This window comes from Delphinus delphis, chromosome 1, assembly GCF_949987515.2.
Source record: "Delphinus delphis chromosome 1, mDelDel1.2, whole genome shotgun sequence".
Taxonomy (NCBI): Eukaryota; Metazoa; Chordata; class Mammalia; order Artiodactyla; family Delphinidae; genus Delphinus; species Delphinus delphis.
Window position 1 is genome coordinate 115,897,032 of NC_082683.1, and position 71,654 is coordinate 115,968,685.

Here is a 71,654-nt window from a genome sequence, read left to right on the forward strand (position 1 = left end):
TGAAGGGCTGGTTTGGGGCTCATGGTGAATCTATGCAACTAAATTTGGGACTATGGCTGCAGGATCCAAATTGCAGCCCAGGCTGGAGTCTGATACTACCTGAAGGCAATGCCCATTAAATAGGAGCCTATGACTGGCTGGATTTCCAGGACAGTAGCAGGGGTTCCAGACTTTCCAGTCATTTGCACCCTTTGCTGGCCTGGTACAAGGACACTGAGAAACTGGAGATGCTGGGACCAACCTGCCTCCACTCTGCTTCCCAACACTAGGTGTCTTTGCATCCATGGCCCAATGAGAATATTAGCGCTCGCTGTGTGAAGACAGGGGCTGGGTGAGTACAAGACCCCATTTGCCAACTGCATTATATCAAAACTCGCATTATTTTAGATTTTTATTGTACTTAATTACTATCCTTAAATGATACTTCATTTGGATTCTATCACAAGATTGCGTCTACCTATGTTCACAACTTCAAAGATGGTCCTTCCAATGACATTTCCCTCACTAAGCCTCAGTTTCCTCATCTCTAAAATGGGGATAATAGCAGTACCAACCAAATAGTGTTGATTTGAGGATTAAAAGAGAAAACGTATGTAAAACTCCAAGCACAAAGCCTTACCCACAGCAATTACTCAACAGATGTTAGTGATTATTTTTATTATTAACAATATCTTTGAACCCTCTCCCACCTTTGTTCTCTCTTCCCATCCAGGCTGTCCCTGCTCTCATGCTCTTACCTGGGCTCCCTAGTGACCTGTCTTCTCATATCTCAGTCTCATTCCTTCCATCCACCTTCCACTCTGCTGCTGGAGTAATCTTTCTTTGAGTCCTTGAGTCAGGCCATGCCTCTGCTTAAAAACACTTGCTGGACCATCACTGCCTGTAGTCTTATGTCTTAGTCCATTTGGGCCACTATAACAAAAATACCATAGGCTGTGTTCCTTATAAACAAGAAATTCAGTTCTGGAGGCTGGGAAGTCGAGGATCAAGGCACCAGCAGGTTTGGCGTCTGGTGAGAGCCTGCTTCCTGGTTCATAGACAGCCATCTTCTCAAGGTGTCTTCACATGGCACAAGGGGTGAGGGAGCTCTCTGGGGTCTCTTGTATAAGGACACTAATCCCATTCTTGAGGGCTCCACCCTCAAGACTTCATCATCTCCCAAATATTCCACTACCTAAAACCATCGCATTTGGGATTAGACTTCAACATGTGAATGTTGGGGAGACACAAACATTTAGTCCATAGCTCCTAGGTTGTAAGACTCTCTATCTGAGCTGCGGCAACCGTTCCTGGCCCCATGTCCTGCAGTTCTCTCTAGGAAGCCACATTCTAACCACAGGGCCAGTACTCGAGTGAGGTGAGAGAGGTGTCTAAAGCACAAATTTAAGGAGGGCTTCCCTCTCAGGATTGTACAGCATCAGCTCATGACCAGCCTCTGAAGAAGCTCTCCATGGGCAGAGGCCTGTTATCTTAATTGTCCCCCTCTCTCCCTCCTTCCTCCCAGACTTCTTGGGTTCAAATTCTCAGTAACTACAAAACTCAGAGCAAGCTACTTACTCTCCTTATACCTCAGTTTTCTCATCTATAGAGTGGAGATGATAAAAAAAATACCTATCTCATAAAGCTGTTGTGAGGACTAATGAGTTAATTTGTGTCAAGTTTTAGAAGAGGGCCTAGGACCCGAGAAGCACTCACTGAATGTTAGCTCAAACCACACACTCCACCATCCTGAAGTTTTCTAAGTCCTCTAATGTTATAGTCTAAGTAAACATATAAATCTCAAGATACAACAAGCTACAGCTTAACCAGCTATTACACTATCAATTAAAAGAAGTCAGCTTCCCAAGGCAAATAAAGGGAATTATGCTACCCCTCGCAACTTAATTCTCAACTCAGCCAGTTCTACAACCGTTACCTGCAACATCCATCCTCAGCACAATTTCCCTGGTGTTTTTTCAGGATTAATTCAAAGTCTTTCAGTTGCATTGACAGGAAGCCAACACAAACTGGCTTAAGCAAAATAGGGAATTTATTAGACCATTGTATTAGTTATCCATTGCTGTGTAACAAACTGCAAAACTTAGCAGCTTAAAACAATAAACATTTATTATCTCACAGGTTCTGTGGATCAAGAATCCAGGCACAGCCTAGCTGGGTGCCTCTGGCTCAGGGTCCCTCGTTAAGCTACAGTCAAGGTGTCAGCCAGGGCTGCAGTCACCTCAAGGCCCTCCTAGGGGAGGATCCACTTCCAGTTTCATTCCTGTGGCTCTTGGCAGGCCTCAGGTTCTCATCAACCATTGGCCAGAGCCGATAGTTCCATGCTGGACGCTGGCTGGAGGCCTTCCTTATCTTGGAGGCCTGCAGTTCACAGCATAATACCTGGCTCCTCGCATGAGCTCAAGGAGGGATGGGGGTGGAGAAAGAGAGCCCAAGATGGAAGCCACATCCCATCCCTTCTGCCACATTCTGCTCATTAGAAGCAAGTCACAAAATCTATCCCACACTCAAGAAGAGGTGATTACACTAGGGCATGAATACCAGGAGGTAGAGATCTTTAAGCGGCATCTTCAGAGCCAAGTTTAGAACCTAAGTCTGCTGAGGCTGAAGCAAGTGATACCCGCTATTGGTTTGCAAATCCCATGAAGGTTATTAATAGACTCGGGACCTGTACCCCAGCCTGAGCATGTGGGAGGAGTCCGTGGTGCTGGGTATAAACAACCCTCCCTGGGACACACACACACACACACACACACACACACACACACACACACACTCACATGCAATTGCGGAAGCTGTGGTGTTTCCTCCTTCAGCGTGTTATCTGAAAACAGATCATCATGGCGAGCCCAGGGAGACAAACAGATGGCTGGGCTCTACAAACTCTCTCCAATAAGCCACCAGAGAGTCAGCCACACATATTCTCTCCCTTTCTGTGGATCCCTCTCCTCTTCCTACTCATGGGTAAGTCCACACTATGGCCACCGCCGCTTGCTACTGGTGTTCCTCTGAGGCTGGTCACGTTTCTGCTGGGGATTCTAACTGATAAAAGCAGGAAACTCTTCTCCTTTTGGTAATTATTCTGCAAGTTCAACCTTACTCTGAGCTCTGTATGTGTGTGTGTGAGTATGCATAGTTACACACCATGAATAGGTGACATTCTAGCCCCGGTCACAAATAACTCTGGGCTCAGACTCTATTCCTCTCACCCTCACATCTTCCTGCTAAGAAATACTGGGTGATGAGTTTGTTCCCTATACACTGTGGGTAAAACACACAGAGAGATACAGGGAACTTGTCCTGAGGGTAAGCCACCTGTCAATTTCCTAGGGAGGGATAGAACTGCTCGAGCTTCTTTCTACATCCTGCCTTGTTTATCACATGTATGGAGGCTTCATTAGGGATCTGGAGATGGTCTGGTTGCCCTCGGCTAGGTGGCTTCTATGTGAATATCCTTTCTCCCCACCATCCTACCTCCCCCTCAAGGCCCAAGTCCTGCTAGTTTCAGAGAAATATTTCTCAAGAGCACTTTCTATTTCATCTTTGCTCACCCCTCTCCAGTGGGCAGAGCTAACCCAGTACCCCAGGGTGTATCTCAACCACCTGGGACTGTGACAGTTACTATCTGTCTGGAATCCTTCTTCCTCACCAGGGATTCAGGGAGGATAATGCAGGTAGCACTAAGGACCTGACAGCAGTGAGGATAGAGGTGGGGATGGGCAGTGAGGAAAACTCTAGAAAACTCTTAGATGCATGTATGGGGGTAGAGGGAGCCTAGACCTCAAGGCTGAATTTTAGTTTGACCTCCCTTCACTTTTTTTTGGCTGTGTTGGGTCTTCGTTGCTGTGTGCGGGCTTCTCATTGCTGTGGCTTCTCTTGCTGCAGAGCATGGGCTCTAGGGCACATGGGTTTCAGTAGTTGTGGTGCAAGGGCTTAGTGGCTCTGTGGCATGTGGGATCTTCCCAGACCAGGGATTGAACCCGTGTCCCCTGCATTGGCAGGTGGATTCTTAACCACTGCACCACCAGAGAAGCCCCCTCTCTTCACTTTCTTTTTTTTTTTTTTTTTTTGCGGTACGCCGGCCTCTCACTGCTGTGGCCTCTCCCGTCGCGGAGCACAGGCTCCAGACGCGCAGGCTCAGCGGCCATGGCTCACGGGCCCAGCTGCTCCACGGCATGTGGGATCTTCCCGGACCGGGGCACGAACCCGTGTCCCCTGCATCGGCAGGCGGACTCTCAACCACTGCGCCACCAGGGAAGCCCCTTCACTTTCTATTTCATCTTTTCTCACCATAAAAACACAGGTGGCAGCAGGCTGTTTATATCCACACCCAGCTCTTGAGGTGCTTCTTGGTTATGTTGGATAAACCTGGAATTAGCCACATCCAACGACCTCCAAGCCTCAGGTGGTCAATGCAGGAAATTTCAAACAGTTCAGGGCAAAGAGACATCTCCCTCTGTCTGGTTCCACCAATTAGGGTTACCTCAAACCTCACTGTTTGGGTCTAGAAGGGAGTTTCCTTGAGGCTTTTGTGTTTCCAAGGAGTTGTTTCAGGAACCTAGGAGGCAGTAGGGTGAAAAGTTTTGGCCCCTCGCCCCCAGCTTCAGTACCAGGAATATTTGAAATTAAGTCCTTTCTCCATCATTTCTTAGGTGTGTGAGCCTCTATTTCTTAAGTGTATAATACAAATAATAAGATGTATTATGCAAGACTGTTTTATCAATAGAGATGGTATGTGTACAGTGCTTGGCACATAGTTGGTGGAAGCTATGTTTGTTATTATGATAATCACTGTTAAGTACATTATTCTCAGACACTATTCAAGGATGGGCAAGTCAAATTCAGTTATCACAATCTTTGAAGCCCCCTTTAATTATTTGTCAAATGATGTAGTTAAAAAATAAGATGGCTGGGCTTCCCTGGTGGCGCAGTGGTTGAGAGTCCGCCTGCCGATGCAGGGGACACGGGTTCGAGCCCCGGTCCGGGAAGATCCCACGTGCAGTGGAGCGACTGGGCCCGTGAGCCATGGCCGCTGAGCCTGCGCGTCCGGAGCCTGTGCTCCGCAACGGGAGAGGCCACAACAGTGAGAGGCCCACGTACCGCAAAAATAAAAAATAAAAAAAATAAGATGGCTGATACCTGGGGCTCCTGTCACTCTGCAGGGAGCTGTGTAACACTCTGCTACAATATGATCAGGACCACATCCTGCTCCTCCCACTGACAGTATGAGAGGCTTTGTTTATCGTTGATGTGAGGAGCGATGATGTCAAAACATGTTCATATGAGCCCAGCCAAGACCCAGCACCTCTGGGCTTCCAGGATGGGGTGGTCAGTGCTCTTGGCCTCTATACCCTGGGGCATCACATACATAGAATCTGGGCTCTGCAACTGACCAAACCTGTGATCTCAGGCAAGTGGCTTAAACTCTCTAAATTTCAGTTCCTTATCAGAAAAACAGGACTACTTATCAGATAATTTTGAGGATTAAGTGAAGTGATTTCTACAAAGTGCCTAATACACACATAGCAATCATAAGCAGTGTCTTCTGGATGAGAAGAGCTCTCTTTTAGGCAACCTCAAACCAACATCACTTCAGCTAAGCTTCTGTCTTCTGAATCTGCCCCCAGAGTCCACCTGAACTGACCCTTTCGTGTCCAGGGTTCCTAGTCCTGTGTCCTCCCTAGCTACCACGCCACAAGGTCCAAGCGCTCTGCTGATGGGGGTCTGGGCAGAGACCCCCTTGGCCTGCACCAATCTCTTCTCTGTGTCTACGGAACCCGTAACCTTTAGGCTTTCAGAACACACTTCAACCTTTTCCCATCCATCCAGGCTGTACTTTGGACACTCCTCTCTCTCTAACATTTTCTACATATTTTTCCACCCAGAATTCCTGGTGGAGTCTGGGTCCTGAACCCATCTGAGTTGGTCTAGGGTTTACAGAGCACTCTCTAGAGCCTCAGAAGTCCTGGAATCTGGGAATCCAGGTTGGGGTCACCCAGAGGATACTCACAGGACCTCTACAAGGAAATAAGCTGCCGTGGCCAAATGTCAGGCCTCTGGAGCCCTTAGTAACAATGGTTATCAGAGATCCGGGTCTTTCCTGAGATGAGGAAATCAGGTGTTGAATCAATGCTACCTACCTGTTCCCAACCCCAAACCTTGTTCCCAAGCACAGACCAGATTTCCCTGGCCAAGCCAAAGTCAGGCTGAGATCCATGGGCAAAGAGGGAAAGGTAAGGTGATAATAGAGGCGAGAGATGCTCCTTTAATTCCCAATAGTTTATTATGAAAATTCTCAAACGTACAGAAAACTCGAAAGAATTTTGCAGTGAACACGCAGATACCTCCCAGCTCAGTTCTATCACTGGTGTTTTACTTTACTTCCTTTATCACACACCTATTCATCTATCCACCCTTTTAGCCATCCATCAATCCATCTTGTTTTTTTAAAGATGCTCCATATTTTTACTTCATTAGTTCTTTATGATTTACAGCAACCTGATTTTATTTCATCTCTACCACATTCCTGGAGGAAGATGGTACAGGTATGAACATTTCTGTCTTACAGATGTGTAGACTGATTCTCAGAGAAATTTAGAAATTCGTTGAAAGCCACAATGCTAATTTCCCTGTAGGAATAGAAACCTATAAAGTCTGTTTTACTGATTATTGTAGCTACATTCCTGGGAGAGAATGTTTGGGAAGTGAATGAATGGATGAATGAGGTCCATTTGCTAAGCAATGGACCTAGAGGGAGGACAGCCAAAATATCATTTCATTTCTCAACATCTGGCATTTATTACCAATATGTGTTTATTGAATGAATGAATGCACACATGCATGAATAAATGAACAAACAAATGAACGCTGGCTTGAGGACTCCAGCTCCTCCTCCAAGTCCCTCTTTTTTCTCTGCAGGGCTAGGAGCCTCTGAAAAGGACTCAACACCAACAGTGGTGAAAGGGATTCTAGGGGGTTCGGTGATTCTGTCCCTGAACATTTCAGTAGACGCAGAAATTGAGCACATCACCTGGAGTGGTCCCCAACAAGCTTTGGCTTTAGCAGATGCAAGCGGAAAGATTATCTTAATAGACAAAAGCTACCAGGGGCGAATAAACGTCACCCAGGACAACTCCTTGTCTATCAACAAGCTGACTCTGAAAGATGCAGGATCCTACAAAGCCCAGATAAACCAAAAGAATTCTAAAGTCACCACAAGTGAGAAATTCACCCTGTCTATCTATGGTGAGTTCCAGAGAGTGTCTGTGGGTTTTGACCTTTTATTTTTAAAAGCAGGGTTTTTCCCTCTCCAGGAATTAATCTCTCTAGGACAAAGAGAACTATCACATTGGTCCTTTTCCCCCAATTCCATAAATACAGATGTCAAGAGCGAAGAACAGCCAAAATGTGTTTAAGAGCTATTTGAATTCTGTTTTCTGCCATGTGGATTCTCTCTCTGTGTTAATATCCTTTATCCATCCATCTGTATTAGCTTGCTAGAGCTGCCATAACAAAAGATCAGATTGGGTGGTTTAAACAACAAAAATTTATTTTCTCACAATTCTAGAGGGTAGAAGTCCAAGGTCAGGGTGTCAGCAAGTTTGATTTCTTCTGAGACTCATGCCTTGGCTTGCAGATGGCCACCTTCTTGATGTGTCCTCACATGGTCGTCCCTCTATCTGTGTTGTCTGTGTCTTAGTTTCCTCTTTTTACAAGGACACCAGTCATATTGGATTAAGGCCCACATTATAAGCCCATTTTAACTTAATTATCTCTTTAAAATCTCTATCTCCAGATACAGTCACATTCTGAGGTAATAGGGATTATGAATTCAACATATGAATTTTGATTCAGCCCATAACACTCTGCCCTCTGGTCCCCCAGAACTCATGTCTTTCTCACAAAATACATTCACCTCATCTCGACAGCTCCCAAAGTCTTAACCCATTCCGACATCAAGTCCAAAGTCTTATCTAGATATCATCTAAATCATGTATAAGTGAGACTTGAGGTATAAGTCATCCTAGGCAAAATTCCTCTCCAGTTGTGAACCTTTGAAATCAGACAAGTTACCTGCTTTCATGATGGGACAGGCACAACATAGACATTTGCATTCCAAAAGGGAGAAATCTGAAAGAAGAAATGGGTCACAGGTCCCAAACAAGTCTAAAACCTATTAGGGCAAATTCTATTTGATATTTTTTTAATTTTTATTGGGGTAGTTATCTATTTTATATATAGTAGTGTGTATATGTCAATCCAATTTATCCCCCCCTTACCACCTGGTAACCATAAGTTTATTTTCTACATCTGTGACTCTATTTCTATTTTGTAGATAAGTTCATTTGTACCCTTTTTTTAGATTCCACATATGAGTGATGTCATATGATATTCGTCTTTCTCTGTCTGACTTACTTCACTCAGTATGACAATCTCTAGGTCCATCCATGTTGCTATAAATGGCATTATTTCATTCTTTTTTATGGCAGAGTAATATTCCATTGTATATATATGTACCACATCTTTTTTTTTTTGATGATGTATTTTCTTTTTTTTTTTAATAAATTTTATTTATTTATGTATTTATTTTTGGCTGCATTGGGTTTTTTGTTGCTGCATGTCAGCTTTCTCTAGTTGCAGCGAGCAGGGACCACTCTTCATTGTGGCGCGCGGGCTTCTCATTGCGGTGGCTTCTCTTGTTGTGGAGCATGGGCTCTAGGCGCGCGGGCTGAGTAGTTGTGGTGCACGGGCTTAGTTGCTCCACGGCATGTGGGATCTTCCCGGACCAGGGCTCAAACCCGTATCCCCTGCATTGGCAGGTGGATTCTTAACAATTGCGCCACTAGGGAAGTCTCCACATCTTCTTAGATCTGAGAATAATCCCCTTTGGCTCTATGATTTATCCTCCTGGTCCACTGGGGTGGCAACCACACCTCCTTGGCCCTGGGCCCTGACCAGCAGCCCTGCCCCCTGGAACCAAGGAGGAAACCACGCCACCAACGGCCCCTGGGCCTATGACCTTTAGGCCTGTGGTGCCAGTGGCAGACCTGTCGACCCCTGAACTGCCCTTGGGGTCATTCTTCCCTTTTCTTGAAGGATAAAGCATGGTCTCAGCTGGACATCTCTATTGGCTTATCCTGTAAAATCCCCGAAATCTGACAGCCTTCCTTCATTTTGTCCCATCTGTGTCCCTTCAGTCCAAGGTGGCAGAATTTCTACTGAAATGGTTGACTGGATCCTTGAATTACACCATTGTCTATCCATACTCTCAGTGTTTTCCCCAGACACAAATTCTCATTTTTTGCTCTATAGATAGGCTGAGAATTTTCCAAATCTTTAAATTCTGCTTTCTTCTTGCTTAACAATTCCTTCCTCGATTTATCTTTCTTCTCTCACATTTTACTACAAGCAAAAGGAGAAAACAGGCAGTGCCCTCAACGCTTTGCTTGGAGATCTCCTTAACTAAATACCCAGTTCATCACTTAAATGTTCTGCTTTCTACAATACACTAGAACATAATTTGTCTAAGTTCTTTGCCACTTTATAAGTATCACCTTTCCTCCAATAACAGGCTCTTCATTTTCAACTATTACCTTACCAGCCACACGTTTAATGTTTATATTTCTATCAATGTTATATTGACAATAATATGTCTATCTCTGAGATAGTAGAAATTTTCTTTACAGATCTCTTCTTTTCTTTCTGAGCTCTTACCAGAATCACATTTAACATCCATATTTCTATGAACTGTCTCTTGAAGACAATCTAGGCTTTTTCTAACATGCACCTTAAAACTCTTCCAGCCTCTATCAGTTAACCAGTTCCAAAGCCACTTCAATATTTTTGGGTATTCATTATAGCAGCACCCCAGTTCTGGTGCCAAAATCTGTGTTGGTTTGCTAGGGTTGCGATAACAAAATAGCACAGACTGAGTAACTTAAACCACAGAGATTTATTTTCTCACAAATCTGGGGCTGGTCATGAGGCCTTCTTCTGAGGCCTCTTTCCCTGGCTTGCATACGGCCACCTTCTTTCCCTATGTCCTCATATGGTTGTCTCTCTGTCTGTGTTGTCTCTGTCCTAATCTCCTCGTCTTATAAGGACACCAGACATGTTGGATTAGGGACCATCCTAATGACCCTATTTTAAAATAATTACCTCCGTTTCCAAATACAGTCTTATATCCAAATACAATCACACTCTGAGGTACTTGGGGTTAGAATTTCAGCATACGAACTTTGTGGGGACAGAATTTAGCCTATAACACCGTGTTTCTATTGGATTGTTTGACCTTTCTGATTGATTTTTTAGGGTGCTCTGGATATATTAAAGAAATGGAATTCTATGCAGTTAACAGAAATAGAATGAATCAACTTAATATGTACTAACATACAACAATTTCCCAGATATATCATTAAAATTTTTAAAAGCTTAAGGACAATATGTACAGCGTGCTATTATATATATGTGTCTACAACTAGAATATCTCTGGAAAGATCAACAAGAATCTCATAACAGTAATTGCCTCCAGGAACAATAATTCCTGGGGAGAGGAACTAGGTGGCTGGGGCAAGAAAGCTTGTTTCTTTGTGTGTGCATATGTACCTTTTTGTATCTTTGCAATTTCAATTTTATGTATGTATTGCCTATTCAAAAAAGAAAATGAACTTACACACACACACACACACACAGGCTGTGAACAGAGGAGATGGAACAAAAGGAAAGGAGAGGACCAGGAAGAAAGTCTGGAAGCACAGTGGATCCCAAATCTAGACCAAAAGACAAGGGCAACTCAAATTATAGAGGCAGAGCTTCCAAATCTCCCGTGTTTGAGGCTGGCTCATTCATCCATTTATTTACCAAACATTCATGAGTGTCTTTCATGGACCAGGCAGATGTTAGATGTTCAGACACAGACACTGGCTCTGTCCTCAAGGAATTCACTAACTGGTGGGGGAGAGAGAGAATAATCAGACTATTGTCGTGTTGAGTCTCGGTGATAACAGCTGTAGAGGATACTACAGAAGCACTGAGGAAAGGCAATCAACCTAGCTTGCATGGGATACAAAGAGGAAAAAAAAAGACTTGCCACTGGAACAGATAATGCTGGCCTCTTCCTTTGGCCCCCAGCTCTTCTACCAACACCATATTTTTCCCTTAGCCCTTTCCTGCTGGGGAAGCAGTCTGAATAGTCTTCCTATTGCCCTTGTTCCTGCAGAACAGCTGCAGGAACCCCGAGTCACCATGAAGTCTGTGAACATGTCTGAGAACGCCTCCTGTAACATCACCCTTGTATGCTCCGTGAAGGGGGCAGGGGAAGATGTTCAGTACTACTGGACTTCGAGGGATCCCCATGCTTCTGAATCCTGGGGGGGGCCTAGTCTCACCATCTCTTGGTTGCCCTGTGACCCAAACCTGCCATACATCTGCAGAGCCAAGAACCCCGTCAGCCAGAGCAGCTCCCGCCCTGTCCATGCCTGGCAGTTCTGTACAGGTAACTGGCTCCACTGAGGCCCTCCAGGGGATTCCAGAAACAGTCTAAGCAGCTACAGAGTCTAAATCCCAGGATTCTGGCAGGACACAGATGAGGTAGGGAGGTAAGAGAACAGGCCCGAAAATCCCTTTTTCTCTACCCTCAGGAGCCTGAGAGAGACTGGTAGGGGACTTGGGAACTCCCAGGGCACTCTGAAACTCCAAGGGTCTATAACACAAGAGAGGGAAAGAGAGTATGGATGCAGAAATCCAGATTGCTCTTTGCTTGGGTAGGGGTGTCTCCTAGGGTGTCCTTAGAAGGGCAGAGAGGGCAGGATAGGACTGGGTATGCAATAGGCAGAGCCAGGTGCATACCTGTGCATGACAAGTGGTCATGGGAAAGCAGCAGGGATGCCTCATCAGAGAAAGGGGGAAGGAGGCCTGGGCAGGAGGGTGTATCAGGCTATAGTCCCCTTCAGGCAGGCTGAGGGTCAAGGGATCGAGACCAGTGGCTGAAACTGCAATGTCTCACCTCTGGCTACAGATCTAGGAGCTTCCAGAGGAAGACCAATGGGGGAGACAGTGGCGGGGATCCTGGGGGAATCCATCACCCTGTCCCTGGAGCTCCCGGACAGTCAGCACATAGACAACGTTGTCTGGATGTTTAACACCTCTATTATCAGCAAAGAGCGGGGAGAAGAAGCAACAGCCAATCAACTCATTAAGTTCAAGGACCCAAATCAGAGCACGGTGTGGGTCTCCAGCCAGGACTACTCCCTAAAGATTGGCCAGTTGAAGATGGAGGACGCCGGCCCCTACCACGCCTATGTGTGCTCAAACGCCAGAGTTGCCAGCACAAAACATATCAACCTGAGCATCTACCGTAAGTTTCTGAGTAGAGCGCCCATCATTCGATTCATTCCCTGAAAGCTTTCTCCTCTTTGCTGCCTAGCCCACCTCCCTCCTCCTACAAAATGCCTCAGACCCACAGGACAGCTACTGAGTTCACACCAGTACGTTCACAGGAGGACAATACAATCAGCAGCTGAGCAAATTCCCCTAGCCCAGGCCCCCTTCTTCTAGGCTTCCAGTTAAGCCTCAATCAACCAACTTCTGGTACTTGCCCTGTCCTCCTGCATTGATTATTGGGTGGGACAAGGAACTCTCCAACCTGTATTTTTATAGAACATTATCATTTTGCATAAAGGCAGAGCTGGCTGGGTAAAATCATAGAAGACTGAGGAGAAAGCCTTTATTGTCCTGTGACCTCCAAGAGCTTGGAAGGCTACTTGGCTTCCTTGAGTGTGAGGGAAAGAACTCAGAGTCTTCCTCCTCAGCCCTGTGCTTCACAGAAGCTTAGCTGGACGGTTTGTATAATTTAAATTTGCCAGCTCCTTCACCTCTACCATTCAGACATGGTCAACCTATCCCCTGCCTGGGCATGTTGGTGTCTCAGTACATGAGAAAAGAGTCACTGTCCATGGTCCTGTTAAAATATGTAAGTCAGCTAGTTCACTTCTATTGCCTACTGTGACTCAGGTATCAAAGAACCAGGAAGACGATCCAGCAAAAAGAATAAGAAATTGGGAACAAAGAGTGCCAGTCTTACGCTGCTTTTAAAATTGTTAACATTTATTAAGTGCTTACTCTGTGACAGTGCTGTGCTCACCTCTCCATATTCCTTATCTCACGTAAGGAAACAAATTAGATGATGGGACCTCAAAATGTAAGCCTTGAAGGGCCTCAGTGCACTTGGAAGTGTTGTGCTTATTTGTGTTGATTGGTTTGCTTGTTCTTCACAGTATACTGTATAGAATGATGGGGTATCTTTTTTCACTTTTCATTAACCCCTCTATTTCCAAGGACCAAAGATGAGTAAAGTGATGAGTCTGAGATTTTAGATCTATCCAAGAAAAGTCCAGGAGGCACTCCAGGTGCACTCCTGGAGGCACCTTCCCAGCCCTAAGGCAGTGTCAACCCACAACTTCATGAATATATTTTGAATGGTAACTGCCCAGGGTGCAGGCCTGACTCCACATCTGGTTTGCCTTTCTCCTCACATAGGGAGGCTGAGGAAGCCAAAAGTCACCAGGAGCCTCGGGCTCACAGAGGACGGCGTCTGCAGGATCAGCCTGACATGCTCAGTGGAGGACAGTGGACACAATGTGACATACAGATGGAGCCCCCTACAGAAAGGAGCTGTTGTGTCCCAAGGGGGAGCTCACCTCAGTGTCTCCTGGAGAAGTGGAGAAAAACACCCCAGCTTCACATGCAGAGCCAGCAATCCTGTCAGCAACAGCTCCCAGCAGTTTCTTTCTAGGGACCTCTGTCCAGGTTGCTCTCCTGTTCAGCCAGACCTCAGAGCCTTAAGTCCGTGGACCCAAGAGTTTTCATTCTGAGTGGTTCTTTATAAAGTGCAGTGAGGGAGTGTGAGTGAGTCTTTAGAGCAGCACATTCCAATAGAAATATAATGAAATTATAATAGGTAATTTAAATTTTTAATAGTCATATTAGAAAAAGCAAAAAGAAACAGGTAAAATTAATTTTAATCGTATATTTTATTTAACTCAATAAATCCAAACTATCATCAATTCAACATGTAGTCAATACAAAGAATTATTCACGACATAATTTGCATTTCAGTTTGTACTAAGTCATTGAAATCCAGTATGTACTTTACACTTACAGCGCATCTTAATTCAGATGCTAAATTCTCATGGGCAGTAGTTGATCTGTATTCAGATTTCATAAAATTTGCAGTTGAAAAAATATATTTATATCTGAGTTGTCCCAAATATACTTATCAGTTTTTCAATAAGGAATAGAGTAGCTGATTTTTAATTTAAATTTTAATTAATTAAAATTAAATAGACAATTTAATTCCTCAGTCATACTAACCAAGGTCACACAGCAGAAGCGGGATTGAGGCTCTGAGTTCTGTGCTCTGCTCTTCCCTAAAGAGAAGTAGAAAAAAAGGAAGGTCTACCCAAGATGTGAAAATGCTGGGTCAGGCTGTGTCTGGCAAGTGGTTTTAGAGCTCCGATCAATAGTAATCTGGATTCACTTTCTAGAACTGTCCTTATGCCATTTATAGAGAGGGGCAGTGTAGTGTGATGGATAAGGGTGTTTTAGGATCTGACAGCCGGCCTTCAAATCCCAGCTCAGGTACTTAAAACTCTGTGACACTGGGCAAGCAATAAACCTCTCTACCCAGGGACAGTGTCTGCCTTACTGCTATAATTTCTTGCCTGGAATATGACTGCTCAATAAATAGCTGTAGAATGAATGAATGAAAAGGAATATTTCCTGCAATAGTATGGGATTTTAAGAGGCAGGTAGGATGGCCTTTATGTTTTGTCCTTTGCTTGCCCCAACTCCCTTGTTATTTATATTGATATCACTCAGTTCCTCTTCACAGGACCTGAGAGAAGGACAGCACTTTGGTCTGGGATCTCCCTGATGGTTCTTTTCACCCTTCTGTGCTTTGGGATCTCTGGCTGGTGCTTTTGGAAGAAAAAAGGACGATGTGAGTTTCTGAGATCAATGATATCTGCCAGTACGAGGCCATTTCCCTAGGACCTCTGGAGACTTCTTTGTCCTCTCATAATTCCCTCCTACCCCTTCTCTCCCAAGACCTCATTTCTTCTCAGAATGATAGGGGAGGAGTGTCAGCTGGGACTCTTTAGTTGCAAATAATTGAAACCCAACTCAAACTAGCTTAGACAAGAAAGGGTGGGGAGAGGTGCAAGGGGACTGGTTTATTATTTGGAGACTCACATAATCAGTCTATGGGCAAGGAAGAGAAGAGCTGGCCTAGAGACAAATGTCACCAGAGACTCAAAAGCCACCAGAGCTCTCCATCTCTCATCCCTATTTTTCCCTATAAGCCAGCTTAACTCTCTTAATACAGCCAGCTGAAGGGAAGGGGTGGGGGTGGAATGTACCAAAACACAGCAACTGGTAGCTCCAGACTCACACATACTAGTAGTTCTGACACCAGGAAGGGGAAAAAGATGTTTCCCCTCCAACTCGAATTTGAAGAACCTCAGAAATCTCTCTGATTGGCTCAGCTTTAGGTCATGTGACTATTGCTTGGACTAATCACTGTGGGCAATGGAATGAGTGTTTGTGATTGGTAGCTCCTTCTAGAATGTCAGTATTGAAGTGGGAATGGAGTAGTTCCCAGAAAGAACAGATTGGTTAGAATATATAGGGTCCCTGGAAGAATTACTGTGAGCCAGCAAACCAACCTGATGAGTGGCTACCACAGAGGGGTTAGAGCTCTCCCTTCCAGAGAGATGGCAGGAAACTCCAGAGAATTCTCCTCAGCTGAAGATGACCCTAGACTCTGGCCAACATTTCCCATGGGCTTGTGCTCACATCAGGGTTCACTCTCCTCCCTAAAGCCTTTTCCCTAGGTCCTCAGAAATCTCTCTCTCTCTCCTTTGACTCTCACAGAATCAGACTCTCTCCCCTCACAGCCCTAATGATAATCCTTCTCTAACTTGATTTCTCAGGTTCAGCCCCAGCCTTCAGATCCAGTCAAGTTGAGGCTCCAGCTGACACACCAGGTAATATATCACCAGTGACACAGGCTATGGGGTTCCCAGGCCAGATGGAAGCTCCAGAGTGTGGCTACTCAATGTGTGACCAGCAACGTGGGTACACCCAAGGGCTTGTTAGAAACGCAACTCTCGGGCACCACCCCAGAATACTGAACACGAATCTGCATTTTAACAAGATCTGTAGGTGAATCGTATGCCTGTTAAAGTCTGAGAAGCGGCATGCTAAAGGAAGGTGGTTTGGAGAACAAAAGCCACAACCAGACTGAACTCCTGAAAGATGGTAACCAGAGCTAGGAGAACTAGTCCTTCCTCCGGGGTCTCTAGGATTCCTCAGGTATTGACTGCCATCACTGGAATGTGTCCCGTGATGAGGATGAATTTACTGTCTCCACTCCAAGAATGGAGAAACAAAGACCAGATGAAACAGTATATCTGTGACTGAAGCAAAATTAAAAGTTAGTTGAAATTAAAACTCATAAGACTGTTTAGATACCTATTACCCATAAGTATTACTGAGGCAGTGGTTTTCCAATTTTCGAAAAAGCTAAGGAATGCTTTCTTCAAACAAAATATTATGCAACACCCCCAAATCACAATGCACGTAAAAGTGGAGCTGTTCTGATGAGTGTTGGGGTGGAGAGCTGAGATGCCTGTTCCTTATTCTCCCAGTCCCAAATCTCAGTGTCCTAAATTACCACCTTGAACTCTGAAGCTCTGGAGTTCTAAGGAATCTCCAAACTCTGGCCACTCAGTCAAACCCTGCTTTAAAAACCCCTATGTCACCTCTCATGGAGGGGATGCCCCAAGGAGATGGAATAGGAGGAGGGAATGTGTGGGGGAGCCAGGGGCTCAGAAATCCAACATTGCAGCCTTTTCTGATGGGAAAGTGTAACCAAGAAAAAGGGGGCATGAAATGGAAATGAGGTTAGACTTTGGAGTTTCCCACCAGCTTCCTCCTTAGAGCTGGCAGAACAGACCCTGGTCTCCCCTAGCCTGAACCCTCCTTCCTTGGCATCCTGGGCACAGGAGGAGGAATAAAAAAGTTTTGGGGATACCACTGTCATCCCTGTCCCTCCTCCCTCCCCCAGCACCTCTCCTCAGTGCCCAAGGTCTGCTTCTTTTATTTCTCCACTATCTCTCCAGAGTTTCCTCTTTGGAGACTGTGCCACTGCCTGAGTTCATGCTGTCATCAATTTTTTGTTTTATGAAACAGGTTCTTTTTTTAATTGAAAAGTCACATATTCACATGGTATAAATTAAAAATAATCTCCTTCTAAATCCCAGTCTCCAGACCTCTATACAGAAACCCCTGAAGAGACCTCCATTGTTAAGATATGTGTATGTCTAAATCCTTTCAGAGCACTTTAACGCGTTTACAAGCCATATATTCTTCCTTTGATTACACATATGGGAGCCATCTATAACATTTTTCTGAACCTGCTTTTTTAACTTAACAGTAGATCCTAGCAATATTAGCGTACGTAGATTAAGACTGACTCCCATTGATTCCATTCTACAGATGTACCTTAATTTATTTAACAAGTCCTTATTAACAGACATTCCCATTCCTTGTAACTTCTTCCCTGAAATATTGTTAATAGTTTCCTAACTGGCCATTCCCGCTCCAGAACTCTTCCTTTCTATCCCTTCTGCTCCCCCTTTGAAAAGCTTAATTCTGACTGCTCTAAAACCATCAATGGCTCCTCATGGCTTTGTCTGTTACTCAAAAGGCAAGATAATCTAGTGGTCATGTGTATGAGTCCTGAGGTCAGATAATCCTGTGTTTTTATCCTAGCTCTCCTCCTTTTTAGTGATCTTGGGCAATTCAGTCTCTAAGCCTTAATTCCTTACTTTGCAAAATGAAGGCACCAACCTCTCAGTTGCTGTGAGGACTGCGTGGGGCAGCACCCACAGTATGCACTCAATAGGTGATGACTATGATTATTGCTCAGGATTGGGCCAGGACACCTTTTGTCTACTTTTTTCCTACACAAAGGGCATAGGGGGCAGTATTGAGTAGCAGTTAAGAACACCAGGGACCAGATTACCTGCATTCAGATCCTGGCCCTCCCACTTACTTGGGCAAATATTTAACATTTATGTGCTCCAGTTTCCTCATCTGTGAAACATAAATAAGAATAGTTATCGTCTAGGCTTCATGGGGTTTTATGCAGGTTAAATGAATTTATTCATGAAAAACATTTAGAACAGTGACTGACACATAGTGGGCACTTAATAAATGTGAGCCATTATTATTCTATACTTAGATCGAATGGGTTGCTTGATACGTCCCGAAGGCAGTAGACATCCACCCAGGTGTTCGTAGCAGGTACCCATTCTGATTGTCCTATGCCCAAACCATTGTGGTTGTTAAATATTTTAAGTATCATCCTTTCCCAAAAGAGAGGGTGCCTCAGGTTTCATGCCTGCCTTTAATCATGCTGTTCTTTCCACCAAGAATACACTGTCATTCAACAAAGTCCTGCCCCAATGTCAAGGCCTACCTTAATTCTGCCACTTCACAAGTTCTTCTCTGCTTCCTAACCAGAGACCATCTCCTCTCACTTCTGCACTTTCCTCATACTTTTCCTATGACACAGTTGGCCTTACATTAGTTGATTTATGCATAGATCTGACCCCCAGGTAGACAGTGTACTCCTTCAAGACCGGGTCTAACTCACCTTTGTGTTTCCCCAGAGTACCTGTCATGGCAGTTAGGATGGTTTATTCAACGGGGCCAGTCCTGCTCACTGAGAGCTCCTAAGTCCATCACATATCACACTCGATGAATGCTTATCAAATGAATGAATAAGTGAATGCTTGAAAGGAAGAAGGAAGGGGTAATGGAATGGAGTCCTGTGAGGGAAAACAGGAAAACACCTTCTCCTCCAGTTCTCTAGGCCTCATCTGGGGTTAGGAGTCAGAGCAGCTTGGATCCTTGCACAAAGCAAGAGAGAGAAGGGGGCTGGTACATACTTTACCAACCCTGCAGAATGTGTTCCAGAGCCCACTGCTGACCACACAGTATGCTCCATGCTCTCCCAAGGGTATGAGAAGGTGGACACTTTCCCTAAGACCGCCAGGCACGTCTCCGACAGCAGCTCTGACAGCAATGGGACAACTGAGGAGGATGAGGAGAGGACAGAGATGCACCAGCCCGTCAATGGAAGAGACCAGGTGTGTGATTTGGTCACTCAGGAGGACGCTGGACATGACTCGGACTCTGAGGGGCAAACAGAGTATTATCTCGTCACTCCAGATGACACGACACCAGCGCTTGCGATTGAAGGGGAAACTGTGTATACACAGGTGTTCCTTGACTTTCAGGTGAGCTCTTTTGATCAGTACATCTTCCCTCCCCCTCCCCATTCTAGGACCATCAAGTAACCTGAAAGACTAATCTCTCCAAACTGGGGGACAGGACCAGCGGTGCAAGGGCAGAGAATTGTGATTCTATCCATGTTTACCAACCTTGGGGTCCCTTGATATAAAGGAACTTCGCTCCCATTCTTGAGCCATAAATAAGGGAGGTGCTGGGAAACCAGAGGCACTGTTTCCACTGCACTAAGGCAGTTCCCACCCTCTATGTGTAATCAGAACCTGGTGGGGTGCGAGTTGAGGGCGAATCTCTGGAAAGCTCTCTCTCGTCTGTGATTATGGATATCCTGGTGCTGGTCTGTTACAGGGACAGACCCCAGTTCCTCAGAAGAAAGAGAAGTCAGCCACAATCTACTGCTCTATACAGAAACCTCAGAAGGTGAGAACAATTTTCTCTGTATCCTAAGGCCCATAAAGTGAGGAAATATTGCCCAGACCATTTTAACTGAAAGCAGAGGAGCTCAAGTTCCATCACTGTGTCCCCCCCTGACACACTCCATGGTGCACAGAGATGCTGAAACAAATATTCCTGATTTACATCTGTGTGGCCAAAAGCTGAACATTTCTAATTAATTTAATGATATCTTATATTGATTAATCTTAACACTACCAGAATAACAGTCTGTAAACCCAAACACTGTATGGTCCACGTATGTTTCTAAATCTATCTCTAATTCATCAAAATGGCAACTTCCCAAAACAATTGGAAATTAGCCAACAGTCTAATGCCAAGATTTTTTGGAATATGTGCTATTAACTACAGCACATTGGTTTCATTAGAGTGTTAAAACATCCCTTAAGCTTAGAATTTCCCATTAATAATAAGTTTATATAAAGTTTTACAGTTTACAAAACATTAGCAAACATATTCTCATCTGATCCTTAAAACAACTCTACAAGTGTGCTGTAGCCAGAGAAGCTGAGATTCAGGAAATTAAATTTGCCTCAGTTCACACAGATAGTGGTTGGAATTTCAATATTAAAAACCACAAGGAGTTTTTAAATAACCCTGAAACGTCTTCAACAATTAACCTTGATCTGAATCTGGCTGTCCACTCCACTTTCACTTTCCTGGAAATACTGGGTCCATTCATACTTGCTTTCAAGTCTCCCCCAGAAGACTTGTGCGAACAAGATTTTTTTTTTAACTCTCAAAGTTTTTCAATTATGCTACTTCTCTGTGATTGATGAATCAATCAGTAGATATGTATTGAATACCTTTTGTTTGCCCAGAACTGGGCTGAGGGCTACGGGGATTCAAATATGTTTAAGGCGCCACTTTTGACTTTGAAGACTTGTTATCTATCTTTGATGTAGGAGAGTTGGATTGGTTTAGTCACCTGAAAGATGAGAGAAAATATGATGAGAGAAAACTGCACTGTGTGCAGTTCCCAAGGGGTTTTCGGACATTGGAAATGGTAGACAGCTATGCATGGAGGTAGCCAGGAAAGGCTTCATGAAAAAAATAATTTGGATGAGGTCTTAAAAGATGGATAGAATTTGCTCAGTAAACGCTTGTGCAAATACACAGTTTGGTTCAACCATCTCTGCCTCATGTCCTGATTTCTAGAGCATGGCCTAATGCCTAGCCAGCTAGGAACTTTATCTTTGTCCTCAAGGCCAAATCTGTACTGTTCACTACGTTCACTGAAGTTGCTTGGGCCTGGCCCTTTGCGTTTGGGTCAATACTGGTCAATCTTAAAGTCATGGACAGCAGTCCCTGCTCTGAGTTTCAGAATGGTCATGTGACACCCCCCCCCACCTTGTCTGGTCAGTCCTGCATGACTCCCACACCACTCCAGGAACTCAAGACCCCTAAAACCACCTTCACCCACAATATAAGTGGAAATCAGTGCATTTCCTCAGCCAAACTCTAGAAAGAATTTATTCCTTGCCCTCAGAATTTTCAGGACCAGGAATTCTGGTTCTGGGTCTCCTAAGGTCATTATTTCCCACTTGATCAGGAAATTCTCAAACCTACTTTAGTTATTTTCTGACACTTGTCTCTGCATGATATCTCAAAGAAGGTTTGTGCTATTTCCAAGCTATTGATGATACTTAACCTCCTTTCTGCATCAGCTCAAGTCTCATCTTCTCTTTAGAGCTTTTCCTGAACACTGTCAGACAAGGGAGCCTCAGAACCCTTGGAATATGAAGGTCTAATGGTTTGGACTATTACTTTGGAACTTAGCCTCTATCACCTGAATTATCTTTATATAAATGTCTGCATTGTTTCTCTCGCTAGGGTAGAGACTGGGATCATTAGACTGTAGCTTCCTGGGAACAAGGCCTTTTATTGTCATTTTGGAACACCCTCAATTTGCTGCACTAAACTGTCTCATATCTCCCTTCCAAAGAGCCTAGCGCATGGCCCTCACCATTAGGAGATTCTCCGTAAATGCTTGTCATCAGCTTGGATAATTGCTTTATTAACCATATTATTGTGTGTCTTTTGGCTCACAGGTGGTACCAGCACCGCAACAGAATGCTCTTGAGTCTCCTGAAATATCTACCTATGAAAATGTTCCCTGAAATGCAGCTGCCTCCCTGCATGAGGTTGGAGTGCTGGACCTAACAGGGCCTGGGGCTCCCGCAGGCAGAAGCACTTCAGAATTTCCTTCAGGGTTCCAGCGATGTCTGGATTTGTGGCTCCCCCTTCCTCTCACCCCCATGACTTCCCAAACCCATTAGCAGATCAGACAACTTCTGGGCTCCATTTGTCTCCTTGCATGCTCATACTGTTTCTGCCTCTCAGCTCAGATGCACACCTCAGAACTCTGCCAAGGCTTGTCATGTTGTTGAAGGGGACCTGGACCTTCACATGTTCCTCTAAAGAGCTGCTAAGATAAATCCAACAGATATTCTCACTTACAGACACAAAGATCTAGGTGAAATCATGACCACAGTAGTATTTTTTTAAATAAAAGGCTACAGATAACCTAAGTGTCCATCTAGTAGGAATCTGGTTCAGCACGTGAAAGTATACCCACGCGATGGCAAAACCTGCCACTTCTGTAAAGAAAGGAAAGGAAAGACTAACATGTGCTAATATAGAATGAGCTCTAAGCTACATTGTTAATGGAAAGAACAAAGTCTTGGACAGTGTGTATCATATGCTACCGGTTGGATAAAAAAAATAACTGTGTGTTTATATAGGTAAAGAAAAGTTCTGAAAGGAAATACAAAGATCTTATCAGTGGCTGCCTCTGTGGAGGGAACTAGACTGGCTTGGGGATTTTTTTAATGCATACATTTTGTACTGCCAGATATTTTTTAAACCATTTGTGTGTACTGCTCTTTTGATATATTTTTTAAGTGCTTAGAATGCCTCTTCTGAATAAGCCTCCCGTATTTACCCAAGAGAATTTCCCTCCTTATTGTCAGGTCTGGATGCATAACAGGCATAATATCTCTCTTCTCCCCCAAACTGTGGCCTCAGCCCTGTCCCCCTGCCTGTAAGTTACACGGCCCTTGATTTACGTTCATGATACCCTCGTGTCCACTTGCGTTACATGTGCTTTGCAGCCCGTTTATGTTTTTGAATACTGTGCTTCTGCTGTCATGCGCCCCTGCACATGGTCCATGGGGTCAGTATGACTTCTGCGGCCTGAAGTGAGTACTCCCAGGGAGCCAGGCAGTGCTTCCTACACAGCAGGAGCTTAATTACTGCTTTGCTCATTGGCTGGTCATTGCATGGATAATCATCTTTGTAAGGCTTTATCACAGAAGCTCAACAAAGACATGTAAGATGATAATGATATACGTGATTACACTCCAGAATAGAGCATCCCAAAAGGTCTTGGGCCCATAGGATCTATTCTGCTCCTTAAACAAATCTGGCCGGTTCAAGAGCTATGCAACTCAGGACATGTGAAAGGCCAGCAGCAGGCAACAGTCCACATCTCTGGTATTCATCTGACCTGCTGTGACCCCTATCATTTCCCACTCCCTCTTCTCACCAAACTCCTTGACAGAGCAGCTCAGCTCCGAATAGGTGCCTCGGCTCCTCCCCCCACCCTTCCTTTTGCATATATTTTCCAAGTTTTACCCTTGACACTTTCTCTAGGATGTGGTCTGTCCACACTTGCCTCCAGGAAGAAGCTAGCCTGGCCGACCACACACCTGCAGAGGAGAGGGATCAGGTGGGGCATGAACAAGTAGCTTATCCCCCAAGACTAAGTGGCCCTGGGATCTGGGGACCCTAGAATCTGTGATTCCAGTGTGAACACAGGCGGGGAGACACTGACAGCTTACCAGGAAGCCAGACTCCCCTCCAGCGGGAGTTGAACAGACGTGTTTATTGATGGCCCACGTGTGCCCTTTGGCTGCTATAGAGAAGAAAAGTACAGAATAGGGAGGAGACCCAGACATTTCATTCAGGAAAGAAATTTAGACTGCCTCTAAATAACAACACAGTTCTATATTAAATTCATACCTTATATACAGAGTGGGGCAATTGAAGAACAGGCTCCATGCAGTGTCACCTGTTGGGGGTCCCTGAGTAGGCCCTCTTCCAGTTTACTCTTTCCTGGGCTTGGCCAGAGTCTCAGCCTGCTCTCCACAGCCTTGTGGAAGGGTCTGGCCTGAAGACTCAGGGGGGCCCAGCAAGGTGCCTGGTTCCCAGTTGCTCAGCTGTCTGAGCCCTCCCTCCAGCATGTGCCGTGGGGAACATCAGGACTCAGAACTTAAATGCAATATAGTTTGTAACTGTGAAGAGACCGGAATAGATGTCTAATAATGTGTTTTTGTAAGTCAAACCTCGTTCTGTAGACAGAGCTGGTCCCACTGCCAGGTTATCAGGATGGCATGGGCTCTGCGTGATTTTTCCACTCAGAGATGGGCTTGCTTTGCACCATCTACCCTCGCTCCTGCCTACACCCTTTTGTGACCAAAGCCCAGGCATGGCCCCCTTGGAGAACCTGCCAGCTGGCTCACAGCTAGTTATTCCACCCTCACAGAGGGGGCTGTTTCTTTTCCTCTGTATCCCCGTTATCTTTCCTTCCTCTTTGGAAGATGGGCCTGGGCAAGGGAAGGGTCTAAAAACGTGGTCATCCCTGATTAGGGAGGAAGGAAGACAAGTCATAGATTAGAAAACCAGCGGAAGGGAATCTTAATGCTAATAATAACACCACCATACATTTACATCGCCCTTGAAAGATTACCAGTACTTGGATTGCTGAGTCTGTTTTTGGAAACTACCCAATATCTCTACTCATTCTTGTCCAGTCTGTGGGTTGAGATAGTATTTAACAGCGTTGCTCCTATAATGGCTGTTAGCAATCATTTTTTCAAAACAAAATATAGACCATGCACGAACTCTCATATCCTCTCCAGACTAGGAACTGCTCTGCAGAGAGTCATGTGGTGTCATCCATTGCAACAGAAGCTGGACTGTAAGGAAGATGAGAACAGCTGCGGCAACTAGGAATATACACAGAAGTTCTCCAGCTCCCTGCGGCTCAGTCGAGCCGGGTTCTCAGCTTTGGGTGCTCTCTTTCCCACCTGCAGAAGAAAAGGAGAACTTCAGACCCTCCCACCAAGAGATCCTTATAACAACCCTGTGGGCCATGAATTATTATCCCGATTCATAATTCATAAGAAAAGGAAGCTCACATGGGTACGGCAAAAAATTCAGGGTCAACTACTAGTAAGAAGTAAAGGAGGGGCTTGTATCCAGTTCTTCTGGCTCCATTTCTAGTGCTTTTTAACCACACCACCCCTCTTCGTGACCCACCTAGATTGCCTTGGCCCACATGGTGTCCTTTACAGCCCTGGCCTGTCCAGCTGGCTTTACTGTAGGGCCGCAGCTCAAGTGCCAGAAATTCCAGCAGGCCCCCCTCTACCTTCTCCCTTGTGACCAGGGGCAACATCTTTATCAGGCCACAGGTGGAAGCTCAGGTGTTAAATGAGGCTGATGGGTGGGGTGCTCTCCATGCTTTAAATTCTCTGGGTATAAATGGGAAGTATAATTATACTACCTCATAGTATTCTGTGAGGATTAAATAAGATAGTTCACATGAAGACACTGGCAGGCATATATATATATATATATATATATATATATATATACGCAATAAACCTCCAATAAACATTGAGTCCCTACTTTCCATTCCCTAAATGGCCTGATGGGAATCATTTCGGCCACCGGGCTCGTTGGTCTCTTTCGTGCAGTGTCCATCCCAGCAGCAGCTGAAGATCACCTATATCCTGGAATGATTCTCAATTACTTACTAATGGGAAAATCATTTAAATTCATTTATCCTCCCTTCTCTGCTCCCCATTCCCCAACACACACATACCCGTAGAAAGGAGAGATGTCCGGTGTGTGGCACACAGCTGGGAAACTAGCCTGGGGATAGCCCTAATTTAAAACTCTATCTCCCCAACAGGGGTCAAACTCCAAAATATGATATGATCTTGGGTTAGACCATCACTCTCTTTGAGCTTCAGTTTCTTCATCTCTAAAATGAAGATTTGGATTAGAAGATCCCTAAAGTCCCTACAACCCTGAGACTCTGTGGATGACTTTTCACACGAGTATGAGTTCAAGGCTATGCTATGAGCACTAAACCCATTCAGAGGAGCTCCTTACCTCTTCATAGATAGTTTTATTGACGGAAGTGTTGCGGTTCGTCTTCTTGGATCCAGACTGGAAATTCAGAGGGTAAAGAGTGCTTAACTTCAAGTTAAGAAATGTACCACTCCTAACTGATGTGAGAGGTCCCAAAGGAGACTCAGGGCCCAGAAAGTCCCTGAAGTGTCCCCAGCCAGAAGTGAATAGAATTTCCTACCCCGGGAGTAAACAATGGTGTTTATGGTTTCCAAAGAAGGCACAGTACATACTTGCCTATGATATGACATTTCTGAACCGAAAGAGTTTAGTATCCCACACCCACAGACCCCTAAAATCCACACATACACACATTCCCAGCACACACACACACCCCCTTCAGACAAACCTAATACAAATACTGCCTCAAACTGTGTATCGTTTCAACACACAGCATACATACACACCTTCGTGTAAACAATTCTGGCACATACATAAGTACCAATCCTAGCACATACCCTGAACATGGTGAAACACTGGAGACAGTGCAGGAACTCAGAAGCACTTTCAGTAGTCTACAGAGCCTTCACAACCTAATACAAAAGCATGAGATCATGGTGCCCGTGACCATCTATATGTCCATAAACTCTAGTGTATACTTTAAATATAAATACCTCTCATGGTAGAATCCAAGTTGATTTGATGACTTATTAGAAGGAGGGTGAGTGAAAAGTCTAAAAATCTTCCCAAACCTCTCCCCCATTTGACACAAACACAGGATCCTGACACACATGAACTCAACACTTCCACAGTTTGGCAGATCCCAAACTTCCCATACTACCATGGTAAGGTTTTGGCTTCATACTGTGACTCCAGCCTTGGAATTAACATTCTTCCCACCCACCCCCCACCCCCCAAGGTGGAAATATGACCATGGGCACTAGGATGTCCCACTTTGTGGTCCCAGGCACATGTAACAGCTGTGAGCTCAGCTTGGAGAAGGATTCAAGGAGACCGTGATGGGTTGCCTCGTTCTGGAGACCACCACCAGCAGGTGACTGGCCAGAACCTTTGTCTGATTCTCTGAAAGTCAACACTGTTTCTCTCTAGGTCCAGTCTACTCCTCCAGTTCCAGGTTATATGCCCCTGCCTTGGAAATGACTCCATTATCTCCCACCATAGCCTCAGTTTGTCTAATGAGGACTCTGTGGTCCTTCTGCACAAAGCACCTCCTTTCTGTCTTTGACGGTCCTCTGCCTCCCACAGAAACTCCTATAGAATCCACTCTTCTCCTAATCTCAGAGCTGTTCTTTTTCTCCAGACAGAACCAGAAAGGCATTTCTAGTTGACCCATTAACATTTAAACACAGTCATTTAACACAAGCTACTCAGATACACACAGTGGAAGACAACTCACTCAAAAGTACACACACACACACCCTCTGCAAACACATGCCTGCATATGCACAGGCAAAATACGTATCTGCATAAAGAGCACCCTGCGGAGGAGACTTACCTTCCAGGAAGACTGTACTAATGAATACGATGTATGTGCGTATTGTGATGTGGAAGCAGAAGACTACAGAAAAAAAGAAATAAAACCATTTCAGAAGCAGAGATCCAACACAACCCTGGGGAGGCAAGCATCTATCTCTTCCATTCCTCCCCTTCAACCTTGCCCAGACAGCAGGTTTAAGTGTTAGTGAAAAGAATCCTGGACTAGTTGGGAGGTCAGACAACCTGAAAGGTAGTCCTGCTCTGTTATTACAGCTAGCTGTGGGCTTCCCTGGTGGCGCAGTGGTTGAGAGTCTGCCTGCCAATGCAGGGGACACGGGTTCGTTCCCCGGTCCGGGAAGATCCCACATGCCGCGGAGCGGCTGTGCCCGTGAGCCATGGCCGCTGAGCCTGTGTGTCCGGAACCTGTGCTCCGCAACGGGAGAGGCCACAAGAGTGAGAGGCCCGCGTATGGCAAGACAAACAAACAAAAAAAAAAGACAGCTGCTACTTTTTGAGTGCTTATTCTGTATATGCATTCTCCCCTAACCCTTATAACACTCCTACAAAATAGGAATAATCATAATTTGCCCCATTCTACAGATGAGACTCCAAAAGGGTAAATAGCCCGACTCTCCAAGGTTCTTTCCTCAACACGTCAGTGCCTCCCTTTGACATCATGCCTTCCCCCTCTGGACCTGAGCCAGGTGTCCTCCAAGGCAGGTAACCATCCTCTTTTTAAGATGCTCCAGAGGAGAAATCTCATTCTCACCATCATCTCAGTCTAAGAGGATTTCTTCCTTGCATTTATTTAAATTCCTCTTGTTGGAATTCAATGTGACTAAAGCCAGAAAACTGCCAGATATCAATGGCCCTTACATCTCTCTTTGACTTTGGCCCATTATCAGTGAATCACGTTATCTTAAGGGGAGTGGAAGTAGGCAACACCCAGCTTGGGAATTCCAGAGTGGCTCTGAGGGGTCGGGCACCTTCCTTCCTCCTTTCCTCCCTCTCTTCCATTTCTCTCCTCTCTTCCTCTCCCCTCCATTGCCTTCCCTTCTCCTCTTCCCTCTTTTCTTGATCTCCCTCTGAAGCTTATCACCATTCCCCAAGAGTTTTCTTTGCCCTGCAGCCTAGCCACCAAGCTGAAGAGGTTGCTGCTTCAAGTCTTAATTCTTTAAAAAATAAATAGGTAAAATAATGTCATTTGTATCAGAAATTATCATTACTGACCACCAGGGGGCAGTGTTTCCTTTGCGAGAGATGCCTCCGCATCTGGGTTATCAGTACAGTCATTTTAGCAGTCAATATTACAGTACAGGCCCCTTCTCCAGTTTACGGGTGAATTTCCACAATCCCAGAATGTTAGAGATGAAGTAGGTAGAGGTGGAGTGAAGACTCGGAAACACTTTGGCTCAACTTTGCCGCAACACAGCTATGTGGCCTTGAGCACGTTAGTTAACCTCTGAGTTTGTTTCCTCACCCACGAAATGGGGTTTTTTTTAATTTATTTATTTTTGGCTTTGTTGGGTCTTTGTTGCTGCGCACGGCCTTTCTCTAGTTGTGGCGAGCGGGGGCTACTCTTTGTTGCGGTGCGCAGGCTTCTCATTGCAGTGGCTTCTCTTGTTGTGGAGCATGGGTTCTAGGCACACTGGCTTCAGTAGTTGTGGCATGCAGGCTCAGTAGTAGTGGCTCATGGGCTCTAGAGCGCAGGCTCAGTAGTTGTGGCGCACGGGCTTAGTTGCTCCGCGGCATGTGGGATCTTCCTGGACCAGGGCTCGAATCCGTGTCCCCTGCATTGGCAGGCGGACTCGTAACCACTACGCCACCAGGGAAGTCCCCGAAATGGGGTTTTTATTAGACCTACTTCATGAGGTTGTTTTGTGACATTCAATAAGAAAATAGACATGTTAAGTGCTTAATAAATGCTATTGTTAAGTCATAATTAGATAAAAGAGAACAACACAGATGCATTCTCTCCTGAAAACAGGTATAATCAAGGGCAGGAATAACAAGTGCAAGGCCCCCAAGTATTGGAAGCAACAGGGAGGGAAAACAGAAGTTGAGTCCCCTGACAAGTTTCCTCCTCCCACTGACTTTATCTGGACCACACTTGCTACCAGGCATGGAAGAGAAAAGAATGTCTGCATCAGACTTTCCAGCTCTATTCCGCTGTCGAGACATTCCAGAATCACACTCATCTTTACAAACAACTTAATGCAGCTGAGGCCAAGCTGTCTTCCGGACTCCAGGAGCACCAAGGTCTTACTCTGCCATTCAAGGTTGTGAGTGCCTAGGGGGCATTAGGAAACCCCATGGACAGGTACAGAATGGATTCGAGAAACCAGAGTGGTACCTGGGACTGGATCATGGAGTAGATGCTTATCCCTTCTCCAGGGGAATTCTGCTCCTGCACAAGAGATAGTAAAAGGACATATGGTAACGTGAGCAGACAGCTGTGTCCGTCTGAATTTGGATCGAGTGGGGGAGAAACAGCATAAGAAGAGGCGCTCCCGGGAACCTGGGAGGGAGGTGTTCTTTGAGCATCTCAGGATAGGGAGAGACAGTAGGAGCGACTCACCGTGCAGCAGTTAGTGTCAGAAGTGAGGAACCTCCCAAGTGTGAAAGAATTGCATCGAGTGACCCTGCCCAAAGGGTCTCCTGTCACTTGCTTTACTTGAGTAACTTAGAAACTTGCCTTTGCTGACTTTCTGACTAAATTTGCAACATAACTACTGATAATGGGCAGAGCTTTGGGTAGGGCTCTAATCTGAGTCGTACCTATAAGGACACAAATTCAGGCACTCTAAATGTTCTAAAGCCCCCTCTCTAGATCCAGCTTTGGTGGCCAGCTTGCCTTTGGCCTCAAGCCAGCCTCTGAGCAGTGCTGGTGGTGCTGGGTGGAGCCCTGGAGCGAGGCCAAAGGCAGGGAGCACATGACCTTTCGGGTTCCCTCTTCAGTCCTGTCCCACGGGAGACTGGAGTTGGAGGCATTTCATGCTGCTCGACCCCGAACACAGACTGCCAGGCGGGGCTCTAGGGGAGAGCCCATGGAGACCATTAGAGTCCATTAGACAAGGAAGAAGCTGAACTCCCCAGAAGCAGGAAGACGCTAAGAGGAGCAGAGAAACATGAACCGTCCGTGGAGGCTGGAGTCGCTGGCATCTGGCAAGAAACAGGAGTTTGTGCTTTTCTCTTCTGCCCAGACCTGAGTGAAGTGTCTCCAGAAAGGTCAGAGCTGGGGCCCAAAGCGAGAGCACGTGAAGCTTGAGATTTAGGCCTTCAAGCAGAACCTTGGGGACAGTAGGGACAGGCCATAGAGAGATGCGGCCACGGAGGGAGGAAGCCCTGAGCCAGATGCAGAGTAACAGACCTGAATCCCCAAGAGGTCTCTTTAACTCTGAGTAGTTATTTTCCTTTGTCTTCTCCTCCATTTTACTTAATCTGAAGTCACCTTCATTTTGTTGGGGAAGAAAGGTTATTTTTACTGAGCAATTGGGCATCCGTGGCTGTAGAAAGATGCACTTGCTCTCAGGAATTTGTACCAGCATCCAGTAATGATGGGAGAAACAAAGTCTCCTTTTGTTTTTCATGTCCCAAAATATTCCATGGGTGGGGCAAGGAAACAGGCCAGGGAAGCCACACTGATTCCTAATTCCCACTGAGCCCAGACCTTTGGGAAGCTGCTTCTCTGTTCTATGAGGTCTCACAGGGCCTCACACCTGTGACAAGCAAGAGTCCCACTGCTGTGAATTCCTGCCTCGCCCCCGCAGGTGAAGCACCAGGAATAGGGGTGGGAAGAGGGCCCTTCCTCCCCACGCCCATCACCCTTCCCACCTGGCATCTCAGCTGGGCACTGCCTTTCCCCGAGGCCTGTCACACATCCTGCCCTGCTCAGGGGCAGAACAGCAGGAGGGTCCCTGCAGCCCCCCTGCAGTTTCCTCCTCTTCGACACCCCTGGATGACAGGCAGAGCTGGCCACTACCTGCAGAGACTGACTGGCCAGAGAGGTTCGCAGAGGAACTAACCTTTGTGCTAACCTGGTTACTCTCTCTAGCACCTCAGCCAGACCCGGGCCTCTTCCTCCCAAAGCATTGTGAGCACAGACCACTGAGGCATCTGTGAAACCGCTGTGCTTTGGCTGCTCAGGCTGGCCTCCTTCTCAGCCTGGGCAACGATCAAGGGACCCGCAAAAGTAAACTCGGACTTGCAGGGACACGAGAATTTGTGGTCAGACGCAAAATACAAGAAGGTTGGACTCTTCATGGGGCTGAGCCTGGCTGGTAAGACAGGACAGAAATGAGGACACCAGGGGGCCATCCCTTCCCAACAGGTGCGATGCTGCACCTAGATGCCCCTTCTGCCTCCTTCATTTTTTCTGCACCCAGGCCCCCTCGTTTTCCTCTTTTCCTCCACGGCCAGAGCTAGGAGGCTGTCGGAGAAAAGACAGATGGGGAGGACTGAGGACAATTGTCTGGTCCTCTTGGACCCCCTGCTCTGGATGGTCATTCTCCCAAGAGCATCTCCCAGACTAGTTGAGAGAAACCGCAGCCCCTATGGTGCCGTACTTGATTTCTCCTGGTTTGCACGTTGTTGACATCATCGTAGATCGTCAGAAATTCCTCTGGTCTGGTCTCTGTGAGAGGAAAGCAAAGAAGCAAAGAAAAGAGCTGCAGAGACCTCCAGAGGGCGTCCTGTCCAGGCTTCTGCTTCTGGAAATCCTCCCTCCATCCCAGATGACCAAGACCTTGAGAAAAGTTCTAGAAAGGAGGCAGATTAGTGCTCTTCCTTGGATACCGGAAATGCACAGTGGCAGCAACCTGCCCTGACATACCTATTCCGTCAGGCCAGGCAGAGTGCAGGTAAATCTGCACATTGGGGATCAGACTGTAAACATCCAGCAGCCACCCCAGAAGGCGTGGCCTGGGAGAGAGGGCCCAGCAGCCACTGCTTCCCCTCCCCCAAGCACACACACACATACCTCAATGCCCCCAAGGAAAAGCAGGTACTGTGCTCCCAGGCACATGCCACTGGGGATGACAAATCAGGCAACACACCTCCTAGGAACCCCCCACTTACGTGACTGCTTCCTCTTCCACCTCCGCACATAGTAGCAGGTGAGGGCACCCAGGAACAATGCCGTTAGGAGAATCATGATGCTCACCAAAGTGGACAGAAAGATGAAATCTGAGGGATATGGAAGGCACCAGGCCTGAGTGCTAAGCCCTCTCTGTTCTCCCTTCCCACCTGTCTGCTGCAGGGACTGCCTCAAAACCCACACTCCTCTCTCAAATGGCTGGTCTCCTCGCACCCTGTGAATTCACCATCAAAGTCATCTCTCTTCTCAATTGGGTGACCTCCCCTGAGTGATGCTAAGAGTCTGGGTATTAGTATCTCAGAGGCCAGGCTCGATTCTAAATCTATAACCTCTGTGCCCTGGGGCAACTTCCTTAATTAAACTCTCTGAGCCTCTGTTTTGTCACTTACAGAAAGGAGATAATGTTATCTACACATGGGGGTTAATTACGCAGTCTAATATATGTAAAACATCTGGCACAGCAAATGTTAATCCATTCACTCTTTTGTTTTGAACTCAACAAACATTTGTTGCACACCTACTATGTGCCAGGCAAGTCTTCCATTTCACCTTCTGCTATTCTTGCTTTCACTGCTCTTCATTCAAACGTTAACATTTGTGTCACACGTGTAGCCTCTTATATAACCCAGCCAACATGGGGAGAAGGGAAATGAATGAAAGTTCCAGATGCCAGCTGACTAGGCTCTTTACAAACATTATCTCATTTAACCTTAACAACAATCCTGTGAGGTACTTATTATTATCATCCCCATTTTACCCAAAAGAAAAATTGAGGCTCAGAGAGGTAATGCATCAGCCTCTGTTCACAGAGCTAGTGAATGATGAAGCCATGGCTGGCATGAACCAAACTCCAGTGTCCTTGTCACTCCACATTACTTCAGCTTGCTTGTTTCTTTTTTGCCCATGAATGCTTAGTGTGTTGCCCCATTTGATTATAAGTTCGTTAAGTATGGGAACTGTGGGTTGTTTTTTCCCATCATGCCCATGCTGATGGCACAGTCATTCTTTGTTTACCTAATCAATAGTGGTGTACACTTAACTCGGGGTAACTCTTAGGATGTGCATAAGCAAAAACAACCCAAGAACTCTTCTAGCTACCCCCAAGATCATCCTGATGACCCTATGACTCAGAGTACTGTATACAGCATAGTTACCTCTTGGGGAGCTATATGGTTTGGGGGAGTTATCACTCAGGAGGAGAAAGTAGATCTCCATCAGTCTCTCAGAGAAAGGAAGTGATGATCAGAATCATGGCAGGGCTGCGACTCACCAAACAAGTAAGCATTCCCTACATGAAGGAGAAATGCACATCTCCCAGAAGGAGATTCTTTATTGGGATAAAATTCTTCCCAGACAAAGACAGCCCTGACTTTATGGAAACTGTGTGCCTAGAGGCCAGGACCTCCCTGGGGAAGGACTGCAAAGCCCTGGGGGAGGCAGCCAAGGGATCTCAGAGCCAAGCCTCCTTTGCACATGAGCCTGGCTGTGGGGTCCCACACCTTCAGCCCCTGTTACAGCGCAAAGAGCTCCACTTACTCGAGTAGGCATTCAGACAGCCCTGTGTGAGTTGGAGGGTGTGGTTTGCCCAGCTGACAGGGTTGCTGACATTGCAGGTGTATGTGTGCAAACCACTGACATCAATCTGCTCCTCCAGTTTGGTGAGGTTCCTGGGTGTCTGAATCAGCTCAGTCCCTTTATACCAAGCATAGCTCACATCACTGCCTCTGGAGACTGAGCAGGACAGAGTCACTTGGCACATCCCCCTGTCCAGGACCTTCCACCTCTCCACCAGCTGGGGCTTCTCAACACGATCTGGAAGCAGAGATGTTGATCAGAAAGGTGCTGGAAATACAAGCCCTGCAGGAGTCAGAGGTGCAGTATGAGCTGTCCTGAGGACTCACCAAATACAGAAACCTGGAACTGATGTCTCCAAACCTTCCCAGTGTCTTCAGTGACCTCCAGGAGGTAGAGGCCACTGTCCTGCTGCTGAGCTGCCATGATGAGAAGAGTTAAGTTTTCTCTTATAAAGCTCAGTCTATTGTTGAAATGACTTGAAGTCCAATTCAAACTCTTCCCTACATCGCTCTGGCTGGAAACATTCTTCCAAGAGTATATGAAATAACAGCTTGAATTTGAGTATGGCTTCATCTTCCATATAACAGAGTATGTCCTTATCTGTATGCTGGGGGACCGTAACCAGACAGACTCTCCCGAGATTCCAACCACATGATCAGCAGAACCTAGGGATTATAGGAAAGAGAACCCAGGCTGGAGGTGGAAAGAAAATTTCAAGCCTGAGCATTGTGGGTTGTTGGATGTGACCTCCCTTAAACCAAGAGGATGGAAATGCATATGAGGAGCCCAAAGTCTAAGAGAACCTGAAAGTGTATCTCCCTTATCTGCCTCCCCTCCCTCCATGCTCTGTGCCTGAAGGGCCCACACACCAGTAATAATAGCTAAAATCTCCTGAGTTCTTATTATGGGACAGATAGATTTTAAACACTTTACATATTTTTACTATTTCACTTTACAATGACCCTAAAAGAGTCTTATCCCCATTTTACAGGTTAGGAAACTGAGTTAGAAAGAACTTAAAAGTAATTGGCCCAAGTTACACGTGAGAAAGATGAGCTTAAAATCCAGTCAATTTGGCTTTAGAGGACGAATTCTTAACCACGATGTTATAAATATCATATATGATGTCACTCCTTCCCCGCAGTGCTGAGGCAACCAACAGTGGCCATCAGTGACTGCTGGAAAGTCTTAATGGCCAGACCTAATAAGACTAACCCTCCAAGCTGAACTAATGGCTCCCTCCTCCATCCTCCGTCCTCATAGAACTAGATTCATAATCCTTTCTTGTAGCACTTTGCACATAAGATTGTGGTCTTTATTCATGAGTGTTTGCCAATTTTTTAGTTACTAGGAAGTATCCACAGGATTGCTCCATAGAAAACAAATAGAGAAAAATAAAACTACATTACCAAGGCATATCCTAGCACATCCCTCTCTAAGGACCATTATGGGGGCTAATGACCGTGAGAATGTGACATAGAGCTGCTTGTCATTGCCTACCCTAGAGTACTCCAGTGCAATCAATGAAAACAAGTGGAAATCCCTGTAGCCATTTTTGGCAAGGAAGCTATGTGGCATGGCCCCGTGGATGCTGGAAATGTAAAGGTCTGTCTGGGCAGGTTGAAAAGGGTCAGGGAGAATTTGGAGGAGAGAATAGAAGAAGGAGATAGTTATACAAACAGATCTGTTAAAATGGAGGACATTGAGAAGAGAGCGATGGAGAGAGATCTTTAGATGTCCATGTGCATTATAAATACACTCACTCCTAACCATACCTTCATGTCAGCATTTTCTCAGGAGACTAAGTAAATAACTAAAGGACTCGTAATTACTATCTGGTTAATATAATATGTTCCTCTGATTTGACACTCCTAAGAGTAAAACACATGAGGTTCTTACTCATAGTCCCATGATTTGGACTGGCTCTGCTTATTACCAAGCCAAAAGCAGAGACTGTGATATACATCTCTGTGACTTTGTCTCTTGAGGTCCTAGCACTGCCTAAAGATGTTGAGAACAAAGGTGAACAGAAAAATAATTACTAAACCTACAAAAAGGACATGAACTGTCATCACCAATTATTGAGTCCTTACTGAGTCCCCACTGTAATGAGGGCCCTGAAAAGGCAGGGCCTCTTCATGTGTAAGATATGGTTCCTGACTCCAGAGAATTTGTGATCTGGAAATAGAACATGCTTTCATGCCACAGCATACATTTAAGGTTGAGATACATAATCATCTAAAGAATTCTAATTCGGATCATGGAAGACCAGATTAAGACATGCTAACCAATGCTCCCACTGAGAATAACTAGAAAAAATGGGCAAAGTAGAAAAGTATGTTGTTAATGGCATCAGAGAGCTAATAAAGCAGCATAAAGTTATAGGGCCAAGATCTGGAAGAAGGAAACTCAGAGAGGTGAAACCAGAATTTTTGACTGCTGCTCCTTGGAGGCATCTTCTGAGTCCATAAAAAGCATCTGAAATGCTGAGAAGCTAAGCAGAGCTTACAATAAGCTCAAGGAACTAAGAGAACATGGAGTTCAGGAACCTCTTGAGAGGAAGTGGGTATACCTAAAATCCAGCAGATTTGGGGTTTGTACCATAAAGGTCTACACACTAAGAGTAAGGGTGAACAAGAAATAGGCCAAGGACTTCCCTGGTGGCACAGTGGTTAAGAATCTGCCTGCCAATGCAGGGGACACAGGTTCAAGCCTCGTCCTGGAAGATCCCACATGCTGCAGAGCAACTAAGCCTGTGCACCACAGCTACTGAGCCTGCGCTCTAGAGCCCACGTGCCACAACTACTGAGTCTATGTGCCACAACTACTAAAGCCTGCTCACCCTAGAGCCCATGCTCCACAACAAGAGAAGCCATCGCAATGAGAAGCCCGCACACCGCAACAAAGAGTAGCCCCTGCTCACCGCAACTAGAGAAAGCCCACGCACAGCAACAAAGACCCAACACAGCCAAAAATTAATTAATTAATTAATTTAAAAATAAAAAAAGAATCTGCCTGCCGATGCAGGGGACACCGGTTCGATCCCTGGTCCATGAAGATCCCACATGTCATGGAGCAACTAAGCCTATGTGCCATAACTACTGAGCCTGCACTCTAGAGCCCGCAAGCCACAACTAGTGAGCCTGTGTGCCACAACTACTGAAGCCTGCACACCTAGAGCCCATGCTCTACAACGAGAGAAGCCACCGCAATGAGAAGCCCATGCACCCCAATGAAGAGTAGCCCCCAGCTCTCCTTAATTAGAGAAAGCCCATGTACTACAACAAAGACCCAACGCAGCCAAAAAGTTAATAAAAAAGAAAAGAAAAGAAATAGGCCAGCTCTCACAGAGATTGAAGCCCAGTTTTGAATAATTTCAACCCTGAATTGGATTAACATTATCTAATATCTCTAGTATTTCTAATCTGACTAGAGGCAAATACAAATTATTCCTGGAGGAAAATAACAAAAACCAGCGCATTAAACTATTTCTAAAATTTTTCATACAACAGTGTCCAAAATGAAATAAAAAAATAAACAGGCATAAGAAGAGGAAACATGTCCAAAAACCAAAAGAAAAAATAGAAATAAATCCAAGGGACATCTAGATAATAGTGTTATCAGCCATAAACTTTAAAGTAATTTTGTTTAACATGTTCAAGGAAATAAAATATGTTTGAGAATTACAGCAGAGAACTAGTGTGATAGAAAGCAAAATGGCTATGCTCCCTGAAATGTGACTTTGCAGCTCCTTCCATCATCAAGAGATAGAGTTCACTTTCCCATCTCTTGTAACTGGGCTGGCTTTCTGAACAGAATGCAGTAAAAATGATGTTGTGCCAGTTCTAAGCCTAGATCTGAAGAGGCCTTGCACATGCCTCTTGGAATGTGCCTCTACATGTTCTCTTGGCATGTTGTCTAGCTGACATATAAACAAGACTCAGATAGCCTCCTGGAGGATGAGAGATCACATGCAGCAAGCTGAGGCCTTCTTAGATCAGCCGTCCCCAGTCAATCTGGCAGCTGACCCTATATGCAAAAATGGTGCAAGCTGAAATGAAAATAATGACCCAGCTAAGCCCCGCCCAAATTGCCAACTAGCAGAATCATTGACTAAATAAGTGGTTGTTGTTTTAAACTACTAAGTTTGGAGGTGCTTCATTATGCAGCAATAGTTACCTGAAAAAATGAATTTTTTGAGAACCAAATGAAAATTGTAGGAATAAAATATAAAATAACTGAAAAATGAACTCAACTGAGACCTTTTCTGACCACAACAATATGAAACTAGAAATCAACCACAGAAAGAAAAACGGGAAAAGAACAAACATATGGAGACTAAACAACATGCTCTTAAAAAACCACTGGATCAAAAGTGAAATCAAAGAAGAAATCAGAAAATACCTGTAGACAAACAAAAATGAAAGCACAACCTTACAAAATCTATGAGATGCAACAGAAGCAGTTCTAAGAGAGAAGTTCATAGCAATACAGGCCTGTATCAAAAAACAAGAAAAATCTTAAACAAACAACCTAAACTACCACCTAAAAGAATTATAGAAGAACAAACAAAACCCGAAGTCAATATAAGGAAGAAAATAATGAAAATCAGAGAGGAAATAAATAAAATCGAGATTAAAAAAAAAACAATAGAAAAGATCAATAAGTCCAAGAGCTAATTTTTTGGAAAGGTAAACAAAATCAACAAACCTCTAGCCAAGGTCACCAAGAAGAAAAGAGAGAGGACCCAAATAAACAAAATAAGAAAAGAAAGAGGGAAATTTTAACCATAGATACCACAAAAATACAAAAAGATTATGAGAATACTAATAGTTATATGCAAACAAACTGGACAACCTGGAAGAAATGAACAAGTTTGTAGAAACATACAGCCTGCCAAAACTGAGTCAAGAAGAAACAGATCATTTAAATAGACTGATCACTAGAAGTGAAATAGAATCTGTAATTTAAAAATGAAACAAAACAAAACTCTCTGCAAACAAAAATCCAGGACTGAACAGCTTCACTGAGGAATTCTACCAAACATACCAAGAAGAACTTATACCTATCCTTCTCAAACTATTCAAAACAAATTTAAGAGGAGGGAATACTCCCAAATTCATGGCTTCTATGAAGCCATCATCATCCTGACACTGAAACCAGACAAAGACACCACAAAAAAAGAAAATTACAGGCGAATATCTTTAATGAACATAGATGCAAAAATCCTTAACAAAATATTAACAAACTGAGTCCAACATTACATAAAAGGGATCATACACCATGGTCAAGCTGATTTCATTCCAGGGTCACAAGGATGGTTCAACATACATAGATCAATCAATGTGATACAACACCACATTCATAAAAGAAAGACAAACCACATGATTATCTCAACAGACACAGGAAAAGCATTTGACAAAATTCAACATCCATTCATGATTTTTAAAAAAGCTCTTACGAAAGTGGGTATAGAGGGAACATATCTCAACATAATTAAAGCCATTTATGACAAACCCACAACAAATATAATACTCAATGGTGAAAAGCTGAAATCCTTCCTGTTAAAATCTGGAACAGGGCAAGGATGCCCACTCTCACCACTTCTATTCAACATAGCATTGGAAATCCTAGACACAGCAATCAGGCAAGAAAAAGAAATAAAAGTTATCCAAATTGGAAGGGACAAGGTAAAATTGTCATTATATGCAGATGACATAATACTATATAGAGAAAGCCCTAAAGATTCCATACAAAAACAACTAGAACTGATAGATGAATTCAGCAAGGTAGCAGGATACAGGATTAATATGCAGAAATCAGTTACATTTCTTTACATTAATAATGAAATATCAGAAAGGGAATGTAACAAAACCATACCTTTTAAAATCACACCAAAAGAAAAATAAAATACTTAGGATTAAACCTGACCAAAGAGGTGAAAGACTTATATGCTGAGAACTATAATACATTAATAAAGGAAATTAAAGATGATTCAAAGAAATGGAAAGATATCCCATACTCTTGGATTGGAGGAATTAATATTGTTAAAATGGCAATACTACTCAAAACAACCTACAGATTTAATGCAATCTGTATCAAAATACCTATGATATTTTTCACAGGACTAGAACAAATAATCCTAAATTTTGTATGGAATCATAAAAGACTCAGAATTGCCAAAGCAATACAAAGGAAAAAGAACAAAGCAGGAAGCATAACCCTCCCACACTTCAGATAATACTACAAAGCTACAATAGTCAAAATAGTGTGATATTGGCACAAAAACAGACATACGGATCAATTGAACAGAACAGAGCCGAGAAATAAACCCACACAACTACAGTCAATTAATCATCAACAAAGGAAGCAAGAATATAAAATGGGAAAAAGACAGTCTCTTCAGCAAGTGGTGCTGGGAAAGTTGGACAACTACATGTAAATCAATGAAGTTAGAGCACACCCTCACACCATGCACATTGAAGTAGTCTCTGCCCAGATGGGGAGTAGTGGGTTGGAGAAGGAAAGTCAGGCTCCGCCCTTTACTTGAGCCTCCTCTGCCACATGGATTGACTCTTCCTTTAACAAATGATTTCTCTGTAACAGGCAATGATGTTTGACAGCATTTTGACCACAGTAGAACTTCTTTCAAAATTGGAGTCAATCCTTTCAAGCCCTGCTGCTGCTTCATCAACTAAGTTTATGTAATATTCTGAATCCTTTGTTGTCATTTTAACAATTGATTAAGTTCACCATCTTATATGGGTGCAGTTTGTGGCACCCCAAAACAATTGCAATAGTGACATCAAAGATCACTGATCACAGATCATCATAACAAATATAATAATAATGAAAAAGTTTGAAATATTGAGAGAATTACCAAAATGTGACAAAGAGACACAAAGTGAGCAAATGCTGTTGGAAAAATGGAGCTAATAGACTTGTGTGACACAGGGTTGCCACAACCCTTCAATTTGTCAAAACTCAGTATCTGCAAAGTGCAATAAAGTGAGGCTCAATAAAACAAGGTATGCCTGTCTATAAAGAATTCCTAAAAATCAGTAAGAAATAAACTGACAACCCAAAAAAAAAAAAAAAAAAGACAGAAGACTAGGACAGGCACTTGGCAAATAAATGATACCCAGTTAACCAACAAGCAGCAAAAAGGTCCCCAACATTGTTGGATATCAGAAAACAATGAGACTCAACTATATCCCCACCAAAATGGCTAACATTTAAAAGACTGAAAATTCCAAGTATTGGCAGGGATGAGGCACAACTGAGACTCTGATTCATTGCTAATGGGAGTGTAAGTTGGTACAGCCACTTTGGAAAACTGACAATATCTTTTAAAACTAAAGTTACATATGCCCTATAACCCAGGAGAATTTGTACATACTCAAGAAAATATATACAAGAACGTTCATATTGGCTTTATTCATAATAATTCAAAATGGGAAACAACCCAAATATCAGTCATCATTAGATGAATAAATAAATCATGTTATATTCATATAATGGACTGTTACCTAGCAATGAAAAAGAATAAACTGGGACTTCCCTGATGGCGCAGTGGTTAAGAATCCGCCTGCCAATGCAGGGGACATGGGTTTGATCCGTGGTCTGGGAAGATCCCACATGACGCAGAGTAACTAAGCCCCTGTGCCACAACTATCGAGTCTGCGCTCTAGAGCCCACATGCCACAACTACTGAAGCCCACACACCTAGAGTCGGTGCTCCGCAACAAGAGAAGCCACCACAATGAGAAGCCCATGCACCGCAATGAAGAGCAGCCCCCGCTCGCCCAACTAGAGAAAGCCCGCACGCAGCAACGAAGATCCAACGCAGCCAAAAATAAATTAATTTTTTTAAAAAAAAGAAGAATAGACTACTTCTACAAGCAAAAATGTGGATGGATCTTATCGACTTGGTTATTAACAAAGGAGCCAGACACCAAAATGTATACAGTGAATGATTCTACTTATACAAAATTCAAAATCCAAAAAAAACAAATCTATGGTAAAAGGTTAGAATATTGGTTAACTCTGAGGAAATTATCAAGTAGGAGGGGACACAAAGAACACTATTGGGGTGCTAGAAATGTTTTACATCTCGAGATGGGTGGTGGTTACATGTACATACATATATAAAAGTTCATCAAGCTATTCACTTAAACTTTTTGTACATTACTGTAAGTTATATCTTGATAAAAATAAAAAATGTAAAAAAGGAGTAATTACCACCTCTCAGAGAGCTGTTCTGATCATTAAACTAAGTAAAATGTACTTTGATAAGAGCAAAGTAAGATGTTGCCACTGTGGAAACATTACCACAGCAAGAGTGGAAAAACAGGAGATTTCTGCACTCATCTTTTGGCGAAATATTAGAAAATTCTTCCTGATACTTACTCAAATGACAACCAGAAATCAGTGGGTCAGAAATTCTCACAGGTAAAATAGACTAGAAAATAGGTTGGGCAAATTTACAGATTGACAAAGATGTTCTAAACCCAGGTTCCAGGTACATCTATAAGAATCAGTGAGCCCCTTTGAGGCAATGGGAAGACTATTCACTCCTATATTCAACAATTATTTATTGAATACTCTCTGTGTGTCAGGTATTGCTCTAGGGAGGATATCTTAATCTCAACACTTGACATTTGGAGCCTGTTAATTCCCTGTTGCAGAGGAAGCGGGAGCCGTCCTGTGCATTGTAAAGATGTGTAACATCATCCCTGGCCTCTACCCGCTAGATGCCTGCACCCCTGCCCCATTCATGACAAACAAAAAAGTTTTTAGACATTTCCAAATGTCCCCTGGGGGGCAAAATTGTCCCCACTTGAGAACCACTGCTCAAGGGCATTGGACTAGAGGGGTGAGCAAGAGATACAAGGTCCCTGCTCCCATGAAGCTTACACTCCAGCTGGGGTACGCACCATAAATAAGTGAAAAATGAGACAAGATCCTTTCAGAGAAGCATAAGTGCCATGAAGGTAGTTTTAAAAGGTGATTTAACAGAGTGACTGGTAGATTCATGGCCAGAGAAGACCTCTCTGAGGAGGTGACATCTGAGCTAAGAAATGATCGATATGAAGGATCCAGCCAGGCGAAGAGCTACAGAAAAAACATTCTGGGTAGGGGGAACTGCAGCTTCACAGCTCCTCTGGGGACAGGGAATCAAGCAGAAGGTGCAGCCCTTAGGCAGAATATTAGAGATAGAAGAACTAAGCAAGATGGTCTTAGTGGTTGGCAGCATTTGCAAAGAAATACATGCATATGGTAAGTCTTAATTTCCTAGAAACAGGACATCACCTTCACAGACTATAGAAATGGGAGATGATAAAACAACCAAATTACATTCAAGAGATTAACCCAGGCAAGTAGAGTTGGGGAGAGTTGCAAATAGAATGGTACACAGAAAGATAGAAATGCCCCCCAAACGTAACAAGCAAGTGCTAAAGGAAGATATGGAACTCCCAAGACTGGGTAACTGGCAATAGCAGTGTCAGTCATATGAAGGGTCAAGGGTAAGGCTCAGTAGAGAGGGAGCCACACCAATGGATACATATTTCATTGACCAGGCACTGGGCTAAGTAATGGGCATCTAAAACTCCACCCCACCTCAGGCAGCAAAAGGGCTGAGACTACAGATGGATCTGGAGTATCCCACAGGAGCCAACTCCAAGAGCGACACGAAATGCCAAGTTTAAGGGCTCCAGGATGGGTGACAGAAATGCTTGTCACAAAACCAAAATCTATAGCGCTGGGCTGGATTTTAAATAAGGAATGAAAGCCAAATCATAAGAAGAGAACAGGACCAAAACAGAAGCATATAAGTGTAATATGGGAGCAGTGAACAGCCCAGGTTACTGGTGCATGCACGGGTGCATCTTACTGGCCCAAAGGCAGGGAAGAAGTTCAGCCAATACACCAAACAAAGCTTTCCAGGTTGCTCAGAGTTGGCATCTGTCATGATTGCTGTTGCTCATATCATATCTGTAAGTAGATATTTGTAATATCACTCCTATTTTGAGAAGGGGACTATTAAGGGCACTGGGCAAAGACGTAAAGGAAAAGTCACAATCTCTGTTTTACTGTGCTTACAGTCTAGAGGAAGATAAACCTAAAACAGCCAACTAAGACTTGATGTGAAATGTGCCATGGGGGTATGCCCAAGGTGTGACACAAGCTAAGGAAAGCATGCTCTACTCTTCCCTGGGGCATTAGGAGTGACTTCCCAGAGGAGGTGAGCTAGGTGCTGCCTGGGGCACCCAGGCCTGCCAGGAGGATTGAGAAAGGAGTATGGAAGAGGGCATCACAGACAGAACAGCAGCATTGTTACAGACACCCATACTTCTGGCTTATGGGTCTGCTAAGGATGGTCATAAAGCTCTCTCCAGCAGGTCTGGAGAGTGGAGTGATAGAAAATGAGTTTAATTTTTAGGGGGTTGTGATGGTTTTATTTTATTTTTAACTTTTATAAAATTGAGAGGTAGCACAAATATTAAAGGGTGCCTAAAATATAAATGCATAGTACAATGAATAATTATAAAGTAAACCCCTGAATAACCACCATCAGATCAAAACACAGAGCCTTCATTCTGGTTCTCCTTCATCATGACAAAACTGAATATAGGACTTCCCTGGTGGCGCAGTGGTTAAGAATCCGCCTGCCAATGCAGAGGACACAGGTTCGAGCCCTGGCCCGGAAGATCCCACATGCCGCAGAGCAACTAAGCCCGTGCGCCACAACTATTGAGTCTGCGTGCCTCAACTACTGAAGCCCACGCGCCTAGAGCCCATGCTCCGCAACAAGAGAAGCCACCACAATGAGAAGCCCGCGCACCGCAATGAAGAGTAGCCACCACTCACCGCAACTAGAGAAAGACGGCGAGCAGCAATGAAGACCCAACACAGCCATTTAATTAATTAATTAATTAATTAATTAAAAACTGAATATAGAGTATACAAGGAATGATTAAGTTATGAACTAAACTATTAAATTATTAAGGAATCAAATGTGTGATCTACACTCCTGATGTTATACTGTCATTGTAGTCATTTTTTAATTATACTATTCTATTATATTTTCATGTAAATTGTATTAGTTTATGCACTTAAGAAGGGTTTGTCTCCAACTAAACAGGAGCTAGGAAAGAAGCTACCGCAGGAAGAACACCAGCTGTTATTTTGGTTTGCTGGTTTGGTTTTTGTGAGATAATGGAAATATATACATTATTCTCTCCCCCCAGTTCCTGGCACAGAGTTCCTGAAATCCTTATAATTTCTCAGTGATAAAAGCATCTCTTGCTTTAGTATCTAGTCTTTGACCCCATCCCTGACATGGGGCTCCTAAAACCTTTGTAAATTCCTAAGTAACAAGAGCACCAGGAGCAACTTTTATTCTATTAAGATGACTCTGGATGGACTCCTGGGTGGGAGGGGCTCATCACAAAAAAGGCCAAGCCATGATTAAAAGCTTGGAATTTTCAGTCCCATTCCCCACCCTTCGGAGGAGGGATAGAGGCTGGAAATGGAGTTAATAGTTAATAACTGATCACACCTACATGAGAAAGCCCCTATAAAATCCCAATAGCACGAGTTTAGGGGAGCTACCAGTTTGGTGAACCCCAACTCCAAGGGAACAGAAGCTCTCTTCCAGACCTTGCCCTATTTATCTCTTCATCTGGCTGTTCATCTGTATCCCTTATCATATCCATTAATAAACTGGTAAATGTAAGTAAGTGTTTCCCACTCTTCTGTGAGCTACTCCAACAAATTAATTGAATCAGAAGAGGGGATCCCTGGAACCGCTGATCTACAACCTGGGCTTGAGACTGGTGTCTGAAATGGCAGAGGGAGGTAATCTTGTGGGAACGAGCCCTTCATCTGTGAAATCTAACACTGTCTCCGGGCAGATGGTGTCAGAAGTGAGTCAAATTGTAAGACACTCAGCTGGGGCCACAGAGAGTTGCTTCGTGTGGGGAAAGAACTACACACACATTTGGAGACCAGAGGTATCAGAAGCGAAGTGTTCTTATGAGTAGTAAAAGAGACACACGGGAAAGAAAGACATAGTAGGGAAAAACTGGATGGTATTCCAACATAGATTTTTAAATGGGAGGATAATGAACTAAGAGTGGAAAGCCAACAGAAAAGGAGCCGTTGAAGAAAGATCAGAGATATCGTGAACTGGGCAGGTCCTGGATGACCTACCAGATGAAGCCGTGATGTCCAGAGCACACGGGGAAGGACAGACCAAGGAAAGGAGGAGAGCTCCCTAACGCAGAGCAGAGGTGAATGTGGTCATTTACGGGCACAGGTGAGGTCAGTTGATGTTGAGGGATTGTTGGTGAGGTCGGCAGAATCCCTAATTGGGGCCTCCATTTACTTGGAGAAGGAGAGTGTAGGCTGATAAAAGCTATGATGATGGAACGGGATCCTGAAGAGATGGTGAAGGTTTGGAATCAGCCCTTTGGAGAAAGGGGAAAGCTGTGGATCAGAAACAAGGATTCCCAGGACAGTGGGGACCCAGCTGAAATTGAAGGCTCTCAATCTGCAGTTGCTCTTTGTTGTTGAATTTTCTTCTGCAGCCCTCAACAGCCCAGTGTGGGGAAAAGGAAGATATTCAGGGTGAGGCAGGGCTAGACAGGGATGGCGGTGGGGTGAGACTGGAGTGGGAGGATACAGCAGAAAGATGAGTGGGCAAGGTACTATGTAGTGGGTATTGTGACTGAGGCAGAAAGACCTCTGTCCCTGTCCCAGAGGGGCACATATGCCAAATGGAGAGACAAGAAATGGCAGTATGAAAAGATAACTTCAACACAAATTCTCACATGCTTAGTGAGAGGTGGAGGAGGCCCCGACACGCGGCGGATTGCTCAGAGCGGAGAGGCCACAGCAGATTCCGGTGGTCAGAGCAGGCCCCAGGGCTGCTGCTACCATTGTTGTTACCACTCAGCAGCTTTGGGGCCTCTCTTCCGGTGGTTAGGAAAGAATGGGGTGAAACAACTCTGCAGAGGGAGGGCAGAGGTCAAGTGATTAACTCCACCACCTCCTCAGGAAGAAGAGGGAAGCCAGCACAGAGGACGGTCAAGGTGACGATCTGACCCAGCAGTGAGTCCCGCTCAGCCCCAGAGCTGGGTGCAGAAGCTGCAGCCTCCAGAGTCCCACAGTGTCCACCACCAGCTCAGCTTCCTCTGACCTTGACCTGCTGGTCGGAGGAAGGGTGAGATGGGAAGAAGGTTGAGGCCTGAGAGCCTCGGAGAGGGGACAGGGGAGAGAAAAGAAAACCTTCAGAAAAGTGTAACTTCCCCTAGCCAACAAAGGATGTTGAGGTTTTCTCAGCTCAGGGTTATGCCACCAGGCTTGGAGTGAAGGCAACAGAAGGGGTTCCTGATGGGGTCTGGGTGGATAAAGCTCAGTGAGATCCCAAAAGTGCTGGGGCAGGGCCGGCCCTAGTCAAGGCAAAATTATAAAGTAGATAAAATCCCCTCAGGTCCACAACCCAATTCATCACCTCTCTTCTTCTTCACCTAGCCCCACCCTGGGGGCTTCCTCCTGGCTATACTGACTCCATTTCTCAGACGATGCAACCCCTTACCTCTGTCAACTTACCTAGGCTATGTCCCACTCTTTGTATCAGTTAACTGAATCATCCAATGCATTTGTAATACTGTCTTTCTCCAAGATGACAAGTGCATCTGCTTCTCACGTCTCCTCGTTCAAACCTGTTTTCCCTACTTCTGTTTAGGCTGTTCCCTCTGCTTAGCTTGTCCTTCTACCTTACCCCTATCTCCTGAACTCTTATTTGTCCTTCAAGGCCACTTCCCCAGTGTCCCTACCTAGAAGGACTCTCCATCTTCTTTGCACCCTTTGTGCTCTAAATATATCTTGCCTGTCGGAGACACTTAGCATTTAGCATTTGCTGTCTTCCCTTAGAGTTGATATTGTACAGGTCTCTTTTCCTCTAACTATCTGAAAGATTCTTAAGGATGGAACCAATGTGTGTTTCATCTTTGTTTCCTCCACAAAATCTTGCATGGTTCTTGGAACATAGTAAGGGTTTAATGAAGTGTTCAGTTGATTAATTAATTAAATTCAGCTCCCAGAAATGACTCTCATGTAGGAATTTCGTGCAGTATACCAGGGAAGCCAGAACAGACATGGTTCTCTTGGCTTTGACTTTCACCTTTCAGGCTCCACACCCCTGCACTTTCATTTCCCATTTGCAGGTCCTCAGAACAAGCTGGTGGCCCTGAAACTTGGAACTCTCACGCACTGCTTGGTTCAACCACTTTGGAAAACAGTTTAGCAGCAACTACTAGAGGTATATCTACATACCCAGTGCTTCTACCCCCAACAGACATGCATGCACTAAAAGGCTCATAGAGGACTTCCCTGGTGGTCCAGTGGTTTAAATTCTGAGCTTCCACTGCAGGGGGCGCGAGCTCCATCCCTGGTTAGGAACCAAGATCCCGCATGCTGAGCAGCTCGGCCTAAAGACTCTTAGCAGCGTGATTATAATAGGGAAAAAAAAACCTTGAAACAACCCAAAGGTTCATCAGTGGTAGAATAGATTAATAAACTATTATACAGTCATACAATGAAATACAGCCATGAAAACGACCAGCTGCAAGTGATAGCACAGATAAATCTCATCAGATGTTGAGCAAAAGAAGCCAATACAAGAGTATATACTTTATGATTCCATTTATATATAGGCAAAGCTAACCAATGATGTTAGAAGTCAGAAGAGTGGTTGTATTTGTGGAAGAAGGTGGAGGTAAGGAAAGGAGGGAACATGTGGTAAACACACAGGTGTTTTCACTTAACAATAACTCATTGAGTTGTACGTTTATAATTTTGCACACTTTTCTTTTTTTTTTTAATAATTAGCCATGCCTGTACCAAAGCATTTATTTTTTTCAACCAATGTTTTTTTTTTTTTTTTGTAGATGTTGGGGGTAGGAGTTTATTAATTAATTAATTTATTTTTGCTGTGTTGCGTCTTTGTTTCTGTGCGAGGGGTTTCTCTAGTTGCGGCAAGGCGGGGGGCGGGGGGCCACTCTCCATCGCGGTGCGCGGGCCTCTCACTGTCACGGCCTCTCTTGTTGCGGAGCACAGGCTCCAGGCGCACAGCCTCAGTAGTTGTGGCTCACGGGCCTAGTTGCTCCGCGGCATGTGGGATCCTCCCAGACCAGGGCTCGAACCCGTGTCCCCTGCATTAGCAGGCAGATTCTCAACCACTGCGCCACCAGGGAAGCCCCATTTTGCACACTTTTCTGCACACGTATCATGAAGACAATGGCCCAGCTATCTCTGGAGGGATTTCTATAGAAATGTTTCCCTGCAGTGGTGCTGCAGCCCTGAGTTCTCTGAGTCCTGATCTCTCTCCTGTGGACAGATACTTCACTATTCACACTTTGTCTGAGGGGGAGTACAATAAGGAAAAAAATGGACAAAAATAAATCCAGCCTTTTTAGAACTTGTCTGGATCCCAGCCAGAGCAGTTGCGATCAGTGACTCCTTCCTGAGAAGTGAAAGTTTCAACACAACCTATGGGAACAGCCTGCGGCCTTCAGAGCTAATCTGTGAGATGCTGCCCCTGCCCCTTTTTTTTGGTCCAGCACGTCTCACCCCAGACCTTGTGGCCCCTGGGCATTTATAGCCTCTGGTGTGTCCTTTGTAGTGTCTTCAGAATGTAAAGCCAAAATCTGAATTTAGGGCCCAAAATGAACTTTAGGGCCCAAGTCCACTCTCATGGGCAGTGATTTGAAGGTCCCTGGTCCCCAAACCATCTGACCCCAAAATTATCCCAATCTTCCTCTAAGATGCCTGAAAACAACTCATTTATTCACTCAACTAACATGTTTTGAGCACTTACTGTGTTGGGCACTTCGTTGGGCACTAATCACAGCTGTAATTATGTACTGATGGATAAAAATGGTGTAGGTTCCATAAACAAAGGGGCCGTGTACTTAATCACTACTGAATCCTAAATATCTTGTCCAGCACCCGGTACAGAGCTACTCAAAACATATCCAGGGAAGGAATGGGAATAGAGAGGGAGATGCTATTGTGAAAACAGACTGCTTTACATTACGATGTAATCATGTGATTAAATGTCTTGAATACATGTTTCTTTAAGTTAAAAATGTTGAAGTCTCCCTAAGATCCTGGTTATGATAATGAGAAACCCTCAGAAAAGGGTCACACATGAAAACTTTATCATCTTATCTGAAGATTCTCTAACTCACTTTCTATTCAATTAATTAAAGTCAACAAAAGATTACTGAATAGTCTCTCCTCTTTACTCTGACTACAAAACTAAGTGAAATATATGCCCTGCCTCCAAAGAGTCGACTAACATGAGCATTCATTTTGGAGGACTTGTTATAACTCAGCATTTCTCTAAACACTTTATACACTATATCTCATCTAATCCTCACACATCCCCCAGGAAGCAGGCACCGCTGTTAACTTCATGTTATGAATGAAAAATTGAGAAACAAGAAGTTAGTTAACTTCCTCAAGGCCACAGAGGTAGTTAGTATTTACATGCTTTAAAATCTAAAACAGTTTTCCCAATGAAGCTTTCTGGTAGGCAGATAAACTCACTTTATTCCATGGATTATTTAAAGTACTCATTCATTCAATAAATACATAGTGAGGGTCTACTTGTGCCAGATACTGTTCTAGATGCTGAAGATACAGCAGTGAACAAAACAAACAAAAGCCCTGGCCTCAAGGATCTTACATTCTAATGAGGTAAAGAAGAGCCTAGGAGATAGAAAATAAGACAAATAAGTAAACATATAGTATGTAAAATGGAGACGAGCATTACAGAGAAAAATAAACGAAGAGGGAGAGAAGTTACAGGATGAAGGGGTTGACATTTTTAGTGGGAAAGATATCACTGCAGAAGTGGTATTTGAGCAGAATGAGGAAGGAAGCCTCATGGCAAATGAGGGAAACGCAGCATTCTAAGTGGAGAAAACAGTGCAAAGCCCCCAAGTGGAACATGCGTGAGGACCAGCAGGCCAGCATGGCTGAAATGCAGTGAGAAGACCAGAGAAGAAGGGGCAGTGGTCAGGGAGGCCAGATCACGTGGGCCATTGTAAAATGTATGGCTTTTACTCTACGTGAAGTGAGAAGCCTTTGGAAGACTTTTGCAATGCTCAAGAGTGCTATGAGCCTCTTACACATATGTGATGCATATTACATTCTTCAGTAAACCAAGTCTTAGAAAAAATGTTTCACTGTCATTGTACCACCTGCTGGGATGCACTGAAAAAGACATGCCATCACTTTCATGGTATTCCTGCCAAAAGTGCATGACCTAAGTCTTATGACAAAACATTAGACAAACTCAGATTGTGGAACCCTCTAGAAAACAACTGACTTGTATTCGACAAATGTCAAATTCATAAAAGACAAAGAAAGGAATAATTGTAGATTGAAGATGACGAAAAAGATATAACAACTGAATGCAATACGTGATCCTGATTGGATTCTGGTTGGGGAAAAAAGATGTCGTATAGCACATTTGGGGGACAGCTGGTAATATTTAAATATGGACTGTATGTTTGATTGTATCTATGTTAAATTTACTAAATTTGATAACTGTGCTGATATATGATATGATATGGGAACATCCTTGTCCTTAGAAGATGTGTGCTGAAATAGTTAAGAGTAAAGGGGCATGATGTCTGCAACTTACTCTTGAATATTCCACAAAAGTAATTATTATTATACAGCTATACACACATACCTATATTTGGAGAGAAAGAGAAATAAGGCAAATGTGAAAAAATGTTAACAACTGGTGAATCTAGGTGAAGGAAATACAAAAATTCTTTGGGCTATCCCCTGAAACTTAAAAATCATTTTCAATTAAGAAGTTTAAAAATTGAACTAAATAAACAAAGCAGTTTCAGTCAGCTTACATGAGGTGAGACCCACAGACACAGGGCATAGCAAGAAGAGAGAGAAGTTCCCTAAGACCAAAGTCCATCCCTCCCTCTGCTCAAAGAATCACTCTCCAGGCTCCCCACTACCTCCCACCAATGGGTCTTGTCATAGCCACACCCAAAGAGAGCACCACAGCCCTGGGAATGGGGATGGAGGGAGCATCGTCTTCCTGCCACTTGGGCTCATGATCTGAGTCAGCCTCAACGTTCTGTCCCTCCCACCCCCAGAGCCAGGCATCAAAGCATGTGGGTCCTACCTCAGCTTTCAAGGCTACTTAGCCCAGGTTCCAACCTAGCTCTCTTACCTAGGATCCTGCGTCTTTGGGTCCCTCCAGCCCACATGCATGAGCCCCAGTCTCCAGACTGCTCTCTCTGCTCCCTGTTCCTTATTACACCCTGCCCTACTCCGCCTGTACTCATTACAAAAGCCGGAGCCTGGAATGTGTCTTCTTGAAGGATACCAAAGTGCTCAGGGGCTCAGTGATTGAACTGAGTACCCAGGGATGGCTTCTAACAGGCCTTGCACAAATACTTCCTTGTGCCTCTGTTTCTTCCCTTTGCACAAAAGTGTGCCCTCCTCTCACCGCACCCCCCACTCATGATGTCCCTCAAAGAGTCACTGATCTAAAATGCAGGCTCCGAGTCTCAGAGCATCCTAGACTTAGGGTTGGAAAAAGAAGGGGAACCTGCTTCCCACACACACAAACATTAGTTGGCCCAGGGCCCAGCTGACAGTTATCAGTTTGCTATGGAGCTTCCTTATACTGTCTCCTTCTCTTCCCTTCCCCTCACCCTGCCCCCAGACAACATTTCCCTAATAATTCTCAGGCTCCCATGGCCTCTGGGCTGCTGGGAGAGCTGAGGGATGAGGGACCAGGCCATGCTGGTAAGGCCTCTGTTCTGGCCTTGGCCTCATCCTTCCCCTCTCCCCTCTCCCTTGCCAGGGCTCAGCTCTCCTGCCTCAGAGAATAATCTGTCAGTCTCTGAGCTCCAGTACCCCTACTTCCTTGGAGAAACCCAAGCTCATGGCCACTTCTCCTCTCTGCTGGTAATCGCACCAAATTAGAGGATATTTCCTTTGTCCTTCTTACAGCCAGCAGGGAGGATACTTTCTCCCCACTAGACAGAAAGGAAAACTGAAGCCAGTGGAAAAGACTTACCTTGCCTGAGGTGGCCTGGATTGCTTGGCCAGAGGTGCTTCTCAAGGACCTCCCAACCCACTGCCAGCCTTTGCTCTCTGACCCAGCCTGTCCAGAGCTGCAGGGAACTGTTCAGAGTCACAGTTCCAGGTCACCAATGTAAGCAGCACAACCCAGAGGCTCTGGACACTGATCTCCCTGAAGGCCACGGCCCCTAGTCCATGCCAGCCCCACCCCTGCCAGGCTAAGCCTCCTTACCTTGGCCCCGATGCCCCTTGATGAGCAGAAAGAGTGTGAGGGTAATTGCTTGCCCCAACATCCCCACAAGACAGAGGGATCAGGCCGGGTCCTCTCCCACCAGATGCTCTGCCCTGCACAGGCTCAGCAGCCACCCATCAGCAGGAGGCTGACGGAGAGCAGAACGGCCTCGCTCCAGCCACAGTTTCCTCAACTTGAGGCTGTTCTCATTAGCTGAACACTAACAAGGCCGTTGAGGAAGCCCCAGTCCCTGGACCTGGTCTGATAGTTCCCGCAAGCTAAACTTGCAAAGTCTGCCTCAAGTGGGCGGGTGTTCAGAGTTCACAGTGACTCACAAAACCAGCTTCAATATCTTGTCCCAAGCTCTGCCCCAGCCCAGCTGCTTTGTTTAAAGGACAGATGCCCAAGAAATTTTCCAATTCTATGCATCCTACTGGCAATATGGAGGAACCTACATGGGGGCCAAACAGCCATCATCAGAGCCTGTCCCACCCCAACAGACATTGCGAAGGTGGAGGGGAGAGGGTTTGGGAAGGATGTGGACTGAGAAGTGGAACCCTAGATAAGTGGGTGAAATGTTGAAGAAGACAAGTAAGGGGCACTAGAAAAATCTAACAGGCCTGGGGAATCTCTGCAAGTTGATACCAAAGTTTAAGCATATGCAAATTAATTTTTTTTTCTTAAGAATGTGCTTTTGCCCTAGTTTCCTATCTGTACTTCTAAATTCCCTCCCTTCTTCTTTTTCTACTTTCCCGTAATAGTTCTTTATTCCTTCTCTCAGCTTCTCTCACCCAGACAGGATGTAGACACATGTTTGCTTCCCCCAAGCACGCACTTTGATTCCACCCTCCAGAAAGGCCAGGTAGCATCTGATCCTCTTCACCCCACCAGGGAGAGGTGGAGGCATCCCATCTTTCTCAGAATGCAATTGCTTTGAGACCACACCCCAGAGTTCTATGCCTTCCTCTTTCTTCTGCTTTCCCCTTAGCAGAAAATACTTTCAGTTCACTTCAGGTCAGTCTTTCTTCTCCTTTTCAATCTTTTGATCCATTTCCAGTCACCCTGTCTGAAGCTGGGCTAAGGGGAGGCAGACTGAAAGCCTTGCCTGCCAAAAAAGGCAGCAGTGATATTCCGGATGGAGCACTGGATTTGGAGTCAAAGAGGTAGACTTGAGTTCCATTTCAGCAACACACAGCCTGTGTGATCCTGACCAAATTATTTCTGAGCCTGTGGGCTCAACAATACTTGGCTCCCATCCCTTACAAGGTAGTTTCAGAATCAAATTAAAAACTGTACCTGAGAGGATGAGTGTAAAAAACTCTGGACAACGGTAAGGTTTTGTTTGTTTTCTTAAACGGAGACCGACACAGATTTTTCCAGCTAATCTAATGGTTATCAGCTCTTCTCTCATTTTTCTCCTCCCAAGGGGCAGTCCTCAGTCCTGGGAAATTTCCTCAGAGTTGATCTGGCCATGCCCTTGACCTTAGGAACTGGTGCTCAAGGCATGATAAAATAAGGAAGAGTAAATTTCTTCCCATTAAAGATGGAGGACAAGGGCCATCTGTTCAAAGCGACTAATGGACAACATTAATTAGGAATCTGGTTCACCACTCCTGACCCCAGCACCAGCTCCATCCTCTTCCCACCAGTCACGTGGATGACCTACCATCCCCTGGAAACTGAACTGGAAGCAGATGTACCACTTTGTGTCTTGTGGCCCTAACCATACTCTACCCCATGATAACTGCTACTTGTTCTACACACTGCCCTGCCTGACCTTGAGCTCTTCTACATGAAGTCTTTTCTCTCCTTAGTTTAGTGTTTCCAGAGCCTGGCCCAGTGCCTGGCTCTTAATAGTTGGTTATAGACTGTTGAGTGCTGAAGGAATGAATGAGTTCGCTAGAGAAAGCATTTCCCTTCCCTCTGAGATACACTAGTAAACTAAGTCACCATGGTCCCTGCCTTCATGGAATTTATATCTTGCCCTGCAGGATCCTTGTACAAAGAGCCATTCTGTGTAATCCAGCCACTTTAGTATGAAGACCCAAGATGCTACAAAGTCCACATAAATTCAGAAACTCCTGTATTCCCATTTCCCATGCATATTCCCCAGGTCTTTGTAAGTCTTGGACATTTAACGGTCAGTGACCATCCAAGAATTAATGTTTCATCAACCCCCACCCACTCATCCTTCTTTTTCTCAAATCACACTTTCACCATGTTTCAAGGAGTCAAGTTCATTCTAGTATATCCCAGTTACAACACTGATGAGTCCCCAAATCCACTCACTTCTTTTTTTTTTTTTGGATGACCACAACAAAAGCAACAATGATTGCATTTACGAAACACACTCATACTATGTCATAATATTGGCATTCAGTCCAGGAATCCTCCACTGTAACAGCTCCTTTACTTTGCAGTGAAAATTGATTTGTATATTTTTTGTCTCTGAGTCCTTGTGGGATTTTCTTTTTTTATTCAAACAGAAAGTCACAAAAATTATAATCATCCTCATCAGTTCACTCAGTCCCATGTAATTAATTTGTTTTTTCATCTTTTGTTAGCACTTTTATGAATTCATCAGTTTTCCATTAGAGTTCTGAAAATGCTTATTCATTCAGTTCAGGAGTATAGTCAGTTACCAGAAACCTGTACTTGTCAGTCTTTTCCATGGATTCCGTGAAGATGAAACCCTTTTATAGGAACATTTTTGCAAAAGCCTCAGAGTACACCCAGAACTGTCTGTAAATGACAAAAGACTTAAAAATGACCATGGTTAAGGATTTGATGAAAGTTCATAATAATGCAATTGACAAGGAAATTTAGTTATTTCTGAGATATACATTTTAAAGTAATAACTAGAATTATGACTTATAACATTATACCAGAACATATAATATTTTTAGAAATTTCATGTAATGTCTGAAACAATCCACCCACTTCTGAGACTAATTTTAAATTTGGGGTCCCTAAGACCACCTTCAACTTTGATAATTTACTAGAAGGCAATTTAATAGTAATCATTAACATGTTAAATACATATGCCCTTTCACCTAGCAATTCCCCTCTTTGAATTTACCCACAGAAATACTCTCACTAATACTTTCACAAATGCCCAAAGATAAGCAAGATTCTTCCTTATAGCATTGTTAAGTAAAAAATCCTAAATAACCTAAAGTTAATCAGTGGGGAACAGTTTAAAAAATATGGTGTATTCATTCTATACTACAGTATATTAAGAAGACTTTTAAGAGTAAAATAAATGTCTACATACTCACATGAAAAGAAGCTTAAGACATTCACAAAACCATCTGCATAATATAGTTCTCTTTAGGTGGACAAACTAATGTGTGTGTATTTATGTTCTCTGAATGGTTGTAAATGCAAAGAAACATGCCTGGGGAAAAATATTCATGTTGGGGACTTCCCTGGTGGCACAGTGGTTGGGAATCTGCCTGCCAATGCAGGGGACACGGGTTCGAGCCCTGGTCCGGGAAGATCCCACATGCCGCAGAGCAATTAAACCCATGAGCCACAACTACTGAGCCCGGGTGCCACAACTACTGAAGCCCACACACCTAGAGAGCCCGTACTCCACAACAAGAGAAGGCACCGCAATGAGAAGCCCGCGCACAGCAACAAAGAGTAACCCCCGTTCTCTACAACTAAAGAAAGCCCGTGCGCAGCAACAAAGACCCAGCACAATCACAAAAAAAAAAAAAAAATATATATATATATATATATTTTCATGATGGCAACCTTTAGATAAAGAAATAGAATTTTGGGTAGAGGTGAGTGAGTGACTTTTACTTTTTATTCCACATATACTTCCTGTCCAGAACTTTTTACAATAACTATATTACATGTGCGATGATTTAAAATACCAGTTCTCCAAGTTCCCAGGTTTTCAACTACATAACATAAGATCAATGTATTAGTGAGGCTTTCCAGAGAAACAGAACCAATAGGAGATATATAGACATAGATAGAGAGAGAGAGATGGAAATGGAGATGGAGATAAAGAGATTTATTATAGAGAACTGGCTCATGAAATTATGGAGGCTGGCAAATCCAAAATCTGCAGAGCCAATGTCTCAGTTTGAAGGTCATCAGGCGGGAGAATTTTCTCTTACTTGAGGGAGAGTAAACCTTTTTTTTTTTTGGTCACTCAATATGTTCTGCAGTACTACACGACCTGTGGCTGGTTGAATCCACGGACGCAGAACCGCCTGTATGGAGGGCCAACTATAAAGTTATACTCAAATTTTAGACTTTGGTAGGGGCGGGATCAGCACCCCTAACCCCCACATTGTTCATTTTTCAAGGGTCAGCTGTATAGTATAAATCAGAATCTGATTTAGCATCCAATTTTATACCTAAATTGTTACATTTGAGTGTTTTGCAAAATGGAAAAGAAAACATAATGACTCTAGGTGCCCTGCCACCTAGTTTGTGAGTTGCACCTACTTTGTGAATTATAAATTTAGAAGATCAAAATTGAGGTCTGAATGATAAGGTAATTTGTGCAAGCCAATGTTCCCTTTAATTTTTTGAGTTGTGGTACACTGGCATCTCTGAAAACAAGCACATGTGATCAAAGTTTCATACTGCAGTTAGGAACTTAAAAGCAAATTATCTTGTTTTTTTAATGATATGAACATTCGCAATAAACCATAAATGAAATTTTCTTGACATGGCAAACTCTGTTCTGGAGGATTTTCTTTTCTCCACATTGTTGTTTGTCTGTCATGTATAATCCATACCAGTGCTGACAGGTTTTCTGATTCCATGTGCGGTTACATCTACTACACAGGTTACACATGTCCACATATTAGACCACAAAAAATGAAGAGTCTAGATCGGATTTTCCATCCCCCAAGAGTTCCCCTTTTTCTCCCCCCATCCAACCTCCCTATATAACTTTCATGTGAAGTTCTCTCAGTCTTTCTGGCAGACTCTGTTCTAACTGCCTCTGCTGGTGTTCCTTAGCACATCTGTGTGCTTTCTTCTTGTGAGGAAGGAGACTTGGGGATCACATGCCTTGACTTCCCCGTGCTCCACTCTCTTATCTGATACTGCTTTTCTGTCCTCCATCCCAGCCAGGGCAATCCAGCACAAGCACAAGTGTTAGACACACCATTAAATGTCAAAAAGTACATCAGCCTCATTCCAACAGAGGTTTTTAAAGCATCATTTCAGATTTATAAGTCCTCGGCAGAGACTTTTGTTGCCTTGTGTTTTAATTCTAGTAATTCTTCTCAGCCTATATCAAAGGATAACTTTTGGGTCTTGGACCCCAGAAATTTTATTCCTATTCACTTCCTCAAGTCTGAAAAATAACATTTTATGTTTCACAACCAGCCCCTTTATCTTTTCGAAATGCATTGGTTCCTCCTGCCCTGTTCGTTTTGTTCTTTTGTTTTGTTTTGTTTAAAAAAAAAATACCATCCCAGCTTTATTGAGGTATAATTTACATTCCCCCATTTTATGTGCACAATTTAATTACTTTTAGTAAATTTATGGAGTTTTGCAGTTTCATTACCACAAACTGGTTTTAGAACGTTTTCATCATCCCCAAAAGATTTCTCAGGCACATTTGCAGCCCATTGGCTATTCCTTTTTATTCTCTTTTCTAGGCTCTTTGTTATTTTTGTTGTTGTTGTTCTTTTTTTTTAACCTCTTTATTGGAGTGTAATTGCTTTACAATGTTGTGTTAGCTTCTGCTGTACAACAAAGTGATCAGCTATATGTATATATATATATATCCCCATATGCCCTCCCTCTTGAGCCTCCCTCCCACCCTCCCTATCCCACTCCTCTAGGTCGTCACAAAGCATCGAGTTGATCTCCTTGTGCTATGCAGAATCTTTCCACTAGCCATCCATTTTATATTTGGTAGTGTATATACGTCAGTGCTACTCTCTCACTTCATCCCAACCACCCCTTCCCCCTCTGTGCCGTCAAATCCATTCTCTACGTCTGCGTCTTTATTCCTGCCCTGCCACTAGGTTCATCAATACCACTTTTTTAATTCCACTTATATGCGTTAGCATATGCTATTTGTTTTTCTCTTTCTGACTTGCTTCACTCTGTATGACAGATTCTAGATCCATCCACCTGATTACAAATAACTCAGTTTCGTCTCTTTTTATGGCTGAGTAATATTCCATTGTATACATGTGCCACATCTTCTTTATCCATTCATCTGTTGATGGACATTTAGGTTGCTTCCATGTCCTGGCTATTGTAACTAGTGCTGCAATGAACCTTATGGTACATGTATCTTTTTGAATTATGGTTTTCTCAGGGTATATACCCAGTAGTGGGATTGCTGGGTCATATGCTAGTTCTATTTTTAGTTGTTTTTTTTTTTTTTGCGGTACGCGGGCCTCTCACTGTTGTGGCCTCTCCCGCTGCGGAGCACAGGCTCCGGACGCGCAGGCTCAGCGACCATGGCTCACGGGCCCAGTCGCTCCACGGCATGTGGGATCTTCCCGGACCGGGGCACGAACCCGTGTTCCCTGCATCGGCAGGCGGACTCTCAACCACTGCGCCACCAGGGAAGCCCTATTTTTAGTTTTTTTAAGGAACCTCCATACTGTTCTCCATAGTGGCTGTACCCACCAACAGTGCAGGAGGGTTCCCTCTTCTCCACACCCTCTCCAGCATTTCTTGTTTGTAGACTTTTTGATGATGGCCATTCTGACTGGTGTGAGGTGATACCTCATTGTGGTTTTGATTTGCATTTCTCTAATGATTAGTGATGTTGAGGATCTTTTCATGTATTTGTTGGTCATCTGTTTGTCTTCTTTGGAGAAATGTCTATTTAGGTCCTCTGCCCATTTTTGGATTGGGCTGGGTTTGTGTGTGTGTGTGTGTGTGTGATATTCAGCTGCATGAGCTGCTTGTATATTTTGGAGATTAATCCTTTGACAGTTGCTTCATTTGCAAATATTTTCTCCCATTCTGAGGGTTGCCTTTTCATCTTATGGTTTCCTTTGCTGTGCAAAAGCTTTTAAGTTTCATTAGGTCCCATTTGTTTATTTTTGGTTTTATTTCCATTACTCTAGGAGGCGGGTCAAAAAAGATCTTGCTGGGAGCTTCCCTGGTGGCGCAGTGGTTCAGAATCTGCCTGCTAATGCAGGGGACACGGGTTCGAGCTGCGGAGCAACTAGGCCCGTGAGCCACAACTACTGAGCCTATGCATCTGGAGCCTGTGCTCTGCAACAGGAGAGGCTGTGATAGTGAGAGGCCCGCGCACCACGAAGAAGAGTGGCCCCCGCTTGCCACAACTAGAGAAAGCCCTTGCACAGAAACAAAGACCAAACACAGCCAAAAAAGTAAATAAATAAATAAATAAATAAAAGATCTTGCTGTGATTTATGTTATAGAGTGTTCTTCCTATGTTTTCCTCTAAGAGTTTTATAGTGTCCCTTCTTACCTTTAGGTCTTTAATCCATTTTGAGTTTATTTTTGTGTATGGTGTTAGGGAATGTTCTAATTTCATTCTTTTACATGTAGCCATCCAGTTTTCCCAGCACCACTTATTGAAGAGACTGTCTTTTCTCCATTGTATATCCTTGCCTCCTTTGTGATAGATTAGTTGACCATAAGTGTGTGGGTTTATCTCTGGGCTTTCTATACTGTTCCATTGATCTATATTTCTGTTTTTGTGCCAGTACCATATTGTCTTGATTACTGTAGCTTTGTAGTATAGTCTGAAGTCAGGGAGCCTTATTCCTCCAACTCCATTTTTCTTTCTTAAGATTGCTTTGGCTATTCGGTGTCTTTTTTGTTTCCATACAAATTGTAAAATTTCTTGTTCTAGTTCTGTGAAAAATGCCATTGGTAATTTGATACGGAGTGAATTGAATCTGTAGATTGCTTTGGGTAGTATAGTCATTTTCACAATATTGATTCTTCCAATCCAGGAGCATGGTACATATCTCCATCTGTTTATGTTATCTTTGATTTCCTTCATCAGTGTTTTATAGTTTTCTGAGAACAGGGCTTTTGCCTCCTTAGTTAGGTTTATTCCTAGATATTTGTTTGTTTGTTTGTTTGTTTGTTTGTTTGTTTTTGCGGTACTCGGGCCTCTCACTGTTGTAGCCTCTCCCGTTGCAGAGCACAGGCTCCGGACGCGCAGGCTCAGCAACCATGGCTCACAGGTCCAGCCGCTCTGCGGCATGTGGAATCTTCCCAGACCGGGGCACAAACCCGTGTCCCCTGCACCGGCAGGTGGACTCTCAACCACTGCACCACCAGGGAAGCCCTATTCCTAGATATTTTATTCTTTTTGTTGAGAATGGCAAATGGGATTGTTTCCTTAATTTCTCTTTCTGATCTTTCGTTGTTAGTGTATAGGAATGCAAGAGATTTCTGTGCATTAATTTTGTATCCTGCAACCTTAGCAAATTCACTGACTAGTTCTAGTAGTTTTCTGGTTTCATTTGTTTCTAGAATCCTAGCATCTTTAGGATTTTCTATGTATAGTATTATGTCATCGGCAAACGGTGACAGTTTTACTTCTTCTTTCCCAATTTGTATTCCTTTTTTTCTTTTCATACTCTGATTGCTGTGGCTAGGACTTCCAATACTATGCTGAATAATAGTGGTGAGAGTGGACATCCTTGTCTTGTTGTGATCTTAGAGGAAATGCTTTCAGTTTTTCACCATTGAGAATGATATTTGCTGTGGGTTTGTCATATATGGCTGTTATTATGTTGAGGTCGGTTCCCTCTATGCCCACTTTCTGGCGAGTTTTTATCATAAATGGTTGTTGAATTTTGTCAAAAGCTTTTTCTGTACCTATTGAGATGCTCATAGGGTTTTTATTCTTCAATTTGTTAATATGGTGTATCACATTGATTGATTTGTGTATACTGAAAAATCCTTGCATCCCTGGGATAAATCCCACTTGATCATAGCATATGATCCTTTTAATGCGTTGTTGGAATCTGTTTGCTAGTATTTTGTTGAGGATTTTTGCGTCTATGTTCATCAGGGATATTGGTCTATAATTTTCTTTTTTTGTGATATCTTTGTCTGGTTTTGCTATCAGGGTGATGGTAGCCTCATAGAATGAGTTTGGGAGTGTTCCTCCCTCCACAGTTCTTTGGAAGAGTTTGAGAAGGATAGGTGTTAACTCTTCTCTAAATGTTTGATAGAATTCACCTGTGAAACCATCTGGAACTGGACATTTGTTTGTTGGAAGGTTTTTAATTACAGTTTCAACTTCATTACTTGTTCTTGGTCTGTTTATATTTTCTAATTCTTCCTGGTTCAATCTTGGAAAGTTGTACTTTTCCAAGAATTTGTCCATTTCTTCCAGGTTGTCCAATTTATTGGCATAAAGTTGCTTATAGTAGTCTCTTATGATCTTTTGTATTTCTGCAGGGTCAATTGTAATCTCTCCTTTTTCATTTCTAATTTTATTGAGTTTAGTCCTCTCCCTTTTTTTCCTGATGAGTCTGGCTAAAGGTTTATTGATTTTGTTTATCTTCTCAAAGAACAAACTTTTAGTTTTATTGATCTTTGCTATTGTTTTCTTTGTTTCTATTTCATTTATCTCTGCTCTGATCTTTATGATTTCTTTCCTTCTACTAACTTTGGGTTTTCTTTGTTCTTCATTTTCTAGTTGCTTCAGGTGTAAAGTTAGATTGTTTTTTGGAGATTTTTCTTGTTTCTTGAGGTGAGCTTGAATTGCTATGAACTTCCCTCTTAGAACTGCTTTTGCTGTGTCCCATAGGTTTTGGATCATCGTGTTTTCATTGTCATTTGTTTCTAGGTATTTTTTTATTTCTTCTTTGATTTCTTCAGTGATCTCTTAGTCAGTTAGCAGTGCACCGTTTAGCCTCCATGTATTTGTGTTTTTTACTGTTTTTTTCCTCTAATTGGTTTCTAATTTCATAGCTTTTTGGTCAGAAAAGATGCTTGATATGATTTCAGTTTTCTTAAATTTTCCAAGGCTTGATTTGTGACCCAAGATGTGATCTATTCTGGAGAACATTCCGTGAGCACTTGAGAAGAAAGTGTATTCTTCTGCTTTTGGGTGGAATGTCCTAAAAATACCAATTAAGTCTATCTGGTCTATTGTGTCATTTAAAGCCTGTGTTTCCTTATTTATTTTCTCTCTGGATGATCTGTCTATTTGTGTAATTGGGGTGTTAAAGTCCCCCACTATTATTGTGTTACTGTTGATTTCTCCTTTTATGGCTGTTAGCACTTGCCTTATGTGTTGAGGTGCTCCTATGTTGGGTGCATAAATATTTATAATTGTTATGCTTTCTTCTTGGGTTGATCTCTTGATCATTATGTAGTGTCCTTCCTTATCTCTTGTAACAGTCTTTATTTTAAAGTCTATTTTATCTGATATGAGTATTGCTGCTCCAGCTTTCTTGTGATTTCCATTTGCATGGAATATCTTTTTCTATCCTCTCACTTTCTGTCTGTATGTGTCCCTAAGTCAGAAGTGGGTCTCTTGTAGACAGTATATATAAGAGTCTTGTTTTTTTAACCATTCAGCCAGTCTGTGTCTTTTGGTTGGAGCATTTAATCGTTTTACATTCAAGGTGATAATTGATATGTATGTTCCTATTACCATTTTCTCAATTGTTTTGGGTTTGTTTTTGTGGGTCTTTTTCTTCTCTTGTGTTTCCCACTTAGGGAAGTTCCTTCAGCATTTGTTGTAAACGTGGTTTGTTGGTGCTGAATTCTCGTAGCTTTCACTTGTCTGCAAATCTTTTGACTTCTCCATCAAATCTGAATGAGATATTTTCTGGGTACAGTAATCTTGGTTTTAGGTTTTTACCTTTCATCACTTTAAATATGTCCTGCCCCTCCTTTCTGGCTCACAGAGTTTCTGCTGAAAGATCAGTTGTTAACTTATGGGGATTCCCTTGTATGTTATTTGTTGCTTTCCCTTGCTGCTTTTAATATTTTTTCCTTTGTATTTAATATTTGAAAGTTTGATTAATATGTGTCTCTGTGTGTTTCTCTCTGGGTTTATACTGTATGGGACTCTCTGTGTTTCCTGGACTTGATTGACTATTTCCTTTCCCATGTTAGGGAAGTTTTCAACTCTAATCTCTTCCAATATTTTCTCAGACCCTTTCTCTTTCTGTTCTTCTCCTGGACCCCTATAATACGAATGTTGGTGCACTTAATGTTATCCCAGAGGTCTTTGAGACCTCAATTCTTTCATTCTTTTTTCTTTATTCCACTCCACAGCAGTTATTTCCATCATTTTATCTTCCAGGTCACTTATTCTTTCTTCTGCCTCAGTTATTCTGCTATTGATTCCTTCTAGAGTATTTTTAATTTCAGTTATTGTGCTGTTCATCACTGTTTGTTTGCTCTTTAGTTCTTCTAGATCCTTGTTAAACGTTTCTTGTATTTTCTCCGTTCTGTTTCTGAGATTTTGGATCATCTTTATTATCATTACTCTGAATTCTTTTTCAGGTTGGCTGCCTATTTCATCTTCACTTATTTGGTCTTGTAGGTTTTTACCTTGCTCCTTCATTGTAACATATTTTTTGTTGTTCCTTTTTTTTTTTTTTAATGGGTGGGGCTGTATTTCTGTCTTACTGGTCGTTTGGCCTACCAGCCCACTGGCAGGCAGAGCCAGATCCTGGAATTTCTGGCTGCAGGGCTCTGGGGGTCCTAGGGTTACTGCCTATGCCCTGGTGTGGGGGGCAGGGTCCTGGACCCTCTGGTGGACAGGCCATGTCATAAGGAAGGTGTCAGTTCAGGGAGCCTTACGGCAGCCTGCCTACTTGTGGGTGAGACTGTGTCCCCACCAATTAGTTGCGTGGCCTGAGGCATCACAGTATTGGTGGGTGGGGCAGGTTCCAGTGCTAATAAGCTAGACAGAGGATTACAAAATGGTGCTTGCCAGCACTAGTGCCCAGGTAGTAGGACAAGTTCCCAAAAATGGCTGCTACCAATGTCTATGTCACCAGGGGGAGCTCCAGTTACCTCCTACCTCTCCATGAGGCTTCCCAAGATAGGCAGGTGGCTATGAGCTATAAGCTCCTTTCAGATTACTGTTTCTGCCCTGGGTCCTGGAGTGTGTGAGATCCTGTGTGCCCCCTTTAAGAGTGGAGTTTCTGTTTCCCATGGCCCTCTGGCTCTCCCAAAAGTAAGCCCTGCCGACCTTCAAAGTCAAACGTTCTGGGAGCTCATTGTCCCAGTGCAGGGCCCCCAGTCTGGAAAGCCTGATGTGGGGCTCAGAGCACTCACTCCTCAGGAAGAGCTTCTGCAATTGTAATTATGTTCCTGTTTATGGGTCATCCACCCAAGGGTATGGGTCTTGATATATCAAGACTCCACCCCTCCTACCTAACTCCTTGAGATTCCTTCTCTATATCTTTAGTTGTAGAAGATCTTTTCTGTTAGATTCCAATCTTTCTCATCAATAGTTACTCTGTTTTAATTTTGTTGTGCCTATGAAAGGAAGTAGAGCTCAGGCCACAATCTTGGCCCAAGTAAGTCTACACAACAGAATGATAAACACAAATTCAGACAATGGTAATGTAGAGGAGCACATGGGTAAGTATAGGTTATTAATAACATTCCAGTTTTGGGGTTGGGTAGTGGTTTATAAGTGTCTAAGTCATTATGAAAAAAAAGGAAAGGGGGAGGGAGGGGTGGAGGAAAGGAAGGAGAGAGAGGGAAGGAGATACAGAAAGAGGACCGAACTGTCTCCCATGCATCTCTGCTGTTTCTTACAGCCATAAGTAAATGACCACTAATGTCACTTCATCAGGAAAACTTTCAGGTAATCATTAGTGTTGTTCACTCTGATTCAATTCACTTCTTTTTAGAGGCACATGGAAGACTGCACCTCTTATCTGTGAAGTTAAAAAGGGCCATGGGACTTGTTCTAGCCAAGGAATGTAAGCAGAAAAGGTTATTTTCAGGCTGAAGCCTTTACCAGGCAGGGCACAAGTCAACATTGCCCTTTTCCCAGCCTCAGGAAATAACTCAAATATGTAGCCCTGGCTTGGTGGCATGCTTATAGCTGATGAAGAAACTAATCTTGGAGGTTAAAGGATGGAGTTCTGTGTTCTGTTGTAGGGAAAATGTTACATGTGTTGCCTGTGGTATCTCAGGAGGTATGTGATATACCTACTGCACTGGAGCTTTAAGGGAAGACCTCTGGGAAACAATGTGAGCACTGCATGTCAGCTGCCTTGGTTCTATATTACAAAGGACAGGACCTCAGGGAGAAAAGGTGGTCTGTTTTGCAAGCAGGAGCAAAAGGAATAACTGATTCTGGGTCTTCAACAGGCAAAGAGTATGGAAAAATTTCCTTGATAAGTCATCTTCAATCAGGACACACACAGACACACAGACACATATGCAGGCACTATATATATATATATATATATATATATATATATATATATATATATATATATATATATATATATATATATATATACACACACACACAAAAATACCACTCCCAAAATCTTTGTCTCCATCCACCTCAGTCAAGAGCATGTATTTGCTATGTGGTATCTCATGTGCAATATAGTAACTAGTGACACAGACCCAACCTAGCAGCTGAGGGAGCTGAGCAATATTGTTTGTACATGATATATAAAACTTCTAAAATTTGCTTAGTAAAATTTGGGGGAGTAAAACAATACATTTTTAATTACGTTTGGATTTAGTAATCTTCCAGATGTTCATTCTTTGATCATCAACATATGGGTTTATTCTCTGCTGAATACTGTTTCTAACAAAGGACTATTGAGAACATGAGGACAACTGTGTATTCAGTGACCTACCAGAAAAGTGTGTAACTGCTGGGTAAGACCTCAAGCAGCCTGAAAACCTGGGCCTGGTGGGGAGTTTGTGATTACAGTACAGGTTTGGCATATGCTGACATTCTGAAATACAGAACTCTTAAGTTCCAAAATCCCAGTATTTGGGGTATAATAAAATATTTTAGTGTTTTTCAAAAATATGAAATCTGAATGTGTATCTTAATATGTATCTTGAGGAACACTTTGCATTAAAATTTCAAATTGAATAAAACTACATTCCTCTTAAAAAATGTCACCATATCCATTCCTTGCTTAAAAACCCATCCTGGTTTTACCCCAGTAAGTACACTAACATTTCAATCTTACAGGATATCACAGTGTACAGGAGTACTGAAAGCTTGTTTTGTAGTCACAACATCCTGGTGGCAGACACCGGTTCTAGGCCTGGTTATAGTCTATTCCTGCAATTTTTTGTTGTTGTTTTTTTAAAACTTTGTAACGCTAGACATCTGAGAACTCATTTCTTGCTTTAATTCATCCAACCCTTTGAGTAATTCATTTCCTTGATGTTCTCAAAATAGAAAATATTAGCTTAGCAAACATGGGAAATCACCATCTCTCTTAATAATTGCTAAAAGAGGCAAATAACTATTTGAATGCAATGTTATCAGTTACATAATAAAAGCTTGTCTCAGAATTATGAAAATACATAGGAAGAAGTGGTTGATTCTGTCACTGAGAAAGGGAGGGAAATATATTTTCTCAGAGAACTCATTGATCTGGGGTATGAATGATGTCAAAAGTTTTGATCATGAGAGGAGTTTTTACTAAATCAGAGATTCACAAGTTGCCCTCTAAAGATGGTGGCAGGTCATGACAGCTTCCAGGAGTTGGCACACATCATAAAAAATATAAGAACAAAAATGTGGATCTTCCATGCAATTAGATGTATTCAAGGTAAAGAACTATATTTACTCTGTGATTATGTCCCTTCTATTTTGTTGTTCTTAAAATATCTTTCATGTAAAATGATATTAATAATAGATGTTAATTGAATTTTTAAAACTATATCTTACTTTTCTAGCAATTCATTTATTTTTCTTCAGACTTTCTATGTAGACTTATAGTTTCTGGTTGCCTGTACATACTTTTGAGCATATTGTGGAAATAAGTATGATGGTTTTATAATTTGTTTTGATCCAGTGAATGGGGTGTAAATCTATGTTGAGACTCATCTTCTCATATATATATATGTATTTTTTTTTTCTCTTTCCTTCTCTGTTGAGCAACAAGGCAGCCTTTTCTACAGCTCCCTGACGTTGGGAGAAGGGATAGCGATTAGTTCTGATTGCTCTTACCTCAGATATTTAGTCAATGTGGAGGGAGTCTCTTATAACTTTTCCCCACCTTGAAAATCCTGGATTTTTTTTTTTTTCTTACTGTGAAGTCATTTAGAAAACACACTTTGTCTTGTATCAGTGGCCTCTTGCATCTAGGTAAACCAGATTCTGCCCCTGGCATCAGCTGTTTGAGATGAAGCGGAGACCTTGATATCTTGCAGGAAGGGACATCACGTTTGGGTTTTTTTATGCGCTGCCTGAATTGTCATAGAACTCATACTGTATTTGCTTCACTTATTGTTCCTGAGAAACAAGAGCTTTGCAGGCTTAGTGTGGGTTCTGTTGGAGATGCATGTAGGGCTCCAAGTAAATCCTTCAAGTAAAGTGTTGAAGTCCACCCATTTCTGGACCAAAGATTACTTTATATCTTTCTCACAGAAGCTACTCTTGAGGTTTGGTTTGGTTTTGTTTTTAAATATCTGGGAGACTATTGTCTTCAAAGCTTCCTGAAGTGTCAAAGCCTGAAATTTTTCCTTTTTCATTGATGTTTTTGACTTTTGTTTTTGTTTTTGCGGTACGCGGGCCTCTCACTGTTGTGGCCTCTCCCGTTGCGGAGCACAGGCTCCAGACGCGCAGGCTCAGTGGCCATGGCTCTCGGGCCCAGCCACTCCGCGGCATGTGGGATCTTCCCGGACCGGGGCACGAACCCGTGTCCCCTGCATCGGCAGGCGGACTCTCAACCACTGCGCCACCAGGGAAGCCCTGTTTTTGACTTTTATATTAGTAAAATGTGCTCTACAAATATGTGCTCTAAATATTTAACATATTATATATTTATAGTAAATAATAATAATAATAATGTTAAATGTTTGCTTTTTAATCTTTAATTAGCAAATTTTTAAATTTTGTAAACATTATATTTTTCCTATTGAAGTAAATGAACTTTATGACAAGTTCTAAGTCTGTGATTCTCTGCTTAGCCTGAGAAAACCAAAATCCTCGTCTCCATTGGGCAAAGTATGTGGGCAGAAGCAACACGGGTTTTCCACCTAAAGGACACAGCAGCAATCCCCAGAGGGTCTGCAAGACAACCACAGCATCCCAATTTAGCAGGAAAATCTGCATTCCAAGCAGCTGGTGGAAGAAGGGAGAGAGTAAGAGAACGCTCCTCCACCCCTTGGAAGGAAAATTCATGGGCTGTTCTTGGTTGATCATTAAGTCTCCCATCCCTTTCCCTTTGGGATTTCACGCCTAGAAAAGAGAAAGGGAAATAAAAGTGATCACTAAGACACTTTCTGCACCTTGGTTATATTTTTTCAATGGCAATGACCAGAATCTCTTTTCTGTTGTTTTCTTCATTGCCAGGAGATGGGTCAGTGTCCACGAGTTACTTTCTTAGGAACAATAATTCCTTCAAGTTAGTGGTTCAATGGAGTGGAGGTAACAGAGCTGTGCTAAGATGTTCTCAAAATAGAAAATATTAGTCCTATGTCCTTATGAAAAAGTAATATTTGGACACAGAGACAGACACATCACGTGAAGTTGAAGGCAGAATTCTGGTGATACATCTACAAGCAGGGTCTACCTTGCATCAGAGTGGATGTCTCTGAGCTGCAGAGAACCTTCAGCACACTGCAGACTCCAAAACTGGAGAGATGATTTCTGGGCCTTTGCGGGAGTCTCTTTTTCTTACCCATTTTAAATGGTCTTCCTGCCAGCCCAAAGGAGAACCCAGTTTTGTGAAATTCCCTTACTTCCAGCCTGGATTTCCATGGATAGGACACTCTAAGGACATGAAGATGTGGAGAGAAAATAAGTGGAGAAAGCAAGTGGGCACCAAACCACCCATTGGGAAAGTGCAAAGAAGTGGGGAAAATAACAGTAAATCAATCACAGGGGTGCTGGGACAGTTTGAAATCAAAATGGAAAAGAAAATTAAGCAACTCCTACCTCTCAATAAAGAAAAAAGTCAATTACAGCTCAACTGTAGATTTTTATGTGAAACATAAAACAACAGTGCTTTTAGAATATTACACAGGTAAAGATACCTGTGAATATACCCCACAAGTATCTTCGTGACCTGGGAATAAGGAAAAATTTATTAAATAAGACACGAAAGGAACAGGAACAGTAAATTGCAATTCATTACAATTAAGAACCTCTGTTTATCAAAAACCCATAAAGTGAAAAGGCAAGGCCCAGAATGGGAAAAGAATTTGTAACACACATAATGAATAAAAGGCTGTATCTAGAGCATATAAAGAATTCCTAAAAATCCCACATGGCATTATCATTGTTATATGCACTTGAGTGGGTTATCAAAGGAAACAGTTTCAGAAGACTTGGCTACTTTAACTGTGGAGATCATGACAGGTTGGCTCCGTGTAACATCTGTCAGTTTGCTTTGTTGGCACCTTCACCCTACTTATTCCAGGACTGAACCATTTTCCTCCTCAAAATATCTTGGTGTTTATAGTTTCATCACCTAGATCTCACACATTACTAGTTAAATTTATCCCCAAATTTTTTATTGTTATTGTATTGATAAACGGGATCTTTTCTTCCATTATGTCTTCTAACTTGTTATTTAAATAAAGGGGAGAGTTATTGGTTTTTGTACATACAGTTTTGTCTCATGGTCCCACTGTGATGGTTTGTGGTTTGTTCTTAGTGCTAAAGGAGCAGAAATAATGTACAAAGAAGGGAGTATTCCTCCCCTAAAATGCCAAGAGAGTGGAACCAGAAGCCCAACTCTGTTGCAAGCCTAACATATAAAGGAAGACAAAGGCATCCTACAATTAAAAAGCAGCTGAGGCCAGGACAGGACTGCAGAAAGGGAAAGGATAGAATTGCCTATGATAAGGCTTAATGTGCTGCTGAGTGAATTGTTCAGCCATATGGAGACCAAAATATATAAGGGACCTGTTATGGATTGAATTGTGTCCCCCCAAAAGATGTTGATGTACCAATCCCCAGTACCTCAGCATAGAACCTTAATTTGAAATAGGGTCTTTGGAGAAAATCACATTAAGATATGTCAT

The 71,654-nt window shown here is 43.4% G+C and overlaps 2 protein-coding genes across 4 annotated transcripts; one reads left to right on the plus strand and one right to left on the minus strand.

Annotated features, from left to right (window-relative positions):
- Positions 1–2,827: 2,827 nt before the first annotated feature.
- Positions 2,828–22,673, plus strand: LY9 (lymphocyte antigen 9). Of its 3 annotated transcripts, none has more exons than XM_060032681.1 (10): positions 2,828–2,961; positions 6,916–7,242; positions 11,216–11,491; positions 12,014–12,352; positions 13,534–13,839; positions 14,888–14,995; positions 15,987–16,040; positions 19,081–19,361; positions 19,720–19,791; positions 21,876–22,673. In XM_060032681.1, the coding sequence occupies exons 1-10, from the start codon at positions 2,838–2,840 to the stop codon at positions 21,942–21,944; spliced, it is 1,956 nt and encodes a 651-aa protein (XP_059888664.1). In that variant the 5' UTR covers positions 2,828–2,837; the 3' UTR covers positions 21,945–22,673. The 3 variants fall into 3 exon arrangements, with proteins under 3 accessions (XP_059888664.1, XP_059888653.1, XP_059888658.1); XM_060032670.1 differs by having other exon boundaries at positions 13,534–13,803; XM_060032675.1 differs by lacking the exon at positions 2,828–2,961 and adding an exon at positions 6,529–6,542 and having other exon boundaries at positions 13,534–13,803.
- Positions 22,674–23,690: 1,017 nt separating this feature from the next.
- CD244 (CD244 molecule) lies at positions 23,691–53,587 on the minus strand. The gene is made up of 9 exons (XM_060008881.1): positions 53,499–53,587; positions 34,456–34,794; positions 34,091–34,366; positions 32,536–32,643; positions 32,025–32,092; positions 29,813–29,866; positions 27,479–27,541; positions 26,005–26,061; positions 23,691–24,914 (listed from the first exon to the last, which is right to left on the minus strand). The coding sequence occupies exons 1-9, from the start codon at positions 53,557–53,559 to the stop codon at positions 24,834–24,836; spliced, it is 1,107 nt and encodes a 368-aa protein (XP_059864864.1). The 5' UTR covers positions 53,560–53,587; the 3' UTR covers positions 23,691–24,833.
- Between the last annotated feature and the right edge of the window lie 18,067 nt (positions 53,588–71,654).

Excerpts from the sequence above, each read along its gene's own strand:
- LY9 (XM_060032681.1), top strand. The coding sequence starts at position 2,838 with ATGGCGAGCCCAGGGAGACAAACAGATGGCTGGGCTCTACAAACTCTC. Across the intron at positions 2,962-6,915 it reads TCTCCTCTTCCTACTCATGG|GGCTAGGAGCCTCTGAAAAG; the intron begins GTAAGTCCACAC and ends TTTTCTCTGCAG. Across the intron at positions 16,041-19,080 it reads GGCTCCAGCTGACACACCAG|GGTATGAGAAGGTGGACACT; the intron begins GTAATATATCAC and ends TGCTCTCCCAAG.
- CD244 (XM_060008881.1), bottom strand. The coding sequence starts at position 53,559 with ATGTTGGGGCAAGCAATTACCCTCACACTCTTTCTGCTCATCAAGGGG. Across the intron at positions 34,367-34,455 it reads GTTCCAGGTTTCTGTATTTG|ATCGTGTTGAGAAGCCCCAG; the intron begins GTGAGTCCTCAG and ends CTCTGCTTCCAG. Across the intron at positions 32,093-32,535 it reads GTGGAAGAGGAAGCAGTCAC|AGACCAGACCAGAGGAATTT; the intron begins GTAAGTGGGGGG and ends TTCCTCTCACAG.